The sequence below is a fragment of the Dreissena polymorpha genome, chromosome 10, assembly GCF_020536995.1.
Source record: "Dreissena polymorpha isolate Duluth1 chromosome 10, UMN_Dpol_1.0, whole genome shotgun sequence".
NCBI classification, from domain to species: domain Eukaryota; kingdom Metazoa; phylum Mollusca; class Bivalvia; order Myida; family Dreissenidae; genus Dreissena; species Dreissena polymorpha.
Window position 1 is genome coordinate 88,368,010 of NC_068364.1, and position 68,624 is coordinate 88,436,633.

The 68,624-nt window shown below is 36.0% G+C and overlaps 2 protein-coding genes and 3 long non-coding RNA genes across 7 annotated transcripts; 3 read left to right on the top strand and 2 right to left on the bottom strand.

Annotated features, from left to right (window-relative positions):
• Positions 1-1,575: 1,575 nt before the first annotated feature.
• On the bottom strand, positions 1,576-3,325 carry LOC127846944 (uncharacterized). Its single transcript, XR_008033747.1, has 3 exons — positions 2,902-3,325; positions 2,344-2,513; positions 1,576-1,707 (listed from the first exon to the last, which is right to left on the bottom strand). It is a non-coding gene; the product is annotated as an uncharacterized LOC127846944 (long non-coding RNA).
• A 7,960-nt stretch (positions 3,326-11,285) lies between these two features.
• Positions 11,286-55,282, top strand: LOC127848409 (lysosome-associated membrane glycoprotein 2-like). Of its 3 annotated transcripts, XM_052380858.1 has the most exons (5): positions 11,286-11,717; positions 12,056-12,177; positions 13,075-13,474; positions 14,256-14,302; positions 54,611-55,282. In XM_052380858.1, the coding sequence occupies exons 1-5, from the start codon at positions 11,651-11,653 to the stop codon at positions 54,716-54,718; spliced, it is 744 nt and encodes a 247-aa protein (XP_052236818.1). In that variant the 5' UTR covers positions 11,286-11,650; the 3' UTR covers positions 54,719-55,282. The 3 variants fall into 3 exon arrangements, 2 of the variants coding, with proteins under 2 accessions (XP_052236818.1, XP_052236817.1); XM_052380857.1 differs by lacking the exon at positions 54,611-55,282 and having other exon boundaries at positions 11,293-11,717; positions 14,256-14,574; XR_008034491.1 differs by lacking the exons at positions 12,056-12,177; positions 54,611-55,282 and having other exon boundaries at positions 11,294-11,717; positions 14,256-14,572.
• LOC127848410 (uncharacterized) lies at positions 26,740-28,784 on the top strand. Its single transcript, XR_008034492.1, has 3 exons — positions 26,740-27,170; positions 27,886-28,002; positions 28,290-28,784. It is a non-coding gene; the product is annotated as an uncharacterized LOC127848410 (long non-coding RNA).
• LOC127848411 (uncharacterized) lies at positions 44,601-47,248 on the top strand. The gene is made up of 2 exons (XR_008034494.1): positions 44,601-46,183; positions 46,503-47,248. It is a non-coding gene; the product is annotated as an uncharacterized LOC127848411 (long non-coding RNA).
• A 10,970-nt stretch (positions 55,283-66,252) lies between the features above and the next one.
• LOC127849315 (uncharacterized) lies at positions 66,253-67,580 on the bottom strand. Its single transcript, XM_052382034.1, has 3 exons — positions 66,958-67,580; positions 66,483-66,651; positions 66,253-66,393 (listed from the first exon to the last, which is right to left on the bottom strand). The coding sequence occupies exons 1-3, from the start codon at positions 67,578-67,580 to the stop codon at positions 66,253-66,255; spliced, it is 933 nt and encodes a 310-aa protein (XP_052237994.1).
• Between the last annotated feature and the right edge of the window lie 1,044 nt (positions 67,581-68,624).

Consider the following 68,624-nt stretch of genomic DNA (forward strand, 5'->3'; position numbering starts at 1 on the left):
CTTTCAGACATTGGACTTTCATTTTAAATGACGGTCGGTATGCTGCTATTTGTGCATACTCATGCATCATGCATTAACACACATGATTACTGTGAATACCTGTCTTTCCTGGTCAATTAAGTTCTCTCTTGTTCGTTGAATCGGAGGTTTTTCTTCAGATGAATTTTCTCATTCGGTTTTTAAAAATTCCGGTTCTCTAAGCGAATGCGCCACAGTTTCGCATTTTAATTTTCATTGTTTTACATGCGTTAACCATCGTGTTTTGTTTTCTTTTTACAGAATAAGACATTTTAACATTGAGTTTTTCACTTTTATCAAAAAATTAATTCGAATTAAAACATAATAAATTATGTACGAAACTGTGACTTGAAATGCATCTCCACCTATTTATATATTCTGCAGGGAAGTTAATTACTAAATTAGGCACCTGAAGATTTGTAGCGATTACTGTACAAGTTATTTACCCTTTCTTTCATATATTTAATTGGAATGGTTTTTTAAACCACCCCGGTTGGGTGATCGTCAAGGTTAACTTTTACCAATATATAACGTTGGTACAACGTTGATTACTGACGTTGTATTGATGTTAGTATTTTAACGTTGTATCAACGTTGGCATTTGGTTGATAACCAACCAACCAAAATTCGACCATAACCTGACGTTGTATTGACGACGCATGTTGACTGGTTAATAATATGCATATTCTTAGTGAACAAAGCGCAATAATTCTTACAAAATGCTTGATACAGTTGTCTGCTCTTGTTTATAGGTTGGGTCATGTTGGTAAAGAAGTAAGCAAAATATTTAGCAATATGTCAAGGCACATAGGAAATATTTGGGGTGGTACGCACACTTTAACATTTGCACGCTCACGCTCACACCGACGCCGGGATGAGTAGGATAGCTCCACTATATATATTTCATATAAACTAGTCGAGCTAAAAATGGGGGTCACCAGTGAAAACAAAAAGTTCCCGCTTTACAATCAAGGTTACCCCCCTTTTCCAGAAACGCCATACTGAATTTGAGATTTTTATATGTGAGCATACAGATGAGCTAAATGTTCAAAAATTATTATAAATAGATAAAAAAGAGGCAAAGCCTATAATAAAGTTACTCATAAAGATATAAACATACATACATTTCACATATCATGTGTGAGATGGAACCTACTCAGTGCAGTAAAATTTGCTAACCTAATTTGAAATTGCACTTGAAATGCGTTCTTCTATAAATAAGACTTGAACATGTTACAGGGAAATAAGAACATTAATAATTAAGTAACAAGGCACATTTAATCATTCAATCAAACACGTTTAAAGGAAATGGATTTATCAATTTATCAATGACTAGTGATACTAGTGATATTAAACATTAAACTTATTATGACAAACAAAACAAATACATGATTGTCATGGTAGTTCTTTGAAGAACTTCGACAGATTGGAATAAGTGTCTCCAAAAGACGCTTGGCATTGGTGACCCTGGGCTGACCGTCAGAGTTATTCATTATGAAAATGTTATTGAGACCATCGCATTCAAAGATCATTTAAGATGCATAAGGTTGAGTTCAGAGCCAGCTATAATATTTATGTTGTTGCATCATTGAACACATGACTGTAAACAAGAACACTCAGTGACTGCAAGTTCCTAGCTTTTTTTCTGGGTTGAATTTGAGTCCATAATCTGTCTGGTTTCATTTTCCTCCTGCACAGTTAATCAGCATACAATGTATCACTGACAAGATAGCACCATTGTTTCTTTGAAGTTGATATTTGACTAGTTCATGTAGTTATATTCAGGGAGGTTCATAAGAACTTCAATAAGTTTCAGTCGAAGAAAATTATGCATAATTGTGTATGAATAATTTGAACCATAATGATTTTTATTTAAAAAAAAATATTTGGTCATTTCTTATTTATTTGGCTTCAATAAGCCTTCTCAAAGTTGTTTCCATAAATTGACAACATTTTCTTCATGTTATTTAAGAAAACAATCATAAACAGATGTCAAATACACAAGCACTTGTATAGGAGTAAGAACTGACATTAGTGTTTCATGAGAAGTGTGACATAATCAATTATGATATGCGTCATCGTTTTTATTTATTCAGACATTCACGACATAGCATGTCATTACTAGTATTTTATATGATACACCCTTTTAAACTGGATTAATAAGTAAGTGAAAACACCACATATATACATTCTTCATCCAAATGTTAATACCAAATACATGTATTATCCCTTCTGGATATGAAACTGACTATTTACGATACATTTTATTTATTACTTAAAACATTGGTTATACATTAACAATCACATAAATCAGTGAAATACCTACTTCGTTTCCATCTTATAAGCCTGTCTGCTATAAAGGAGATAATTGAAACTTGATGAATGGTCCTTCCCGCATGTATTTCCATTTTCTTTAAGTTCAATTGATCATTGGAACATACAGTGTTGACAAAAAGTAATTAACCATTCCTGGACCACCAATGTTGTTGATCATTGCTGAAAAGATAATAAATATGCAGCATTGTAATTTGGATAACCATAATACATAATTTAGGTGATCACACAAGTAGCAGTCATTGGCATATCATTTTCAGAATAGTAATTTTATTATTTGGGACATAATATACTTTGGTGTCGTTTGTTTGAGGAAAACATCATTACTTGGTAATAAAATTCAAATATGCTGTCCTTGATTTCCATGCATTTACAACACAGCTTTTTCCTTACATGGCATATTTTCTTTTTCAAAATGAAACCAAATATGAGCCTGATTATGTGGTTAAAATCACTGACAGGGTGCACTTTTCCTACAAAATCTACTTTACTCCAATTATGAATAACAAAACTGTTATACTTAACAAAAACTATTGCATAATCCATGTACCTTCCTGTTCCGAGCTTTGTGTTGATAGCAAAACAAGGCATTCCTTTCTTGAAAAGTTGAAGACTCTTCTTTACGTGATGGGTTTTGCCGTACGATAACCCGTTCACATGGCTACAGTCATCACACAAGCATAAATCCACTTTATCCCCTTTTACTGCTCACCAACAATATTAAATTTTGTAAGTGACACGGGTTCTAAACGTTATTCTTAACGGTGGTCAAAATTTTCAAGCGTTTGACATTCGTATTTCCAGGAATCGTTTTCTTCATAAATATCAACACTGCCATGCATTAGTTGACGTTTATCATTAACTCCAGTCACATTAATATGAACAATAATAACACTTTTATTAATCTTTCTCTTTCAATATAGCAAATTGCTTTTTCTATAAACGACCCAATCTGTCAGGTACAATGTCGGCCATATTTGTTGTCATTGTATTTAGCTTGCGGTTCCTACATTTAGTATTTCATAGCGTATTTATAGAATATTCGTAGTTTTCCGCACATTCCCGGATAACGTTCGGTGTGACGGATATGTACGGAAGAAGGCGATATTGCACGAAGTTCATTAGAGTGCTAATACCTTAAAAAAATTGTATCAGAAAAAAATCTTCTTTCTGTCTCCGTAGACACACGTATATTTTCGGCCTAGACCGTCAAGTGAGAAACTTATTCTCGCATGAATATGCACACAATAATATAAACTATGTCGTACCCAATGCTTAGCAATTGTGCTTCAATAATATTTTTTTGCACGTTTTATGACACTGTCATGTTATATAGTGATGTTCTGTATTTACAATGCGGGTTATTGAGATCTGCGAAGAGCTTCTTTGCAGGGTCCTATTTGTGTGTATAGGTCCCTCTTCTTTGATTGCGCATGAATGACCGCCAAGTGTTAAATCGGACTTTTGGAAATTCATTCATTTGTGAATGTTTTGGCAGCCAGCCAATTCTGACTCTCTCAGAAATGTGTATCATTTCTATGGTTTTAGGACTTCGCCCAAGGCAAAAATACAAGAATTTAGCTTAATTTGTATGCCTCACAAAATGGCACGATTCAAACAAATATTGCTACCTTTGACAATATCTCATAGTGAGGGAGATAGTGCCCTAATTGACATCTGAGCTAACCTTTCTGGTAAAGAACATTCTAAATTAATTATTTGATAATTACTACAAATAGTGCAATGTTTATAGATACTATAAAATGTGATTGATTAAAGCTATCAAAAGATGTGATAAAATGTGATTAACCATATTGAAAACATAAATTCAAATAAGATATAAATAACTTTGAGGTGGGTGACGTGACAGTCGCTATCTTTAGTACGGTGGCTGACTTGACAGTCTCTACCTTGAGTACGGTGGGTGACGTGATAGTCGCTACCTTGAGTACGGTGGGTGACGTGACAGTCGCTAACCAAAAGGTTGGTTGTTTGCGATTAACTACAATACAGGTGTAAAAATAGCTTGTGCTTCGTTTTACTGGCTATCGATCTTTTTAATCATTGACATCTTTGACAAGTTTTACGATACATGTTACAAATAATTGTTACTTGTAGCAATTGTTTTGTTGACAAAATGACGTCATTTTGTTGACGAATTTATGTTATTATTCCAGGGAAATTCTTCGGTTAAACTCTTTTACAATGTAAATGAACGGTAAACAAAAACATAAAATTATAAGAAAATGTGTTGGATTCGGTGGAATATCGATTTTATTTCACCCGTGATCATAGAAAAAATATAAACAAGGACATAAAAAGGGAAGTAAATCTTGATATGATAATCTAAAAATAGAAAAAGGAATTCCGAAAATTTGTTCTTCTCATCGGTAAAAATAACAATTGTGTTATTTTCACTGCTGTTATTTCACTTCAGATATGTCATATTTTATAATAAAGTATAAAAGAAAGTACAATATATATTAATGGTAAAAAAACAAACTCATACTAAGCGATGTGAGGACCCATATAATGTGATCCTCCGTAGTATATTTATTATTTACGAACAACGGTGGTTTGAATATAAGTTCACTTAATTACACGCATTTCCTGCGATAAATATGCGACTACAAGTGACATAAATCAACAACAATTTTAACAGATTTGTACTTTTTTTTAAATCTTTTTTTTCTAATTTTATTTCAAAGTAAGAAATAGTATATGTTAGCGTGTCCGATCTTCAAAATCACCAATAGCGATTGATCAACTGGCGATTAAAGTTGACACTGCAAAGAAAAAGGCGATTTTCAAAAGCTCACGTGTTTTTCTATACATTTATCGGTATTCCCTTCTTTAAAGAGGGAACTCGGTACCTTCTTCAACGCTTAATCGCATAAAAACTCCCCATTGGGTAATATATAATGAGAAACAGCATGACGTACGTATCGAATAGTCAAGCCAAATTACAAAGTAATGAATGCTGACACAGATGCGTCATGAGAAATTCTCAGATAAATGTCTAGTCGCCAAATCATCATCATCATCATCATCATCATCAGCAGCAGCAGCAGCAGCAGCAGCAGCAGCAGCAGCAATATCATTATCATCATCATCATCATCATCATCATCATCATCATCATCATCATCATAATCATAACCATCATCATCATCATCATCATCATCATCATCATCATCATCATCATCATCATCATCATCATCATCATCATCATCATCATCATCATTATTACCATCATCGTCATTAAAATCATCAGCAGCATAATTATCATCATCATCATCATCATCAACGTAATCACAGTTATAATTATTAGCAGCTGACGAATCGCTTTTGATGTAGTTTAATATTTCCACCGCAACACTTCATCGCAGAATTTTGATAACACTGTTATTTGATGGTATAATGTCAATGCATATCTTAAACTCAATCAGGAAATGCATCTGTTCGAAATATAACCAATTTCATTTTGTAATGAAACACAACTTTACTTGAGATATGAAATTTTGAAAACAGGCGCGTGTCATGTTGTAAAGGACTGTGATATGTCAAATGTTATATTAACATAATTTATTATTATTAATGTAATGTACATATGAAAGTAAAGTTAAGTTTGTTCTGTGTGTATTTATATATTTTCGACAATTTGATAAAACAAGATGTTTAAACGGGAAGGTATTAACACATGTTTTCCAGTTTGCCATCACATACTGAAGGTTCAACTTGCACACGGCATTACATTACATTTAAACATATCCTCTTTTTAAATCAGTTGGTGTATAAAGCGTAAATAAATCCTTTCACAAACACAGACATGACTTATTCACAAAAGAAATCACCCTTTCAAGTTTAAATTTCCTTCGAAAATACATCTACACGAAAACTGCACACCAATGATTAAACCACAAGCGCTTTATCTTTAGAATTGTTTGGTTACATAAGACATTCAAAGCAAGTGTGTTTAATATGCTTTAAAAGTGCAATATATACTGATTTTATCTTCATGTATCGATAAGTACATGGTCTTCTAACCAAATAATTTGGAGTGTAATCGATCAACCACTCAGATGTGAGTGCAATTAGTAATTAGCAATCAAAATAACCATATTTAATGCAACGTGTTTAAATGGTGTATGCAGAATTCGCTATTCGCTTAAGCATGAACTTTCATTAACATAAATATCGATTGTTAATACGCGTCGTTCTACTACGGCGGAGAGTTCCCTTTTCTATTGGGCGCCCAGATGAACGCGATTTCCCATCGACCAGACGCTTGTTTAGCTTACATGACCATACCAGGTAAAACAGTTTATTTTTGCGTCTCAAAGATTTCGTTCACCACACATACATGCAAACTGTTATTCATTTGGCAATGCAATTTGTCCCAACGTGCGTACGTACGTCCACATATCACGTCGTATAGTACCTGTAGTTCGCAAACCCAAATTTTGCCATACATTTATAATTTGTAATACAGTTTAGATTAACATGCGTTATAATGTGTAAGTATATTAACGGTTACTAAAAAAAATGTATTCAATGATGTGTATTTTGTATTTGTTTATAAAGTGCGTTCTGTAATAAAGCGAAATCTTATCAAACCAATACAATTAGTGCGGTAAGCGCAGTTCACATTGTTAATGGTTTGCTTGCGTTGTTTGTAACATTAGTGATTGATCATTATGTATTATTATCGTTTTTATAATCCCTGATATTTAGCTGGTTGATGCAATACATCAGTGACAGCATTATCGTATACACTGGTATGCATGATAGACATTGTGACATGGCCCCGAGCCGTCAAAAATGTAATCAATATAAGAAAAGAGTTATTGCTATGTGCAATGTTTTCAACTTTTACCGTATTTGACAAAAAAATCGTCGACGTTTTTTGTCGGTGATTACCGGGTATTTGTACATTGTTTAGTGTCTGTGTACTGCCTTGGCCTCGAACTGACGTGTCGGTGGTTGTATAGTGTCGAGCTGGCGGGTGGGGGGTCGTGAAAGGGACAATTTTGTCACTAGTGCTTGAAATATTGAACCATGTTGTTACCACGTGACACTGGACTGTTATATGGTAAACACATACACTAAATACACAAAACATTAAACCTGTCTTCCTCAATTGTGGCCGTTAACAATTTCACAAGTTTTAATTTAAGGCATTTAACACAAATGTATTTCACGATAAGATCGATAATATACGCTTTTATTTTTTAGTTATAATTTTAATAAATACTATTCATGTATTTACAAGTGTTTTATAACTTTTCAATTTATAAATACAATTTAATACCATTTTATTGAACCCGTATACTGTCTGCGATTGTCTTTTATAATCATACTGTACGCGCTTTTCTTGTTTATCTATATCGTATGCGATTCGCAATGCGTGTAAGTAAGCGCAATGCAACGCCATCATAAAACTATTGTATACATACAGTGTCGTCACTTAGTTAGATATGAGCCGATTTGATCATAATTCCCTAGCAAGTGGACTTCTTCGTAAAATTCATATAAACTTACTTTCGGTTTCACGCGAGACTTTATAAAAAAACGCGAGTTATTGAACAGAAGATGAAAGACTCGATTATTAAACGAAAACTAAACAATTGATGTTGTAATAAGCTGAAATACGTATGCAAAACAAGTCGGAACAGCCCAAACAAGTCTGCGTTTTTTGAAATCCCCGCAAAATCTATATCAACTCATTTTCGATTGTAAGTGCGTCATTGAAAATCCCCGTAAAATTCATATAAACTTACTTTCGATTTTAATTGCGAAATCAACCGATTGCCACAATACATTCGAATAAACAAGAAAGTAATTATATTTCCCAGTGGGCATCACACGTTTTACGAACGTTTCTGAAACGCAATATTTAGGTCGCAATATCGGCAACCATTTCCGGACGTTGCCATAACGTTGCATACAAAACGATACGATACCAGAACGTTTCATCATAGCGTTGCAAGGACGTTACATAAACGTTGCCTTCTAGCGCGACATTAGTCACACCACTTCCGAACGTTTCTAGGTAAGTGAGCCATCTTTTAGCGTCTGCAGGTTTTTTCTGCATTTTTTCCATTGAAATCAGTATCGACGCCAGTGTTTCCTTTGAATTCAGTATCGCCGCTAGGTGGAATGTATGCCCAATTTTTTTCTAATAATTATTTTGCTTGTAGGATAACATAAACATTTGTCAACTATCGATCTGTGAACATTGAATGCCATAATAATAATAAATTAAAAGAAACATTAAAACCACTTTGTTTAATCTCGCAAGGTAACGCATGCGCGAGGCGTCGATTTCCGGTCTTTGTTTTGTTTATTTGTGGATGAACTGTCGCTTTAGGCATAGAGTCCGTAATATGTTCCAAAGATCTATACGTGACGCAGGTACATAACTACTATCACATCAAATTAAAGCAATTTTGTTGAGGACTGAAGATAAACAAGATCAGTTTCGAGCTTGAAGTAAAACTTTTTTAAGTGCCAACAAGCTTGAGACATAACTATGGCGTCTAATACCATTTATTAATACGAAGCTATACTGTGAATAATAGCATTCACTTTAATATTTAATGAACAACTCTGTGCCAAGTGTGAGAATTCGACCTCCTTCAAACTGGTTATCAACCCCAGATACTTGTTGTGTGTGTTTTTTATTTCTTTTTGAAACGGTGGATTGTCGTTTATCAAGCAGATTATTTATATATGGTTATTTCCAGAGGAGCAGATAACGACCAAGGTCTCAATAAAGTTGAAGTATCACAAGGTAGGTGCATGTTGATCTCAGTTATCCATCAACTATACGCGTACCTATCTTCTCTTTCCTTAAATAAATACAATGTTTGCTTGCAATTGTGTTAATTAAGATTTGAAGTGAAATTCGATTGATCTAACAGATACATAATCTATAACAAACATACCGTTACGCACAAGATCTTTTTGGACAATAATTATCTGTATAATCATGCTTTCATTTACCAATTTCATAATGCTCAGTTTAAAGTAAAAAATGGAACTCTTCGTTTATAATTTAAAAACTGTTTTTAAATGAAATAACATTGATTATTTAAAAACATTTTAAAATGAAATAACGTTGATTACATAAGTGCATTTTTAAATTAAATAAGGCCAGAATTTTTTAATAAAATGATTTTCGGACCCGCCGACTCCAATTTTTGACGAAACAAAAAAAATAAATTTAAAATCTGTTTTTTTTCGGAAGCCAAAAGGTGGCTTTTAAACACGAAACGCTTGCCGGGTTTTAGAAAAAGTTCAAATGAGTTATAAATCATCATAATAAACTCAGTTTTAATTACCCACATTAATACGCGAACCTCCTTCATCGTGTACATGTGCTTGAATTTACCAACAGCTACGCCATCATTGTTTGTGCAAGAAGTTGATAAACGCTACAACGCTTTCATCAGCAAAGTCTGCTAATTTCCCAATAATTATGCAACCGTCAAATAAAATCCTGAATGGAATCGATTTGTAAGTAAATATTTTATTATTTCTTTACAATTTTATAAAATTGATAGTATTAAAATGACTAAAAAATAGAATGAAAGCAACAAGAAAAGAACGATTTTAATTTAACAGGTGCTCGAAATGCGAAACCCATTTACGCCTATCAACTTTAAACATTCCATTTTTTACGCACAAATACGGTCATAATATTTCCATAATAATACGCATATGTTAAGTGGTTAAAGTGGTGAGGTACTGTTCTTGACTAATATGCGGTAATAGTTTGCCAAACCAAAGAATAATTAATAGAATTATAAAATGATACCATAACAATTTCACGACAATACTCGCCTTTTAAACGTTTCTTGTACACGTAAGATTCATTAAAGTACACTAAGACACTTATCATGCATGTACACAGTATGTTAATAACTTAAAATCATTTTTACAACTCTTACGTAAACAACAATTTACCCCGAGTACGGAAAATACGCTTAAAGGCACACGCAATACTCCGGGGTACTTTTAGTATATTTTCCGTATCCCAGGTATTTTTAGTATACTGTAGAGTGCCGGGGTACTTTCAAGTAGAAACTGAGCCGACAATAATAGGTTCAACTTTAAAGTACGGGTACTCTTACGTATACTATAATTTACCCAGGGTACGGAAAATTAGCTTATAAGTAATAGGCCATACTCATGTTCTTGACCATGTTAAGAGTTTAGTGCGTGCTTTGAACTAACAATCAAGGAGCATTTAGGTACACAAACCAATAGAAACGCTCTTTGGGATTAATTACGGATATTATTCTTATTCGATAAAATGATTTGAAATGTATTCATTCCATGAATGTATATATTTTTCAATTAAAGAACACATGAATGGAGAATTTGATGTATATATAATAACGAGTTAAATCGCCTACATGTGAACTGCATTTGACTTTAAACTGAAAGTCATGGACCAAAAAGTAGTCCGCTATATACATGAAGTAGCAATCTAAAGGCTGCTGGGCATGTAAAGCAATACAAATGTACAACAACTTACGATTTTAAGCGTGTTTGTAAAATATGTATTTTTAGAATTAAACTTTACTGGAGATTTTTTACTCCTTGCTTGAAGTAATATGCGGGTTGTGATGTCAGTTTCAACATGCAATACCCTTTGACACAATGATAATACTAGGAAATATAAAGTCAATTAATTGATATATTATCTCTTTATTTAGCAATTTATATGTGAAAACAATGAAGAAATCCACCAACATTAATGCATAATTTCAACATAAACCATATAAAGTATCAAAAATAAAATCATTGGTGTTTTTTAATTGCAAAACTCTGTGAACAAGTAAATTTAAATAAATTTAAGCTCCGATGACCTAGAACGTAAAATTTGTCAAGGTTAGAGGGGGGGGGGGGGGGGAGATAACGTTTTAAATTGAAATAAGCGCTTTGTAAAGGCCTTAGGAGAGATAGGGAAGGCAAACACGCGAGGTCTGATAGCTTTAACTGCGATAATACAATTTAAATTAAATTGTTGTCAATGGACATATATACATGTGTACCACAGATGTACATGTAAAGGTATCTAGCAAACACAGATTGGACCCGTGTACACGATATGGTGTCATATGTGATTAATGGACTATATGTGAGACGTGCCGTTGTATACGTATATAAGTGTTCGATTGTCTGTGTAACGCTTCCGTCAAATATTCAACATGAGCTGAAGACGACTTGTTGAAAACATCGTTTTTTACTGTAAATGCGGGATTCCTATTAAACTGCATTTTAAACTACAACAATGGACCTACGGAACTCCATGTGGTGGACTTTAACCATAGTTCTCTGTGAACTCTCAGCCTTAAAATGTAAGTTAAAATGTATTTGTTTATTTTTCGGAATATTGTGGTGTTTTTTCAACAATAATGATACGAGGTTTGACGTTACAAACGAAATGGAACAATGGTGTATGCGTTTTATTGCAACGATGTAGTGATTTTTTTACCCACAGCAGACGCGTCTGCTCGCTAACATTTCAAAACCTTTCTTCGAATGCATGCACATACTTGCACTAATAATTATGTCTTAATACATATTTTGTCTTTAGTATAATTATTGGAAAAAAGCAAACAATTCATACGATAAAATTAATCATAAGCAATATCATTTAAAAGTAATATAAATATGCACTTGCATGTACCAATAGGTGACAATGTAGTCCCACGGGCACCGTCCACAAACAACTACACGGTAACCAATGGCAACGTGACGTGTGTTGTCATGACGGCGGGTATACGGCTCACCATTCCGTATGTTACAGCTACTAAGGTAGGCACAATGCGTTGACAGGGCGCAGAATCAACGGGGTTTTCAGGGGGCTACACACGGGCTAGACAGGATGTAAAAACACCGTTAAGAACTTAATTTTTGCAAATATCTCAAATTATTGAAATACATTTGCAAAAATCGTTAGTGCATAAAAGACAGTTTTTCTTGCAGTTTGTGCCGATATAAGAATAAATCCTTGAATACGTCTGAAATCGGTGACAAAATTTCAACTTGCGTGACGCATAGTCGTGCAGTTTACATGAAATTTTTTTAACAAGAACGCAGGTGAATTAAATAAAAAAATTCTGATGTATTTCACATTGCCATAAGCAATATAAAAATCTGTCTTTTATGCACTAGTTGCAATTCTTAAGAAAAATTGTTTTAAAAAGTTTTTTTGAAAAAAACAGCACTTACCGGTGTGTTACTGTTACATCCAATTACGTTTAATTGGAAAACCCAACAAAGTCACGTGATCCTGCACCCTGGTTGGTGCAATATCTTAAATTAAAATACACACAGACAAAGTGATATATAGCAAATATACAAAAATATCAGTGATATAAATTACGAGTTGTCTCCCTATTTTCAGAGAAATGCACGAGCACGAGTGTATACATTGTAAGGCTATCAATATGTGTGCGAAAGATTTTAAAGAGTCGATGGTAGTTTAAACACGCTTATTGTGAAATTGTTCTTTACATTTATTGGTCTGTTTTTTGATCGCTGTTTTGTATTTTATTATTTATTTTATGAACATGAACTGCGTTGGAACAACCCGTTTCTTTTGCAATTTGTTCTTTGATCATTGGTTGTCTTTAACAATCAAACAACGTATGTATGTACGTCCAAACTGAATTACTATTTATTAGTTTAATGATCATATCTTGCTTTCAGAATGACACAGTAAACATAACAATTCCACAGAACGGCACAACATATAGTGGAATGTGTTCCAAACCCGACGGCACGAACCAACTCAACATAAACTTTCTAGACAACTGGAACTTGACATTCATCTTCGCTAACTCATCAACAGTAGATAATTCATACGAATGGCAGATTGCAATTTTGAGTTATATTATTGACAGTTATTATTTCCCGAACGCTACCAATTCAGGAAAGCACAATTTGACGTTAACTTTCCCGAACGGAACGAATGCTGCGCAATACAACGGTTCCTACCGCTGCGACCGCACGCAAGACGTCCCGCTGTCGAATAGCGTAACCATGACAATGGTGAACTTGAAATACAGAGCATTTGGATCAGACAATCAGACGGACATTTCCTCATCAAGTGCGTATTGTCGTTCTTGCATAAGATACGTGTAGGGCGAAGATTGAATACCTATGATGGGCTTGTGAACGTGCTAAAGATTGTATAATATATGCAGTGCATGATGATGATGCTGATGATGGTGATGATGGTGGTGGTAACGGTGGAAAATGTGGTGGAGGTGGTATTGATGATAATGAAAATAATGAAGCAGCACCAGAATCAGATGATGATCGTGGTGGTAGTGATAATGACAATGATTATGACGATGAAGACAATACAGAATATGATAATGATGATCAGGAGGAGCAAGAATAATTGATGATGGTGATGCTGCTGCTTATGATGATGATGACGATGATGATAATGATGAGGATGATGATGAGGATGAGGAGGAGGAGGATGACGACGATTACGATGATGGTGGTGGTGATGATGATGATGATGACGATGATGATGTCGATGATGATGTCGATGATGATGATGATGAGGAGGAGAAGGAGTAGGATTATGATGTTGATGATGATGATGATGATGATGGTGGTGGGGGTGGTGGCGGTGGTGGTTGTGATGGTGATGATGATGATGATGATGGTGATGATGATGATGATGATGATGATGATGATGATGATGATGATGATGATGATGATGATGATGATGATGATGATTATGATTATGATGATGCTGCTGCTGATGATGCTGATAATGATGATTTGTTAATCACAATGCAACACTAAAATCTTTATATTTGCAAATGATTTTTTTAAAGAAATTATTACATATATTGTTCTCATATTTTAAGATGTGAGCACGTGTCTTGGTAGCCATGGCATCAGCCCGGAAACTGACCTCGCCCTGGCCCTCGCAGCGGGGATTGCTCTCGGGTCGTGTATTGTACTCACCGTGGTAGTGTACGTGATAGCGAGCAGGGCCCGGGGGCACAAGAACCTAAAATAAGCCAGTGGAAGACAGTACGACGTGTCGTTTTCTTAATGGACTGGACTCAAAAGAGATTTCCATGACAGTTGCAATATTTATCATAGTTTTAAGTGTTCATACGTTTTTGTACATGAACTGTTTAGTTAATTATATTAACTGCGAAGATCTATTACTAATTATTTGAAAGATCTCTCTAAACGTCTTTATTTGGTGCGTTTTTTTTATGATCGACGACCATGACATATCATATGTTCATTATGTATGATAAAACTAATATGTCTTAGCTTGTTTTTATCTATAATATATTGAATATGAGCACGTGCACATGATGATCGTGAAACACCACAATCATTCGCAGTGCTCAATAGTTTAAGAAACAAATACGTGTTTCCATATTGTGTTAAGAATGTTTTCATTTAGGTCTCTTTCATCTGCATATGCATATCGTACTTAAAATATGAACCGCGTTCTGAGAAAACTGGGCATACTGCATGTGCGTAAAGTTTCGTCCCAGATTTGCCTGTGAAGTCCGCACAGGCTAATCACCGACGTCAATTTCCGCTTTATTATGACATTTTTTGTGTACATAAAGTATCTTCTTAGCAAAAATCCAATTTAGGCGGAAAGTGTCGTCCCTGATTAGCCTGTGCGGACTGCCCAGGCTAATCTGGGACGACACTTTACGCACATGCATTATGCCCAGTTTTCTCAGAACGCGACTTATATATATATATATATATATATATATATATATATACAAGTAGCACATATGCACGTGACCACTCTGAAGTAAGTTATAAGAGACTTAACATGCATGTGTACAGACGGCGGTACTTCAATACTTATGCATAACTAAAGGGACGATCAAATGGTCCTTTGTTCAATACTTTTGCATAACTAAAGGGACGATATGTGTATTTATTATATACCTGTTTAATGCTTTTAACAAAATACAGGTTGTATCAATCATTGAAATAAAAAAATCCCGTGTTACGCTACTCGCTGTTTCCAATTCCGTATTGCCATACTAGCCAGACTATTTCGACCCATTTAATGACGTCACATTACACGCATCGAAAATAGAAATATTTTATATTGCGAAATATATTTTATCCCATTTTTACCGCGACATTGACGGTATAACACGTTGTGTGATATACTTGCTTGTATTCAACACTGTGGAATATACCTGTCGCGTGCACGGACTACTTTTTAAATGACGTCATGCGATATGCGCTAAAATTAGGTCGATATTGTTTGGTTCATTGATCGAATTTTAAGGTCACCCATTAGAAGAAAATGTGCATATTTTGCATAAAAACATATATCTGACATATTCACCAAAAGAAATGTTGAAATAAAATATGAAATTACACGATTTTTGTTTTGTTATTTTTTTATTTATAACAAAGTCGACAAAACTTAAGCTTCAAAATTATACGACCTTCAACCTTTAAAACTAGTCATATGACATAATTTTTCGCCATCCGTATAATGAATCAGCTGATTGATGGCGTCATAAAATGACATACTTATTGCGTCATTTTCCCCATTTTTTTGACGATTTAGTATAAACGCGACTTATTTCACATTTTTTCTACATGTACTGTATGTCGACATATCTGAATTGTCAATTGATCACATTTTCCTTATTTCGTGTAATGTGCATTGTTTATAACCAAAGCATATACTTTTGACATTTAACTTAAATATTAAGAATGTACAACAAGCCATACACATATCGCACAGTTCATGAATAATCTGCTATGTTTGCTTTCCTATTTAATTCACGTTAGGCATAGAGCTGTGTAAAGTATAAGATGGTAAAAATAGCACCACACTGGAATTGGGAACGTCCCATTTTGTACACGGTTATTTTCTACTTATTTATCTGTTGTGTACTGGAATGTTTTCCATTCTTTGTGTATTTATATATTAAATTATTTTCTCGTACAATAAGGGCATTTACCATAGATAAATAAAACATTGTGCGAGTTTAAACATAATTATGTTTGTATGCAGAAATCTGCAAATGCAACCGAGTTTACCAACGGCTATTATTAGATAAACTGCTCCGGTTCATTTGAACAGCAGTAATGTAGAGTACATGACGTAGCGTGTGACGAAGAAGAAAGTTTATCGCGTTCATAAACTCATTTGAATAAAGTGATAGAATGGCATAAGGGTCTTTATTTAACTATGCTAAAATAATTATTAAAGACCCTAGATGCAAAATCGTCAATTATTGAGTTAAATGGATTATTAGATGGATTTTAAAGGATAATTAAAGGTAAGATACTAGTTCTTACGTGTTTTGATTTTTGTTTGTACTTTTGTCGTTCCCTGTTCTCGGGGAAATGATTTTAACATGGGCGCCATTGATGCATCGGATCACACACGGCATACCCATAACATTATATAAAAAACACGTTCTGCGCGTCCTTAAATTCGTCGTCCGAAGTCGGAAAACGTATTGCCCTGTATATTTTGTCAAATAAAGTGTCAGTCGCTGCAATTGTCTGTTTACTCGTCAAAATTGTCAAGGTCTTCGATAGCTAAAGAAACTTCAGCGTACAGTTTATTTAGTATTGAAAGACCTGTACAAAGTCGCGCCAGTCAAAAATCATAAAAAGCGACATTTAAAGTTATGGTAGCCAGAACTAGGTCGTCGATGGTGTACATGTATGTTGACATCGACAGCATTTTGTCAGGAGCAATCGCCGCCATATTGGATTTGATCATTTTCTTTCGAAAATAAAATGAATTATAGTAAAGTAAAATCTTCTTTTCGCGGTCGATGTGTGTTAAAATTCGCATACTGCGTAAAATTGAATGTAGGCATATGGTGATATTTTTTACTTGTTTTACAGTTTGTGTGTGAATTTTTTAAAGACTATTTTGCGTACCAGAACAAATACATGTATATCACTACGCATGGTTACATTTGTTAGATTTTAAGCGCTTTTATGACTGAATTAAAATTATTGTTAAGGTTATTAGATCTACTTTTGTTAAATGTCACGTTGAAAAAATCAAATGGGATAAATAGAATACTAGGATTAGCGTTGAATACAGAGAAGTTTATGTTGCTCGGCTCGAACACCGAAAGCGCTCGCCAAGGTTCGCGCTTCCGGCGTTCTAAGCCTCGCAACATAAACTTCTCTGTATTCAACGCTAACCTAGTATTCTCTAAACGTAGTACATCGTGTGACGTCATTTCTGTGACAAAACACAATAGTTTTATCTAAACTCTGTAAGGACATGTCGGGCGTGGTGTTTTTTTAAGAGTAAACTATGTGTTAAAAACGTATTTTGGAGTGTGTGTTTATCATGCATAAATGTATATTTCGATAGGAATACAATAAAATAGTGTGGTTTAAACTCAGTTTAGATAAAGACATTGAATATAGAAGTGGAAGTGCATATCGTTTAAACGTTTTTGTTATAAACATCGGATTAAAGTTGTCAACTTAATTGTTATAAAAATTGGATTAACGATAGCATTAAGGTAAGCGTGTCGAAACCTGTGTAATCCCGGTTCGAATGTTTACACGTTAATTTACATAAACTGTATTCATACGCGTCTTTAATAAACTATGGCATACCGTTTTAGCCATTGTTTTGTCAGTTTTGTTTAATTAAAAAATACATTTGTTAACTGTTTTCGTTAGTTGTTGTATATAATAAAAGGAATATTACGCTAGTCAATTGTTCCAACTGTTTGTATCATTCTCGTGGTTTGTGGTATTTCGCATCACACTCGAGTCTCCGCCTCTCGTGTGATACGTCATCACACAAGCCACTCGAGTGATACAAACTCTTGAAACAATTGACTAGCGTAGTATTCCGTATTTACTGGACATTCGGATTGGTTGATTAGGCATTGTCGTATAAGTATCAGGAGTTACGACTGACTTATGGGTTTAAAAAGGCATATATGCATGTACGTTAAGTGTCGTCCCAGATAAGCCTTTGCAGTCTACACAGGCTAATCAGGCGCGACATTTTCCGCCTGCTCTGGATTTTTACTAAGAAGAAACTTTCTTTAAACGCAAAAATCGCAAAAACGGAAATTGTCGTCCTGATAAGCCTGTGTGGACTGCATAGGCTGTCCTAGGATGACACTTTACGCACATTCAATAAATCCTTTTTCCCAGTGCACGGCCCATGTGTTTATGACTAGTATGTACTGAAATGAAGTTACTAAAGATGGTAGTGCGTCACATTTATGGTACGAAATAAACAATTGTCATACGATTTTTTAGTAAAACTGAGTCGGGTTCAGTAATGATTTGGAGATAAGCTGTTTCCTAAAATAGATATTAATAGCTAAATTCGAAAAGAGAAGGAACCCGAGGGTTTTCAACAAGTAATGTTTATTACATTCAAAATATGACAGAGTATTAGTATATCGAGGAAACATACATCACCAATGAACTTGAATACCTGCATATTATTGTGTAAACAAATACAAGTAATAAAAAGAGATAATTTATTAAATGTGCACACTTATCAATCATTTACATTCATGTATACATATACACAACATACAAACACATTTCGTTTGTTTAATCGTATACCAAATCATGACGTCGATGTTGAATCAGGACGTATCCTGTTTAAACGTTGTTCAAACTCGAAATGAAATCGCGAGAACAACCGTATTCTTACCCATTTATATCACAGTGTGATCGATAAAAACACTCCTTCAGTGTTCCCCCGTATTCACAAGCTTATTAGACAAGAAAATCCCTTAAATTAATAAAATTCCATATGACTTATGATAGTTTGTGTTTTGACGTATGTTGATATTAAAAAGTTTAAACCAAGTAAATGTTACTCTTTTTTTCGCCTTTTGTAAGCAGAAAAAAACTGTCACTATTTAATTGGATGTTAAGTTTTAAATAAACTACAACTAGGCTAAGATGTTCTTTACTTCTACTTGAATACCGGCCATTGTAGTGACCCTAAATAAATAGGCATTGCAAACCCTCACACGAGACTGAGCAGTGTTTTTTTTTGATGAAATATTCGTCGTTATTCGGCCCCATTCCCCCATCTCTAGAGTATATATTTTTTTCCCAAATATTGGAAAAATTCCCATCTCGGAAGTGTTATTCAATTTTAATCAATACCTCATTTAAATACGTCTTTCTTTACGAATTTATTTACTATAATTTTCCTGAACTGCCGCATCCGCGTGTTTACTTTCTTTTAGCCTTTACTTCTTTACCTCAAACAGTATGTAGTTAACTATGACGACTTTCGCTTTACGACATCTACCTCAAAACGTACTTATTTCACCATGTCGCACAAAAGCAAAAGCTATCAGAAAAAAAGACAAAAAATCTGTTTTAACTTTAATGGTAGTTGAAACTAAAAATTCTTTTTAAATCATGCATTTTAGATGTTCTCAGAAATGGTTTAATCACAAGGACAGAATGAGAACGATTTTGGTAGAAATATATTGCCTGTACAAACTTCAACATTGAAAAGGCATACCAACTTGATCAGTGTATTATATGCAATAGTATTATCAATGGCCAATTGTTGCAAGAGAATTTACACTCAAAATCATACGAGATTGCTACGTTGCAATGTGTATAATGGATGCCAAAATGTTGTTTTGCCGTATATATTTTGGAATAATGTTTTTTTCTCTATGTAGGGTGAATTTGAGTGTTAAAACTTGATTTTGTACTGTTACTTGCTAAGCATTGAAATTTCCCCTTTTACGCGCTTGTATATAGTTCTGAGTGTTATCTAATGTGGACTGTGTCTAGTAAATAGTTATGTGAGTTCCCCATTATTGACTGAGTCTAGTATATTGTTTGAGTGTTCATCAATATGGAATGTGTCTAGTATATAGTTCTAAAAGTTCACCATATGCACTGTGTCTAGTATATAGTTATGATAATTCTCAAATGTGGACTTTGTCTAGTATATAGTTTGGAGAGTTCTTCAATATGGACTGTGTCTAGTATAAAGTTCTGAGTGTTCCAATGTGGACTGTGTCTAGTATATAGTTATGAGAGTTCTTCAATATGCACTGTGTCTAGTATACATCTATAGTTCTGAGAGTTTTCCAGTGTGGACTGCTTCTTTTATATAGTTATGAGATTTCTCCAATGACTGTGTCTCATATAATGTTCTGACAGTTCTCCAATGTGGACTGTGTCTAGTATATAGTTCGGAGAGTTCTCCAATAGGGACATTTATAGTATATAGTTATGACAGTTCTCCAATATGGAATGTGTCTAGTATATAATTCGGAGAGTTCTCAAATATGGACAGTGTCTAGTATATGGTTCTGAGAGTTGGCCAATGCGGACTGTGTCTAGTTAAGAGAGTTCTTCAATATGGAAATTACTGGTATCTAGTATATAATTCTTAGAGTTCTCCAATATGAACTGTGGTAAGAATATATTTCTGAGTGTTCTCCAATATTGACTGTGTCAAGTATATAGTTATGAGAGTTCTTCAATATGGAATGTGTCTAGTATACATGTATAGTTCTAAGAGTTTTCCATTGTGGACTGTCTCTTGTATATAGTTATGAGAGTTCTCCAATGCGGACTGCGTCTTGTATATAGTTCTGAGAGTTTCCCAATATGGACAGCGACTTGTTTATAGTTTTGAGATTTCTCCAATATGGACTGCGGCTTGTATATAGTTCTTAGATTTCTTTAATGTGGACTGTGTTTAGTATATAGCTCTGAGAGTTCTCCAATGTGGACTGTATCTAGTATATAGTATGATAATTTTTCAATGTGGACTGTGTCATCTATATAGTTCTGAGAGTTCTCCAATATGGACTGTGTCTAGTATATAGTTCTGAGAGTTCTCCAATGTAGACTGTGCCTTGTATATAGTTCGGAGAGTTCTCCAATATGCACTGTGTCTTGTATATAATTCTGAGAGTTCTTCAATATGGACTGCGGCTTGTATATATTTCTTAGAGATCTCAAATGTGGACTGTGTCTAGTATATAGTTATGAGAATTCTCCAATGTGGACTGTGTCTTGTATATATTTCTGAGAGTTCTCCAATATGGACTGTGTCTAGTATATAGTTATGAGAATTCTCCAATGTGGACTGTGTCTAGTATATAATTCTGAGAGTTCTCCAATATGGACTGTGTCTAGTATATAGTTCTTAGAGATCTCAAATGTGAACTGTGTCTAGTATATAGTTATGAGAATTCTCCAATGTGGACTGTGTCTTGTATATAGTTCTGAGAGTTCTCCAATGTGGACTGTGTCTAGTATATAGTTCTGAGAGTTCTCCAATGTGGACTGTGTCTAGTTTATAGTTTTGAGAGTTCTCCAATATGCACTGTGACTAGTATACAGTTCTTAGAGTTCTTCAATATGCAATGTGGCGTGTATATATACTATTTACTAGGTTCAAAAGGGCAACATCAAGCCTTAATTATCCTACCCACAACTAAGGAAATACAAATGGAGCTCGATGTGTGTCGTTCTTGTGGCCCACTATAAAACAACGCGGGCATGCAAACTTTCAAATCGTTATTTATTGACCAATAAACAACGATATTATTATGATACATAGAAGTTTAAAAAAAAATCAGAGCATAACAAAACGAATACTATAAAAGAATATATTAAAAACCTTTATATTGATGTTCCAATTTTTCTATTTAAAACTACGTTTGTGTTACATTTTTAAATAAGTAAAACAATTATCAATGAACACTTACACACCGTGTAAACTTTAAACATGATAATGTTTTCAGCCTTGCATTTCTCCGTTTTGTGCGAGGCCCTGTATACAGACAGTTCGGCAAGAATATGTGCAGTTTGTGGAAACATTTAGGAAGGAAGGTGAGTATATACGTGAGTAAAACAACGTTCATATGCCATGAATGGTGTGCATGTTTTACTTGGGCATATATGATGCCGTTTTAATTAGACCTAACTGGGTTTGGGTTTGACGACATACTCTTGATTGGGTTCAATGCATATGGGCCTCACACTTATTTATCAGCTCAGATAAAAGCAATCATACTCTCAACGATTTATCTAATGCAATACTCACATTTTTTAAATTTTGCATCACTGAGCTATTTAGTAAATTGTTTTGATATCATATTCAAGTACGCTAGAATTACACTTAAATTAATACGTTATAAAATATTTCAGACTTAGATTTATTACAAAAATTACAATCAACAAGAGGAAAAAACGTATTGTAAATATATGTATATCAATTAAATATATATATAAAAGCAAAATCGAATCCATGCTATTTAATTGTACGAAACCTGTACAGATTCACAGTACGGTCACAGTGCGAGGTTTATTATATGCCTCCATGGATTGCTATCGTCTAGACGTCTCCATAATGTCGTCGTTTTTCGTCCTTATGTATATTGTGTCAAATTGTGTGCAAAAGCAAATAAGGGCCAGGTTAAGTCTACCTTATATTATGAAGAATGTACTATTTGAAACCAATCAAGTGCTTGCACCAACTAAGTCTAAAACCCATGCTATGCAGCTTACTATGTTTTTGCGTCTTACAAAGCATCGATAATATTTGACAATGGTCGAGATTTACTAGACACATTTTCATTGTTTAATGGACACCAATCGGAAGTTCATTGGCTATGTACATCTACTTGCAGTTATTTTATGTCTTGCAAAACAGTTCCCATCAATAATAAATGGCAAATAGATATCTAGGTCGCAGGGGAGTAGTGGTGTATTGTAGTGTATTACTGGTGTACAGTTGATATGGTGTCCGCATAGCGATCAGGAGGTTATGGGTTCGATCCCCATTGTGGGAGCGTTCTTTCGATTTTCCCATAGAGACCAAGTACTGGTTCTAGTCACAGGAACCGGATTCGAAGGCGATTCAAATAAGCCGTATACTTACTATGCGCTTCAAAAAATAATATACAAGCATTCAAGCGATTAGAAGTGCTCCGCGGTGCCTCTTGCAGCACTCTGGATCAGCCGACGATTTATTGCATCTTTCTTACGGAGATGTCCGAGAATAGTCGATGTATCACGATTGTTTTTTTTTCAGATGAAGCGGAACGTTAAGGATCACCAGGAACGATACTCTCTAATCTACATGGAACATCCCTTCATCGTACCCGGAGGAAGATTCAGGGAGACCTATTACTGGTTGCCATTTATTATAGAACGTTTAGATGTGAATATAGAATATTCAGAGAGACATTTAATGGTTAACTATCACTATATAACATAGAATATAAAGAACATAACACAATTGGTTGTTGTTAGATCGATTGTAACTGGCCTAAAATGAATGTATAAGTCACTTACACTGTACTTGCTTAAGATGCATAATTATGTTCTTTATGTTGTTTTTTCAGGGACTCGTTCTGGGTGGTTAAGGGTTTGCTATCCTGTAAGATGACCCATACCGTTAAAGGAATGCTGTAAAATTTTATTTCTTTAATAGAAAAGTATTGATTATTATTTCTTTTTTGTATTTGTGATTGATTGTCCACATATTTGAGCAAACAGGATGTCTTTCACAAAGCATCACTGATATTTTATCAACACGAATTAATGATTGTAAATTAAACGCGTTACACAATGGCTATTGAAAATTAAAAGCTCAATATGTACGTGCTATCTCGTTAACAGATATGGCATGATACCTAATGGCAGTAGTATGTACTACACGAAGCGATCACAGCCACCATTCTTCATTCCCATGGTGCAGCTGTACCTGCATGCAACGAATGACACCGAGTTCATCCGAAGTTACATTGACGTCATAGAAAAAAGTACCTATTTTGGGATACTAATAAAACCGTGGATTTTCAATGTGGAGGAAAATCAGTAACGTTGAATCGTTACGCGACACCTATAGATGAACCAAGGTATCGCCGCCCTACATCGTACAATACTTAGTTAATTGATATTTCGGGAAACATAGCTTTCGTTGGAACCAATTTAGATTATCATTGTATGATATTCTTATGTTTATGATTTTTTATGGTTAAAACATTAAAATTCGAATGAAAACTAGTTTTTATATATTAGCTTTTTCGCTTGCTTTTTAGACTTAAGTTAAGAGTTCCACATATTAAGCAGTGTGTCCGAATCCGAATCCAAATATGATTTCTTACAGTTTTTCGGATCCGGATCCTTCAGATAAGAGAAAATGAGAATTTTCTGTCTAAATTAAAGAAATTAATGTTTTAGAAGTATAATTCGACTAAAAACCATTTAACATTTATGAAAAAAAACATAACAAAGTTCTTTTTTAACATTGTAGCAATGTCAAAATAAAACGAAACCTTAACACTTATTCACTTAATAGTTTGCTCGTTAACATACACTTTTCACTGTTCATACAGTTTGATATTTGTTTTCACAAAAATTAACATATCAACATTGTCCGGGTCCAGGCAAGCCCTATGGCTATGAGCACTGACGTGGTCTCCTGCTGTGGAGAAGATTCCCTCACTGGGCACTGAGGTTCCTTGCATCACCAGATAGCATTTAAACTTAGTATATGACGAAAGATGCTTTCAAGACATTACATGATCATGATGATGCAGGAACACAATTTGAAAGGTCGCGAAATTATGTAAAAATTACATGAATAACATTCCAGCCACACTGGATCCACTACCGTTGTTTTGAATACAACTCAGACAGACAATTAGGATTGAAAACTTACTTATTGACATTAGGAATTGCATTTGTAATGTGTAAATCTTCCATGATTTCGAATTAGTTTTGCTTTCGGCGATCATTACGTAATGTCCAATGACACTCTTATACAATAAAAGCCGAAGGATCTCGAATGATCGGCTATTTGACTGACACGCATAAATAAATATCGACTTTTATGCGTATCTTATAAACAGAAACAGTATGTATAAAAAACAATACTCGTGAAAACAGCGCTTGGATACATACAACTATGAAATAAATATTCGGAACCGAAATTTTCCAGTTGTGGATCCGTACCCGCGAATCTGAAGTTGGATCCGATATCATCGGATATTTAGTGTACCCGTTGCAGCCCTAATAGCCAGAGTTCATCATGTGTCTATTGACATAAGTCCACAGGTATGTAATGAACCCTACTATTCACAAATTAGTACAGAAAAGAAATGATAATTATATCATTTAAAAAAACTTTGACAAATCAATCATTTGAGTTATAAATAATCAAAATAAAAAATCTGTACAGTAACTGTGAAAAGAACTTAAACTCTTGGTAAGGAAATATATACTATGAGATTTATAATTATATAAATTACTTTTCTTGAAAATAATTGTCTCTAACAAATCTCTATTTTTAGTAGCAAATAATTGAAAGCCACTACCGTGACTGCAGCTCCATGAGATACACATGCATGCCAAATATCAAGTTGCTATGTTCAATATTGAATAAATATCTCCCTTTAAAGATTATTACTTCCCTTGGATTTGTATTTTTGACCTTAGACCTTGAAGGATGACCTTGACCTTTTACCACGATGTGTTTGTCAGAAACACAATGCCGCCTACTGCGCTGCTTTGATTTATTTAACAAAAATATATAATTTGGTAGGTCAGATAATTATGTCCATTTAAAGCTTATTACTTCCCTTGGATTTGTTTTTTCTACCCCGTGACCTAGTTTTTGACCCGGCTTGACCCATATTCGAACTTGACCTAGAAATTGTCTAGATTCAACTTCTGACCAAGTTCCAAGATCGGATGAAAACTATTTGAATTAGAGAACGGACACAAAAAGTGTAACAGACTGACAGACTGACAGACAGACTGACTGACAGACTGACGGACAGTGCGAAAACTATATACCCCCTTTTCTTCGAAAGGGGGCATATAGGGTAACAGTAAAACATAAAACACTCTTTAGTATTCTGGAATTCTCAGGCTGGTCAAAGGTTTGACGTTTCGATAAACGGTCGACACAAGAGGCAATCATGTAACGCGTGTGTCGGTTGGTGATATGTGTAGTAAAATAACGCGTAATACAAACTGGGTCACGACGATGGGCGAAAGTGTCGTCCCGAGTCAGACATTGTCGTTCAAATCGGCTTCACTTTCCGCCTACCATGAACGTATATACTTGTATTTAGAAAAAATGCTTATTTCTTCTTCTTCTTCTTCTTCTTCTTCCTCTTCTTCTTCTTCTTCTTATTGTTCTTTTTCTTCTTCTCCTCCTTCTTCTTCTTCTTCTTCTTTTTCTCTAACACTGCTACGCTTTGAGTCCGTAGGCAAGGATGGCATGGGCGGTCTAATGTCGCGTATCCGCCTGTCTTTACAGCTTCTCCCGCAGACTTGCAAGTTCCGGCTGTACCTTTTGCCCCCCGCCCTCAGTAGTTAGTTGTCCTTGCAAATTGCTACCTTAAACAGTAACCGTAAGAGCGGCATACCCACTATCCACGGAACGTATAACATAAGAATCCTTGAAAATTATAAGGATGCTGGCGCAAAATATGTCTTCACATTGTATCGTTCAAAAGAGTGCCTTCACATAAATGTGTTAAATTGCATATGCTTTCAACGAGATGCATTGACCGCATTTATTCTATGAAAGGGCCACAACTTGCTGAACTTTAAAAGCGGCGTTCAGTCGTCTCTGGTGAACACCGGGCAGCAATGGGACTTTCCCAACGCGTGGCCTCCGTTATAGACGCCGTCATAACCGCACTAGAACGTATCAACGACAAAAGCCGGGAAGCTGAGTTGAATCTGGCTGACCAATGGTTGAAGAGCAACTACGTCGGCTGGCAGCGAAAGAAAAAAAAGAAAAAGTAAGTTTCATCTATATCGGCTAAGCCTTTAAATCAATGAAGTTAAAATTACGGTATACATTTTTATAACAGTTGAAACTATTGTTTGGTAATATACAACTATATTATGGAGTTATACTACGAGCTTGCACTATTTCTAAAACGTACGTACGAAAAAAATATTAAATTCCTCTTACTATGTTTTATGTAGGATGTTATTTAGAACAAGAACACAGATTTTATTCCAATTAGATGTATTAAAATGTATACAAGTATTGTACTTCATAAAAAAGAAGGTCTCCAATCCAGTAAAAGATCTAGTTTATGACTACAGTACGTTGTGATATGATTACAGTACTTTGTGATATGATAACAGTACGTTGTGATATGGTTACAGTACGTTGCGATATGATTACAGTACGTTGTGATATGATTACAGTACGTTGTGATATGATTACAGTACGTTGTGATATGATTACAGTGCGTTGTGATGTGATTACAGTACGTTGTGATATGATAACAGTACGTTTTGATGTGATTACAGTACGTTGTGATATGATTACAGCACGTTGTGATATGATTACAGTTCGTTGTGATATGATTACAGTACATTGTGATATGATAGCAGTGCGTTGTGATGTGATTACAGTACGTTGTGATATGATAGCAGTACGTTGTGATATGATTACAGTACGTTGTGATATGATGACAGTACGTTGTGATATGATGATTACAGTACGTTGTGACAGACTACGGAATCGCGTGGAAGCGGTGGTGAATACGACGTCCAGGTATATCCAGGCATCCTGTTTGCTTCATTCTAAGTTGTGAAATACAGAAAGCTGTCAATGAGGTACATCCTTCATTGCACTAGCGGTTTGGTTATCGAAGCATTTAAAACGGATGCGCATGTAGACGATGCACTTATTTTAATACTATTTTCAATGAACGCCCGAGAAATTAATATAAAATGCCTGTTTTGTAATAACAATATATGAATGACATTTACAAGCAGTTGCACTGGTTTAAATTTGTAAATGGTTGCTAAACTACAATTTCCGATACAGAGATGCGGTTCATATAAACACGTTTAACGCCAAAGCCTGCTTGCACTTGTATTAAAATTTGTTTCCCATCCAGGAAGGGTTCGGCTGGACGAACGGGGTGGTACTTGACCTGCTCACGCGCTACGGAAAACAGCTGACCTACCACGCTGACCACGTAGCGAACTCGGCCATATGGATAGTGACGTCATCAATCGCCTTTGCACTGTGTGGGATAAATTCACGCGATAATATAGATAATGCTATGTTAGTGTACTTGGTTCTTGAATTTATCCGACTAGTTACACAAAGGTTTACACGGTATAGCAGTCCGCTATGTACATGAAGTAGCAGTGTAAAGTCGTGTCGTCATGTAAAGCAAAGGTTTACATGACACCCAGAGTTTCCTTCTATAAAATCACTTAGTCGTATCATGATTGGCATAGGGGTTCTCAATATGTAAGTTAAACATAGCCGCCATCAATGTTTTTGGTATGTTGCTATATTTAAAAAATTATTGAAGTTTGAACAAATCTTTCTGTGGTCTAGTTGAAAGTGTATAATTTAGAATGCTTAATAAATTTGAATCGAGTTTTATAGCAATTTTGGTGTTGTCACTTTCCTTTTTCTTTGAGTTGAGGACTATTTTGCGTGGCGAAAGATCACAAATGATTTTGATATTACTTCGCAAGGTTCTATTTAGTTATTTTAATATGTTTCGGCTATTTCTTTTATAAATTAAAAGGTTATGTTTTGACTGTCTCACCAAAGATTTTAAAATAATTATTGTTTGATAAATATAATTCTATATTAATGTTATAGTGTACTTGAATATATCCGTTTCGTCTCAGAAAGGCTTACACGGCTCACGGCTCCTGAATATCCATACGAGCCATATTTACTTTGAAATTGTGTTGATGTTTCCCTGGTGAAAAAAATCACTACCAGTGACAAAAATTAAAATAAAATTACAATTATATCGCGTTTCACAACGTTTCAGTCCGCTTGTTGTTAAAAAACCATTCTATTTTATCGGAAATCTATCTACTCAGTAACGAAGTAATATAAAGCAATTACAGTTAATAATTTTTTAAACTCAAAGTTTCATTTTCGTTTCCGACCAAAGTGATTTGTTTCGAAAATGAGGACCGCAGTTTTTGAAATAAAACCGGACCTCATCTAACTTCGTTGCAAATGTCCGAGGCTCGACGTCTTTCGCATGGGTTTATGGCATTATACGCACCGAATGTTGACATTTTTAACAGATTTGACGTGATTGCCGACATCTTAAGGTTGGGGGGGGGGGCGAAACTCTGGATGCAGAATCGTAACTATAGCATTTAGTCTCATCGAACTATCTGAATTGTTTTCCTTTTAACATGGAATATTCTCTGTACGTCTAATATGGCTTTTTAGACAGAAAATGACGCGTTTTAGCGACGTTTAGACAAACGGTACTTCCGTTGACGTCAAAATAAGCAAAATCATTATGGTGAATATGGATCTTCTTTGATATTCACAACGCTTTTACATAGTAATATACCGTTGTAGCACACATATTTGCTCTCGATATATTGTCAATTATGTATTCACATTGTATGTAAAAAAAATTATTTATTGGCTAACTTGTGAACTAAAATCGACAATCTACCTTACCCAAAAATATTCTCTATATCATAGTTTTATTTTCACCGTTTTCAAACCATGGATACATATTTTATGTAACGGATATTTGGCTCTATATCTACGCTTAAAAATAAATAAGTGTAATGATTTTCGCTTTAAATAAAGAAACCACCTAAAACAACAACTAGTATTACTTTGATGATATTACTGATATGTCTGATAGCCATATTATGGTACATGTGCGACTTACGTAATTGTCAACGTGGGCAAGTATTCACCAACCCATTCTTAGACTAAAGAATAAAGGTGGCCTTGTTCTGTGAAAAATGGGCAAAATGCATGTGCGTAAAGTGTCGTCCAAGATTAGCCTGTGCAGTCCGCATAGACTAATTAGGGACGACACTTTCCGCTTTAATGGTATTTTTCGTTTAAAGGAAGTCTCTTTTTACCGAAAATCTAGTTAAAGCGGAAAGTGTCGTCCCTGATTAGCCCGTGCAGACTGCACAGGCTAATCTGGGACGACACTTTACGCACACGCATTATGCCCAGTATTCACAGAACAAGACACAAAGAATAGACTTGGAACCAAGAAACATGCGTTCAATGTTTGGATTGATACAGGCCTCCACTGGTGACTATGTAATTTACAAAATGTTCTACATGAAGAATTATATAGATAGAGTTGTTGAATGCCAAGCTTAACTCAAAATTCAAGCAACTCTTAAATATATCAATTTAACGCAATTTAATGAATAGTCTTTATTCTTAGACCTCAGTCTAAGAATTGTTTGGTGAGTACGGGTCGAGATACGAGGACGTGCATGCTTATTTCAAGATATATTTTCAGCATATTAACTATTATGTCAATATTGTATAGCCTCTTTCCCTTCTCAGAATACTTTTTATTCGAGTCGCGTTCTGAGACAACTAGACATAATGCATGTGCATTAAGTGTCGTCCCAGAGTAGCCTGTGCAGTCCGCAAAAGGCTAATCAGGGACGACACTTTCCGCCTTAATTGGATTTTTTGCTAAGAAGAGACTTCATTTAAACGACAAATGTCATAAAAGCGGAAAGTTTCGTCGCTGATTAGCTTTTGCGAACTGCACAGGCTAATATGGGATGACAATTTACACACAAGCATTATGCCCAGTTATCTCAGATCGCGACTCATTTATTGGACATAAATCGCGGTAAAGACCGCTGTGGGATTCGCAAATTCTGATTTCGAAAACATCTATTTAAATGTGTTATTTTGTCAGCAAAAAATACCGAAGCTTCATTAAACAAAGATATGTTACTGAACTTTGGTTCTGCCGATTGATGTCGATAATTCTTATGCTGTATTCAATCTAATGAAGAATGGTTAACGTCATTTTAGTCCATTTGTAAAAATGTAAAAATACATTGCGTGTTACGTTTCAGAACCTTTGAAAAAAGGCAGATATAAAACGTTAAAAATGACAGCTAATGCAATCCACTCAGAGAAAAAATCAAGATCCATCGAAAAACAATATTTATGACACGTATAAATGTCCCACCATTGTTTGAATATTTCGAGGCCTTGGAATTACAAGATAATCCCATTTCAATAAAATAAGCACCGCTGATTTATGATCAACAACTAAAAGCAGTATTGATATAGAGAACGGAAGAAAAGCATGTGGTTCAGATTTGAACAAGACGCGCCCGACTCACACTCGGTGGACTTCATTGTTTATCATTAAAAGATGTATGACAAGCCGACCAGAAAGCCAATTAGACGAACTAGATAAGTGTTCGTTTCCGCTTCTTGCGAAAACCTTAAAGGTGCAGATGGAAAATGTTTATATTTTAAAGGTATTCACTATAAATGATATTTTCAATTGAAGTATAGTTTTATTTATTTACCATCGTGTTATTCCGTCGCTTACATTTATATAAGATTTAAATTATTCTGTCCTGAACTACCGTAATTTGGAAAAATTCAGATTGTATTACGTTAATTGTCTTCTGATCAATCCATAAACGTATAACATAGGTGTATAAATATATATATAATACTTATGAAAAGCTGTATAATTGTATTGTTTAACTTCTATTTAAGTAAGACTACAAAAAGTTACGAATTCCACAATACGCACTAGATATAACAAAATCTGTATTACGAATTTACATCGCAGAATCAACTATCAAAACTTCGAATGCACATTGAGAATCAAACAATCGTTCTTAAAATTCCGATTTTATCGACTAACTTGATGGAGAAGAAACGGACTGTTTTCATCAATCCAATACGCCTCCTTCGGGAAAACGGGCTAAATGCAAATGCGTTAAGTGCCGTCACAGATTAGCATGTACAGTCCACATAGGCTAATCAGGGACGACACTTTCCTCATTGACTAAATTTTCTTTAAGAAGAGACTTTCTTTAAACAAAAAAATCAATAAAGCACAAAATGTCGTGCCTGATTAGCCTGTGCGTACTGCACATTCTTATCTGAGTCTACACTTAACGCACATGCATTAAAGCCCAGATTTCCCAGTACGAGCCTCATTTATAAAATCCATTATTTAAAGAAAAGTTACCAAGGACAAGCATAATGCAACTTGATTATAACGAGTTATATACTCCTTTAATGTGTCTGTAGCGCATGACAGTTGATGAAGTCATATTACCACATATTTTTAATGTTATTGAACCTAAGTGTTGTTTTCCTCCTTATTGGAACTATATTTGACAAGTGTAGTAATAGCCTTGCTTATATGTACGAAGAGACCCAACAATGGCGATCTTACATTTCTGCCTATCGTTCTTTTGTAAGTAACGTTTGCGTTTATTTAAAGGATACTTTTAATGATAATTTTTTTAAGTTAATAATATACAATTAATAGTTCTCAAAACAATACTAGGAGTTTAATTGTAATATTGGTGGTGTTGGCGAACCATTTGATGTTACCGCTTTTTATGAGAGTAATTACATGAACTTGCATGTTATGCTGGCAAGATCTTCTCGATAACAATGATTTTCTTTTCTTCTTATTATTATTATTTTGAAACTGTGACTGAGAGATCGCTTAGAATAATTTAATGCTGTGATGACGGTTATGATGATAATAACAATAATTCTAGTGAATATAATTTATTATTATTATTATTATTATTATTATTATTATTATTTTTATTATTATTATTATTTTTATTATTATTATTATTTTTATTATTATCATTATTTTTATTATTATTATTAAACCCCATTTATACCAGTTACTTCGTGGGTATTTGCTCCCGGCTACACACAACCTATTATGACATGGCCACTTGCGTTTGCTGACCCTTCCTATGACATCATAAAACAAACGGCCGAAGGAGGGAAAGTCGGATGCAGAAAAGAAATTGGCGACTTGAATCAACATCTGGGGTACCAGGCCATCAAGTTTGTTGGAGACAGACGTTCCTACGTCGATTTAAGAGTCGTGTCGGGTTCTGCAGGTACTTTGGGAGATTTTGCATTTGTTCTGACTGTAAAAGCCTGCAGCACTATCGGTGGAACCGTTTTCAACTATCAGCAAGATCCGGGCCCCATCGTAAGCCGAAGGGTAATCCGGGACATTGTACTTTGGTGCAACACCACGCACGTTATTGTCGATGTGATAAGTGTAACAGGTGACTCACTTGGGCAAATTGTTTCAGAACAAGATATGGGAGGCAATGAATGGGTTAATCTCGCTCTCGCGTACGACGAAAGCAACCCTGAGCTGAAGCTCATGAAATCCCAATCTGATCTGGGTCTTGTGAGGCTTTCAGGCATTGGAACCAATCCACGCCTTGGTTTGCCAGGAACACTGCGCATAGGCGGAAGGTTGAACGGGACGTCTAGCCAAGCGTTTGCGGGTCAAGCAATATGCTGCGTCATGTATGACAGTAAGATTGCAAATGGTGACGTCATGAATGCTGTAGATGAGTGTTACTCTGGAATATGGCCCTCATCTTATCCTGCCACGCCTGGTAAGAATCTAGGCTCATAAGATGCATTTCTGTATATGTTAAATTATTTTTATTAATTGGTTATATTTTCAATCCATTGAACAAAGCTTTGTTTTCAAAAAAGAGACACAATTTATCTACGTAGTGTAATGCGCTTAATAACTAATGCAAGAACGCTATCGACATTAAGCATGAATGCACTAAATAACTAATGCAAGAACACTCTAGCTCACCGCTGTCAAGCTATCGACATTATGCATTAATGCACTAAATAACTAATGCAAGAACACTCTAGCTCACTGCTGTCAAGCTCACGACATAATGCATTAATGAACAAAATAACTAATGCAAGAATACTCGAGCTCACTACTGTCAAGCTAACGACATTATTCATGAATGCTCTAAATATCTAATGCAAAAACACTCTAGCTCACTGCTGTCTAGCTAACGGCATTGTGTATTAATGCACTAAATAACTAATGCAAGAACACTCTAGCTCACTACTGTCAAGCTAACGACATTATGCATGAATGCTCTAAATATCTAATGCAAGAACACTCGAGCTCACTGCTGTCTAGCTAACGACATTGTGTATTAATGCACTAAATAACTAATGCAAGAACACTCGAGCTCACTACTGTCAAGCTAACGACATTATGCATGAATGCACTAAATAACGAATGCAAGAACGCTCGAGCTCACTGCTGTCTAACTAACGACATTGTGTATTAATGCACTAAATAACTAATGCAAGAACACTCGAGCTCACTACGGTCAAGCTAACGACATTATGCATGAATGCACTAAATAACGAATGCAAGAACAATCTAGCTCACTGCTGTCAAGCCAATTACATTATGAATTATTGCACCAAATAACTAATGCAAGAGCACTCGAACTCATTACTGTCAAACTAACGACACTATGCATTAATGCACTGAATATCTAATACAAGAACTCTCTAGCTAAGTGCTGTCAAGCTTTAACGACATTATGAATTAATGCACTAAATAACTAATGCAAGAATACTGGAGCTCAATATTGTCAGCACGGCCGTTAATCACTGGCGCCACCTCGTTTTGTGCGATGCATTAATAAATGAGTCAATGCTATTTCCGAGGTGGCGCTAAGGACCGGATGTTTTGAAATTTCACCGTTAATTCTTCAGGGTGAGTAGGTTTTATATGTTTTCCAACATATTTTGCAATATTTTGAAAATCGGGAAATGCAGTGCGATTATGTCAAAATTTATTTATCCACAAATGTACATAAACAAACAACCACAACCATTTTGGAAACTTTCAGACCTTTATAAATTGCGACATGGTGGAGTTTTTGAAAGCAAATCAAAATATTGTGCCTTTGTGACGAGCAAAATTCCACCCGATTAATTCGCGAACGACATCAAAGGATTGCGTTCAACATATACTTGTTGCTGCATGCACAGGCACATTGACATCTTGCAAATCTATTAGGTAATTTTGTTGCTTTTTTCCAAAAGAGATGGAGCCAGTGCCAAAGAGGTGAAGCTAAGGACATGAGGTGGCGCCAATGCACGATATATGAATTATCACATGACTTACATTTGATAAATAATGTTCCTATACACATACACATTCTATAAACAAAAAACAAGATGTAAATATATGAATATATAAGTTACCCACTAAATTAAGAAGTCAATAACCTGAAAATGAAACATGTTGTTCGATATAAATCCAAAATATGTAATCTTCAATAAATCCAATATTTAAATTCTCAACATGCTCAAAATATATTCTATACAACAAATGTGTTAATACAAAAAAACAAAATTCACGAAGTACTAAAAAGATATTACTACTTCTTGAAACGAGATTTTTCCCCTATTAAAATTGCTTTATTTACTCAAAGGCAAAAGGTCAACGAATCTTAAATAGGCTAACATATGCCACTCGCTCCTACTTATATCTGCAACAAATTAGGATAGCTTCGGCTTTAATCGTTACCTTTGTGTTCATTATCCTCAAGCTTTTCTCCAGTATTGTGGTATATTCAATAACATACATTTTAAAATCTCTTCGCAACAATGTTTCTTTATAATTATATAGGCTTTACTATTTTGATTATATTTCATTTTGATCGAACAATCAACCTTGAATACGAAACAAAAAGTGTATTGTCGGCATCGAAAATAAAAAATGGCTAAAATAGTGCATTGGTGCCACCTCCTGTCATTCGCGCCACCTCCTTGGCATTGGCTCCTTCTCTTTCGAAAAAACACAAAATTATCTATTCGTTCGACAGGAAGTCAATGGTTTTGTGCATCGGAGAACTTGTGCTTGTTGAAAGCACTTGTTTGATGTTGTCAGTTATTTTATTGGGTGGAAATTTGCTAGTCATACAGGAAAAATAAATCGATTTTATGTTAAATCTTTACCATAACTTATAAAGGCCATTACGTTTCCAAATGGGTTGTTATTATATGTTTCTGCATATGTGTGCATGAAAAAAATCTTCTCTGAATCGCACTACATTTCCCGATTTTCAAAATATTGCGAAACATGTTGAAAAAACTTTTAAAACAAACTCACTGTGTAGAATGATCAGTGGCATTTAATATCATCCGGTCATTAACGCCGGAAGAAGCATTGGCTCATTAATATATTAATGCATCACTACATGTAAACACTGGCGCACTTACCATAAACTCCGAATCACACACATTTTTAAGAGATGAAATCGAATAGCAAATACAGTATTCGAACATTTAATTGACGCGTTGTATCAAAAAGGTGTGTTTTCTCTACGGTGCTTTACACTTAAGCTTGGCACCGGAGCGTTTTTACTTACTAATATATTATTGTCAGCTAGGCCACGTGAGTATTTAATACCCAGTTTGTGTTATCTGTTTTGCTGAAATCAAAATAAAATAGTTTCATAATCCACTTCATGTGAGCAGTTGAAAGGGTACTTCGTTCTAGAATCACGCGACATGGCTATGGGCGTTGCCATGGTGCCCTTAGCAACGCCTACCGTAATGTCACGTGCAATGTGTGCGGATAAGTGTCTACGACTTGAGCAGTGCGCAACGTTTACTTTTTCGACTCTGGACAAAATATGCAAGCTGTACGACGATGGTAATAGTGAGAGTCGTGTTTCGATTTTGGATACTAACGTCTACACACGAAGGGACATTTGCTGTTAATGCTAAGACACTAACGTTTACACACGAATGGACATTTGCTGTTAATGCCGAGACACTAACGTCTACACACGAAGGGACATTTGCTGTTAATACTGGGACACTAACATAAACACACGAAGGAATATTTGCTGTGAATACAATACTGTACGTTTGTTTCAACTAAGCTCAATGTGTTAAAAGAAAAACTTATGTTCTGCCAATTTTCACATGTGAGCCTTGTTCTGAGAAAACTGGGCTTCATGCATGTGCGAAAAGTGTCGTCCCAGATTAGCCTTTGCAGTCCGCACAGGCTAATCAGGGACGACACTTTCCGCCTAAATTGTATTTTTGCTAAGAAGAGACTTCATTAAACGAACAATGTCATTAAAGCGGAAAGTGTCGTCCAAGATTAGCCTGCGCGGATTGCACAAACGAATCTGGGACGACACATGCATTAAGCCCAGTTTTCTCAGAACGCGACTTATTTTATCAGAAACACACCACTCGTTAGTGAGTCCTATGAAATTCAGCGGGGGAGTCTATGGCAAGCGGTTCGACACATAATCCCAAGAAACAAGAATGAGAACCTAGTTTCTTGGGATTATGCGTCGAACATCTTGCCATAATTAACCTCCAGTTGTCTCCCATTGCTGGATACACGCTGGCGGCATATGTGTAAAATGATAAGAAATACGCGTGAAACCGTGAGTGTTTCTCCCCAAGAACATTTTTTTAAACAATTTTCAGACAATGCTCAGTAATATTCTACGAAACTTGTAGGAAACTTCTTTTGGAATGAAATTAGTAAAGTAATCGGTCGACATTGGTCTGAACACGTTAATAAAAAATTAAACTGTTTACGAAATACATCTTTAATTGTAAATATTATTTTGAGACTAAAAATTGAAACAAATTCAGATCAATCGTTACATAATACATTGTTACATCATTAAATGAGTTTCAGATATTCAGTTCCCTTGTTCGGACCTCAAACTACTGTACGGTACAGTTTTGTATTTTAAGTATGTCTGTGATATAGTAAGCAATCATTATGGTATTTTTTAAAGTTTTATCTATATTGATAATGTGTAATAATGTATTATTCAATCGTAAGATATCGACAACACTGCAAGAAAAACTTATGCGCTAAAGACTTTGCAAACATATTCCAATAACTTGAGATATCTGCAAAATTAAAGTTCTTAACGGCGTGTTTTCATTCTGTCCAGCCCGTGTGTAATCATATGTGAACCCCATTGATCCTGCGCCCTGAATAATATGTGTCCCGTATTCCAAACGAGCAAGTTAACGCGTAATTCTGAAAACCTAGGTTCTCTGAAAACCAAGGTTCTCAGAGATCTCAGTGCAATCTTCAAGCGAGAACCTAGGTTCTTATTGTGAGAACCTAGGTTCTCATGAGAAACCTAGTTTCTTGGGATTATGCGTCGAACCGCTTGCCATAGGAGTCCGTGTCCTGTTTTAATAAAAATGAGCCGCGCTCTGTGAAAAGGAGGTGTAATGCATGTGACACTTTCCGATTTTATGGTATTTTGCGTTTAAAGAAAGTCTCTTCTTAGCAAAAAAAACAACAGTTTAGGCGGTAAGTGTCGTCCTGTACAGTCAAATGTGGGACGGAACGCACATGCATTAAACCCCATTTTCACAGGTCACGGTCCCAAAATAAAATAATGACGATGTAACTTAAAAAGGAAGTGCTTGTGATGTGTGTGGATTAACAACTAATAAAAGCGAGAATTATAATACAAAACATGTTGGCAAGGCAAGACGTTTATATTTTTTCCATGGAGCAAAAATTAATCCCACGACTTTTTCACATTACGGAAGATGGGTTCATACCATTATAAAACAATATCATCAAGCTGGGTATGCGGATACTTTGATAACAGATGGCACTTCGATACCAGACAACAACAAAAGCCACGCGCGAGAGGTAAGTTTCTCATGTTTTTTTTTAAGTTGTATCATAAAGATTAGTTTTTTACACAAGGTGCATGGTCGAGTTTATAAATGGTGTATCCTTTTATATTGGAAAGAAAAAAATCACGGAAGAATGGTGGATTTTTCTCCCAAAAGTAGAAAATTCGGTCAGAAAACAGCATGAATTGGATGAACAGTAAACATTTCAACAAATTATAACTACTTAGACATATTTCAAGAAATTGTTTGATATTCCAGCATGTAGGGTAATCACTGTGCTTCAAATACTGAAATTTTGATACTATTCAATGAAATATAAACGAAGATAGAGCAAGTTTTAATAGGTGGTATTCATGAAGTTGCGGATACTTTGATTCCCGATATAGGGCACTTCGGATAACAGAGACTTTTAAAAAATTGGGCACTCTAATAACCGAGTTTTATCTTCTACATGAAATGCATTTATGTATATGTTGGCTATTCTTACCAAACATATTGAAGTAGGAAACAATTTGAATTGTCAAGCGCGACACATTGGAAATCTGTGCATAACGTAATTTCATACACACGTGAAATATAACCGATGGCGTAGTTCGTTTTCAAAAATCTGATTTCTATTAATTTATATAATTAATATTGTAAGTGCAAATTTTAACTAAGATTCAAATGTTTATTTCTGCTTATATAATTATGTCATGTATATCCAAGTTCGTATGCAGAATGATGTGTGTTTATATTAATAACATCGACGGGTACGCACAACTTTGACACCGCCATCGTGTGATTAAATCGACCGCCTGTACCATTATTGCTATTTTGTTTATTTCATGGCATTGACCCAAAAAGTTCTAATAGAATTTCGGACCTGCATATCTGCTGAAATTTAGCTCTTAGCAGTTTTAGCGGAGTGATGTTTCATGACACGCTATCTAGTATATAAGAAAATGGACTTAGTACCTTCATTAGGACATAATTATACATGATTTAGATCAGCCGTTTCGCTACAGAGAATGTAATTTAAAATTACATAGTACATGAGGTTAAACAATTTTTAATTAACATATTCGATATGTCTGATGAGTTACATTTTAAATGTAAATCAAAATTATTTCAGCTTGTGTACTATGCGAAGATCCAGCTGTTGGGTGACTCGAAAAATAAAGACTGTACTCATTAGGCATATCGAATTAGTTTCACGTGTGTCTATCACATTTATACGAAATCATTATTATATTCCAAAGGAATAAGAACATGTTTCGGTAATTCGTTTTTAATTTACGTCAGTGCATACATTTTTATGTATTGCCTGCTTACTATAACAGTATTCCACGGCGAAGTCTGCGTTTCTGATTCATTTAATAGAGTGTATTGTATCTGGTAAAAAGTGTCGAGCAATCTGGAATCGAAGTGCCATTGTCTTTGAGATGATCGGTAAAACAAGAGTCCATGAAAATTTGGCATCCGACTCTTAAAACATTTAAATTTCATCAAATACTTAGTTAACTAAAATTTAAAATGGTGCAACATTAATGGACATATTGATCTTTTATTTCGATAAGTTAGAACGTTCTTGCTTTATTTCCAAGTATTTTTATTTTGTTGAAATACGTACTGATCATCTTATTCATAATGATTATCGATGGAATTTTATCTTTTTTATTATAATCCACTGTTTTTTCCACAATTTTTTTACTCCGCAATACGATGTACTTTACCATTAATCGACCAAACAATGTTACGTGTCTGAAAACCAAATGAACTGAACATACATGCGAAAAAGCTGAAGAACTCGCCTCACGCTCGTGGCTTTTGTTGTTATATGGTATCGAAGTGCCATCTGTTATCAAAGTATCCGCATACCCGGCGTGATCATAGAAGACCAATCCTGCATGTATACGTTGTGAACGTTTAGCATAACATTGCCAACAGTTTTAGTTCTTGTTCGTTTGATGTTGAACAATTTGGATGAAACTAGAATTTGTATTTAAATAAAACATGTATTCAGTTTTACAGTGTGCAACATTTCGCATGCTGATTTAAATTTAAGTAAGGATTCTACAGATTTGTTGTATGTATCACGACTTTTGCATGGAATTTAAGATTGTTGTTCAAGCGAAACATCACACATAGATTCCATAATCATACGGATATGTAAAGTGGTGAAGTACTGTTCTTGACAAATAAAGGGTAATAGTTTGTCAAACTAAAGAATAATTATTAAAACTTTAAAATGATACTATCACAATTTCACGACAATACTCGCCTTTTAAACGTTTCTTGTACACGTAAGATTCATTAAAGTACACCAAGACACTTATCATTCTATGCATGTACACAGTATGTTAATAACTGAAAAGCATTTTTCCATTATTACGTATACTGCACTTTATAACGAGTACGGAAAATATGCTTAACGGCACCGCTATTACTCCGGGGTACTTTTTAGTATATTTTCCGTATCCCGGGTATTTTTAGTAAACTGTATTGTACCGTGCTACTTTTAAATAGTATCTGAGGTACAACTCAGGTACAACTTTAAAGTACCCCGGGTACTCTTACGTACATACTATAATTTACCCCGGGTACGGAAAATACGCGTATAATCATAAGGCCATACTCATGTTATTGAACATGAAAAGAGTTTAGTGCGCACTTTTAAGTAACAATCGAGGAGCATTCAGGTAAACAAACCAACAGAAACGTTCTTTGGGATTAATTACGGATATTATTCTTATTCGATAAAATGATTTAAAATGTATTCATTCCATGAATGTATATATTGCAATTAAAGAACACATGAATGGAGACGTTGATGTATATATATAATAAGTTAATAACGAGTTAAATCGCCTACATGTCTTAACTGCATTTGACCTTAAACAGAAAGTAATGGGCATTAAAAGTAGTCCGCCATGTACATGACGTAGCAATTTAGAGGCTGGTGGGCATGTAAAGCACAAATTTAAACGACACCCAGAGTTTCCTTCAGTAAAATCCTTCCTTTAGCTGTCATGATTTCTTCGCGTCGATTCAATGTAAATTTCGTTTTCTTTTTACAATTGGTTGAAACCGAAGTCTTAAGAAGTGCAGTTTCTAGAATTGGAATCACGTTACTTTTTTTTCTTTGAAGGCTGCGAGTTATTTTCTCTTTTCCATTTGTGTATTAGTGATGATGTTACTGACATCCATGCTACTAGCAGTATTCCTATCTATACGCACAGTTTTACATTACTGTTCTTAAATGAACAATACAAGTTTAATACATTAAATACATGTCTATATTTTGCATGAATATGTTGCTCCGGTGTGTATAATTTGAGTGTTATCAGTTTTTTATAATACAAATGTACAACAACTTACGATCATTAATAGTGTTTGTATATATTTTTAGAATTAAACTCTACTGGATGTTTTGTACTCCTTGCTAGTAGTAATTTACGGATTGGGATGTCAGTTTCAAGATTCAATACCTTTTTGGCACAATGATAATACTAGGGTCTAGGAAATATAAAGTCTATTAAATGATATATTATCTCTTAAGCTATTTATTTGTGAAAATAATGAAGAAATTCACCAACATAGATGCATCATTTCAGCATTTACCATACAAACTATCAAATATAAACTTGCAATGTGAAATGCAATGTTTTTTTAATGCAAAATTCTGTGAACAAGTAAATTTAAGTTCCGATGACCTAGAACGTAACATTTGTCAAGGTTAGAGAGGGAGATAACGTTTTAAATCAAAATAAGCGCTTTGTAAAGGCCCAGTGAGAGATGGGGAGGCAAACACGCGAGGTCTGATAGCTCAAACCGCGATAATACAGTTTCAATAAAATTGGTGTTAATGGACATTATACTTGTGTACCACAGATGTACATGTAAAGGTAACTAGCAAACACAGATTGGACCCATGTTCACGATATGTTGTCATATGTGATTAATGGACTATATGTGTGACTTGACGTTGTAAACGTATGTTACTGTTCGATTGCCTGTATAACGCTGCCGTCAAATATTCAACATGAGCTGAAGACGACTTGTGGAAAACATCGTTTTTTTAAAGTAAATGTGGTACATGTATTTCTATTAAACTGCATTTTAAATAACAACAATAGACCTACGGAAATCCGTGTGGTGGACTTAACCATAGTTCTCTATGAACTATCTGAACTATTTGTATATTGTATATTGAGGTGTTTTTTTCACTATTATGAGACGAGGTTTAAAGTTAAACGAAATGGAACAATGGTGTAAGCGTTTTATTGCAACGATGTAGTGATTGTTTGCCCGACAGCAGACGCGTCTGCTCGCTAACATTACAAAACATTTCTTCGAATGCATGTACATACTTGCAATGATATTTTCTGCCTTAATACATATGTTGTCTTAAGTACAATTATTGGAATCAAAGCAAACAATTTATACGACTTAATTTGTTATAAGCAATATCATTTTAAAATAATGTAAATATGAACATACATGTACCAATAGGTGACAATGTAGTCCCACAGGCACCGCCGACCAACAACTACACAGTAACCGATGGCAACGTGACGTGTGTTGTCATGACGGCGGGTATACGCCTCACAATTTCGTACGTCACAGCTACTAAGGTAGGCACAATGCGTTGACAGGGTGCATAATCAATGGGTTTTCAGGGCGTTACACACGGGCTAGACAGAATGTAAACACACCGTTAAGAACTTTATTTTTGCAAATATCTCAAATTATTGAAATACATTTGCAAAAACCTTTAGTGCATAAAAACAGTTTTTCTTGCAGTTTGTGCCGATATCTTAAAGGGGCCTTTTCACAGATTTTGGCATGTATTAAAGCTTCTCATTAAATGCTTTCTATTAATAAATTCAAACATGGGACCTTAAATCTCTTGTAAAACACAAACACGAATACAATTTAAAACAAGGCTATTGTCAAGCAATATGGTCCCCTACCGGCTCCAAAATTTGTCAGAAATTCCAACATTTTCAGATTTTGTTTGGTTGCCATTGCAACCACAATTTTTGACGTAGGAACAAAATGAAATGACGTGCATAATGTCAATATTGCCATCTATTTATGTTGCAAGTTTCATGAAAAAATATTAAGCACTTTTAAAGTTATCGCAGGATCCAGAAAACCACCAATTTCAGCAGTATTTCTAGTCTATTTTTTGCCATAGCAACCATATTTTTTGACGTAGTTACAAAATTAAATGACGTGCATAATGTCCATATTGCCATCTATCCAAGTTTTTAGTTTCATGAAAAAATATTAAGAACTTTAAAAATTATCGCAGGATCCAGAAAAGTGTGACAGACAGACTAACAGACAGACGGACAGACACACAGAGCGCAAACCATAAGTCCCCTCCGGTGAAACCGGTAGGGGACAAAAAGGAAAAAAAGTAACCCTCAACTGGGCTCGAACCACTGATCCATGGAGACCTGGAGTAAAAAGTCTTCCGCTTAGACCACTCGACCATCCGGGCTCATGCTATTAGCTGATGTATTTTTTACTTATATAAGCAATCCTCGTAGTTTCCCAAAATATAACGACAACAACATAACGCTCCAAATTATTCAATCCTTTTGCGTCGCAACGCTTTATAATTTTCAGGTTTTCAAATCGTCAAAAGATGATATAGAGAATAATAGGTTAGTGTTGATAATAGATCAGGTTTATCATGCGAGGCTTAGAAAACAAAAAGCACGAGCCTTGGCGAGTGCTTTTTCGTTTTCGTGCCGAGCATGATAAACATGATCTATAATCAATACTAACCTATTATTCTATTTATCCCACTTTTTTACTCAGTAAACCTTTTTATTTTAACAAAATGAGTTTTCATGAGTGTTTGACGTACTTTGATAATGACTGTAGTGTCACCAAGGGTAGTGTATTACTCCGCGTTCCAAAAATAACCACTGATCAAATTGTCATTTTAAAAAATCAGAATATCGTTCTGTGGCAAAGAGTCGTGCGTAACTTATAAATTTTTTATTCATATTGAATTGCAAATCTTAAAGTTTTATAACATTAATATAACATTTAGTTGTTATATACAAGGAACTACATTTGTATACCACGTAGCCTAACACCACACACAATTCACTTTCGATGTTCAAACTATCAACTAGAACACGAGGTGCAAAACATTTGCTTCTTTGTTGTAATATGTGGTTATTTCGTGACGAAATAACAATAACAACTTGGATTTAATCTAATTATTCACATTAAAATTTTGAATGTGGAAAGTGGCACCAAAGAATTGTGAGGCAAAGTTTTTTGAACGAGAGAAAGACATTTGCTGGTGAAGTGACTGGGTGGGACGAACATCAAGATCAACATGTTCAACGGTAGACAGTGGTTGTGTAGGCTGCATTTCGACCATAGTTTCAGTGCATGAAGGTGAACAAGAGGAAGCTGTTTGGTTGTTACATTTACTGGACTGAGCAAGAATGTTGGGACACTTTTGCTGCTGTTCAACAGATATGGTGGAATAATTGGTTATGGACTGGACATTTTTGTGCCCTGTTATGGCCATGATTTCAGTGGGTGGAATGTTTGCATTTCGAAGTTTTTGGACCAGGAATTTGCGAACTGAGTGGTTGGTTATTCTCTTGTGCTCGGGAAAGCCGGCGTCTTTTGCCATGGCCTTCAGCATCTTACCCAGCTTGTTGACACCAATTGTTGACGCAAGAACCACTGGGATGCAGTGTCAATTGTGCGTGTTGCCAGGTAGAAAGGGTGCTGATCTGAAGAAAAATCAGATGGACGCATATTCGATTACAGCTTGTAAATTAACACGGGATTTCTTGGTCCAGAAGTGCCGAACATCTTGGGAGACACTTTTCTTATGTCAGCGATGTTCTCTCCTGTGCGCGTTTTTGTTTGCCGCTCGTTCAACTCGAGATACTCGACACCATTCGAGTCTACACGGAGGCGGACGTCTCCCCACTTAACAAAATACAAGAATCTTAATTTAATGTCAGATATGAACAATAATAAAATACAGCATTTAAGTTGAAGCGGATGTACTTTGTGAATGGGGTGAACAAATAATGAGAAAAATTGATACATATTTTGTGTGTTTGTGTGTTAAAAATGTTTCTTACCGCAAATTGTATTGCTCCGTTGTTCCTCGCAAGCCAAAATGAAGGCAGTTGTTCAACCAGATTGTATTTAACAAGGCCTTAGGAGACTCGGTGCCAAGGATCCCCTTCTCCCAGAGCAGATCGATGTCGGTATCACTCAGCGGATGGGCCTCCCTAGGACGGTTTCCCATACCCTAAATTGGTGATTTATATTTATTATACTGTTTCATTTAACTTTTCGACTATATTTTTTAATTTAAATTTATTTTTTAGTATTCTATCTTTCGTAGGCTTACAGTATTACTTTTAATGTGACTTTTCGACTTTTATTTATTAACTGCAACTTTATGTTGACAGGGTATTAGTTTCGTACAGACTACACTTGGGATTTTTTCCCAATTTTGTCATAAATGATACGTTTTCTGTTGAATATATTATTTTGCCAAATTTCTTTTAGTTTAGTTATAACCGTTCATCTCAATTTTACCTGTTTCTTAAGACTTTTTTTCTTTGCATTGTAGGTGTCCCTTGTGAGTGCAAATTGGGCTCCAGTCCCTGTCATGACTGAACATCCATAGCGATGTCGTTTCAGGTACCTGTCAACACTAACAATGATGCCACGGAGGGAGCTTGGTTCAAAATCTGTGCCATTTGACTTTTTAAGGGACAACAGGAAAGTGGCCAAATACTCATCAAGAAGATGGTTCTATGTGGTGGATTTCTTTTGATTCAGCTTTTGACATTAGAAACCTTTTTAAATTTGTTTATGTCAGACAAGGTCTTCGCTACAGTCTTTTTATTTTCATTTTGGACAATGAAATCACCAACATCAGTGAGGTTAACATCTAAGAACTCTTTATTCTCATGCAGATCTAAAGTTGGGGGGGAAGACATTGCTACTGGATGGTGCGCTACTACTGGGGCTGGTTTCATTCTCAATGGTCAATTCAATTTCATTTGTGAACAAAATAGATGGATCAAACCCATATTGTTCCTGGAACTGGCTTAGTGTTAATTCCATTTCAGTTGCTTGTTGCTCATGTTCATTATTTAATTCATCCCAAGTTAATGAGAAATTGACTTTGTCAAATTCTTCAGACATTTTGAGGGGTTTACACTTTCGCAGACGATTGTGTTCTATAGTCAAAGGGGAGCAACTCGAACTGACTACGTCAAAGGGGAGCAACAACAACAGAACCGATTTGCAACATAGTGTTAAATTTACCTAATTCTAGGAGTTTAGTGACAATAAATGACAACAAACCCGTTTTTTCTACTTGTATTTGTTTTATTGTAATTAAGATTGACAAACATTTGAGATTGTTTTTATTATTGATGCACTTGGCAAATACAGGTGACGAGGTGCGTGGGAAAAAGTAGTCCCGGTTCGGCAGTTGATGACGTCATTTCGTGCCATTGATTATAGCCTTGCCGTTGATTATAGGTGAAATTTAATAAACGGGGCTTTAATCAACCGAATTCGCTGTAAAAGTGGGATAAAATATAATTGATATTTTAGAGCATGGTAAATGTTCAGTACCGGGTATTACTATTTCCTCACAAATAGCATAACTAAAACGAAAATGTGCGAATCTTAAACCATTTTTTTAATTTTGTCATTTTACCAAAACGTGAAAAGGCCCCTTTAAGGTATAAGACTAATTCCTTGAATACGTCTGAACTCGGTGACAAAATTTCACCTTGCGTGACGCATAATCGTGCAGTTAACATGAAATTTTGAAACAAGTATATTCTTTATTTCCTCCGATATCGAAGATTCGAACAACATAACTATACAATAATCACAAAGCATGTTCAACATAGGAAGAGTGGTATAATTTACAAAATATATAATCATGAATAAATACACACACACACAAACACGCACTCACGCACGCACGCACAGACACACACACACACGCACACACACACTTATAAATTTATAAATATTCAATTACCACACTATTTCGCTATTGTCGATAACTTAATTTACTTTAACTTAAACGAAAACGAAAATTCAAGCTAAAGTTAGGTTATCCATAATATACTGACAATATCATCCTGTAGGTTAATACAAAGAAACATTATAGTCGATTTAAGCGAATAAAATATAAACAAGTTAAAACAGATCACATATGAGTTTGAGTAAAACGAAATTGCTAAAAATGCCATCTTCATGTACTGCTTATGCAAGACACACTAGATGTCTACTCATTGTCAATACGGGAAGAGTCAAAAATGGATTAAATTTGCAGTGCCCAATCACTCTGTACAGTTCAACAATAAGCTTAATCCTTTTGGATTCTGTTTTTTTCACAAAACCAGAGAGTATGGTTCACAATACTGTCGATGACCTTGTAAGAGATTGCACATTTACTTGCAAAAATTGCCTCGACATCGCCATACTTAGGATCTTCGTTGACTTATGGTTCACAGAGAGTGACGGTGAAGTCTTAGAAATGACGATGGCGGTAAGCGGTCTATCAGCTTCAAATAGCTTTAAATCCTCGCGACATGTAATTTTATTTGCAATGTCTGAGCGTCTTTGTCTGTTTGTAATTCTAACACTGTTGCTGATTGTCCGTTTCCATGCCATCTTTCCGGTGAATTAACCACTTTCTAGATATGTTTCTAGGGTAAGCATCAAACTGTACTTTTGTAAAAGTCTGTAGATGTCAGGAATCAGCCCTTGCATATTAATGCACCCTAAGCAATATCGTGTTAGTCAATAGATGAACACTTGGCCAAGAATCTAACTGAAAGCCGGCACAGTTGCCCGAAAAACTCAAGCTTCTCAAAGTCTATCAATTCTCCGCGGATTCAATGTTTAAGCATGACAATGCAACATCGGTGTTTGTGTACCTACCGACGCTAAGAATTTGTTTAACACATCTTCTATGGGATATTTCAAGTTCATTTATGCCACCATAAGAATAGTTGCACCATAGCGGCGAGCCATATAAAGCTTTGGGCAAGACCACATTAACATATATTTTTCGAAGTGTTATAGGATTAAGTTCAGCAGGATTAAATCTGCAATGAAGGATATAATTGAGAGTACCTCTCATCTTCGACGGTCACATTTCAGTCCAAGATGTGTGTACGTTTCTGCTTCCTGTATAGTTTCACGCCCGAGTGTCCAAGTACGTTCAGGTCGACTGCATCGCTGTTCGTTGAATACTATAACTGCACATTTTGATGGATTATATTCAAAGCGCCATTTACACGAATAGTCATAGCATATTTTCACCATGCCATCAAGTGCGTGCTTTGAAAATGCAATGAGAATCATGTCGTCTGCTACTGTTGGACTGTTTATATTCATTCCGTACACACAAAAACCTAGACCAGAATGTTCAAGAGCATTGATTTATCCATTTATATATACTAGATAGCAGTTCGGTGAACTTTTCCCGCCTTGTCGAGTTCCCTGACAAACAGGGAACCATTTTGATGTATGGCCACGATTTTTGACAAAACTAGTCATGTTCGCGTATAATTCAATGAATGCGAGCAGTGAAGTGTCGTCTATTTTTGTTTGGAGCTTGTAAAAGAGGCCGTAATGCCACACTTTATCGAACGCTTGTCTCCCATCCAGATAGCACACGTATAGCTTTGATCCATGTTCACGTGCAAAATAGACACTTTCACGTAACATGAATGACGTTATCAGACAGTCAAGACCCTCCTGGAAACCACCCTGTTTAATGTTAATGTCGGCCATCATATGTGTACTAAATCGGTGTAAAAGCACAGATTCAAAGAGCTTTAACACAATAGTAGTAAGGGTTAAAGCTCTGTAGCTACCCGGATTGTCCTTTGGTTTCGATCCTCCTTTATGTAGGTTTATTATAACACCACGCTTGAGAATGTCAGGAATGTACACTGTACGAAGAATTGCAGTGAAGAAATTAGCTAATAATGGCGAAATAGCACTCGCTACTGGCTTGAGATGCTCTTATGTTATACCACCATATCCAGGAGCCTTTCCCCTCGGACAAGAACGTATACACCTCTCAATGTCTTCGGGCATTACTGTGGCGTTGCTGTCAGGTAACAATGTCTCACGCAGTTGCCCGACGTTTTGTGGCACATGATCACGCCATTTGTCATCAAAATGCTCATAGTTAGATGTTGAATATAGTCTTTCAAAATAAAACCCCCATTGTTCCGTAATCGCTTTTTGGTCGCGATGCACAATTTCACCAAACTTGATACCAGATGTGGACTTATTACAGATATGGGCCATACGGCGTGTGTTGACCTGTTTCCAGAAATCATTTGTATTTATTTCTGCAGATTCGTCAATTTCCCGGTTCATCTGCATATGCTCATTTGCTGCCTTTCTATGGGCTCGCCGGATGTCCCTCTTTGCCGTCCTATAGGACATATACTCAGCGTTAGTTTTGTTCCTCGGAAGTCCAGCACGACACCACTGGGACCTATAATAGCGCATCTGTTTATGGTATTCACGTAAACCACTATCCCAGTACGGCTTTAAAAGAGACTGAAATGGTCTATGACCGATACAAGTTCCTGCCGCTCCTGTCAGCACGTCACATAACGTAGTATATGTTGAGTCAATAAATTCTTTACTATCGCACACATATGTACATTGATTCAAAGAGTTTGTATCATTTCCAACATAGTCACTAATTTGTGCATCCGTGGCTCTTTTCCAGCTAATACGTTTAAAAGATTCTTCACTGATGTTAAATTTACCGTCTGACACAGGAAAGTTTATGTTTACTGTGACAGGTCTATGTCTAGATACATTAAGACAATCATCATCTAAAATTTCACAATGCGAAACGAGATCAATACAGTCACTAGATAAACAAATATAGTCAATCACTGATTCATATACACCATCATATGATACAAATGTAGACTTCATACCATTACAAGCTGGCAAACAGTTTACAGGTATATTCTGCGAGTCTGAAAAGAACTGCCTAAGAAGCAAACTTCTATGTTTGTCATCAAGTACAGAACAATTAAAATCACCCATAAGTATTACCATCCCTAACTCACAATAGGCACACCAAAGTTCATACAATTTCTGAACGTAATCCCTGTATAACACATTAAAATGATTGGTACACGGTAGATACACTTGAAAAATAAATACATAATTGCTTGGTGATATTTGTAACTGTATACCAATAATTCTATCATCATCAATTTCAAGTGGCGAAACTCTGTCATTGAGTTCATTTCGCCAAAGTAGGGCTACTCCCCCTTTACCAATTTTCCGTTTGCTAGGCAATTATAGGTCATAATCACACTTGACAATATATCTATAATTTTAAAAGCAGAGTCGAGAAAATGTACACTTTGTTGAAGTAACCAATGTTCAGAAATACCACAAATATTTATGTGAAAGTTAGTCAATGTTTTACACAAGTATGATGCGCTGGACATAATTCCAGTTGCATTCCATGTCAATAGTTTTATTTTAAAGTCTTCCATTACAACACATTAAATGGAGCCATTATCACACCCAACACTCGGGTTAGTCCATCTCCGTATCCAGACTGCTAAATCGATTTGCCCAGGGGTCGTTATTATAGGAGTCGAAGCGAGGAGCGTCCACCCAATTTTCCAAACGTTTACGTCGCTCTCGAAGTCTCGGCGATTGCTCTCTCGCCACCCTTTTACGCCATGGCCTGCAAAAAATATATCTCGGCCAAAAGTCATATTCCAATAAGCGGTCGGCCATGTTATTATCGTAAACGTTAAGTCGAATCACAACCTTTCCTGGTCTTGACTTAGAGGGGAAAACACTCAGCATTGACACAGCTGGGCCTTTCCGTTTTTTTACTTTTGTAAGAATGTCTGTATTAACCTTTTTACTAAGGCCAAGAAGACAGAAACGAGGCGTCCGCCTGCGTCGTTTCACTTCAAAGTCACCCCCTCCAGCCATTCACCTGTAGGTATGTCATCTGACCGCTCTGTGACACGTACCGGTATCGGGAGTTGCACTTAGGTTACCTGCGACGTGTGTTCTGTCGTTGTAGGGACACGACGCAAGCAGGCACGATTGCTCGGCTTAACAACATCAAGAGTTTTATCGGAGACTAGAGGTTTATCGCACTCGTTGTCAATCACTTCTGGCACAGAACGAACGTCGCCCCTTATGTCAGGCGAACCTATGACAGATACGCAGATCGGAACCGCGGTGAATGTAACGCTGCTATCTAACACACAGTTTCCAGTATATTCCGCGTTTAAATCCTGATTATTCACATCATCTAAAGACGGGTGGACCTCTAGAACCATGAGTCTGTCCTCTAGCTCAGTGATCTTCGCCACAGATGCACTGACTACCGTCACTAAGTTTCTAATGGTCGATAAAGTGCTGTCGGAACAGTCTTTCATAGCCTCATTACACTTCAAAATGTGTACCTTGATTGACCGAAGTGAGTCTATTGTAGCTTCCGTTTCCTTCGGACGCAGCTCGTTTCTTGCATACATAGCCTGTTTGAAAATCAGATGATCCGCCTGAAGGGTAGAAATCTGGTCTTTCAGTATGCAGATATCACTAGAACACATACACTTTCCAGGTTGTCGACCACTACCAACCTGATTTTCAGTCTCTATATCCGTAATCGCTCGCACTACTGTTGATTTCCTAGCCTTCGCAGTGCTGATCATCGGCTTCAGCAAGTACGGGTCTCCACCTTCAGCAACCTCAATAATCGCGTAAATATCTTGTGCGAGCCGAACCGGAAGTGGCTCGCTGCTCCGCGTAAACATTCTTTTCTTGAGCACAACAACATCGCTAAACGGGTGTTCAAAGTATGTATTGGGTATCCGCTCAAGGTCAATTTCACTAGAAGAAAATTCTCTCAAAATTTGCAAAACATACATATCTCTAGGGAGCGAATTAAATTTAAATCAAGTAATTCTGATGTATTTCACATCGCCATAAGCAGTATAAAAAATCTGTCTTTTATGCAATAGTTGAAATTCTTAAGAAAAATTGTTTTAAAAAGTTATTTGCAAAAAAGCAGCAATTACCGGTGTGTTACTGTTACATCCAATTACGTTTAATTGGAAAACCCCAACAAAGTCACGTGATTCTGCACCCTGGTTGATGCAATGTCTTAAATTAAAATACACACAGACAAAGTGATATATAGCAAATATACGAAAATATCAGTGATATAAATTACGAGTTGTCTTCCTATTTTAAGAGAAATGCACGACTACGAGTGTATACATTGTAAGGCTATCAATATGTGTGCGAAAGGATTTTAAAGAGTCGATGGTTGTTTAAACATGCTTATTGTAAAATAGTTCTATACATTTGTTGGTCTGTTTTTAAATCGCTGTTTGTATTTTAGTATTTATTTTATGAACATGAACTGCGTTGGAACAAACGATTTCTTTTGCAATTTGATCTGCGATCTTTGGTTGTTTTTAAATGATCAAACAACGTATTCATGTACGTCCAAACTTAACTAATATTTATTATTTTAATGATGATGACTTGCTTTCAGAATGACACAGTAAACATTACAATTCCACAGAACGGCACAACCTACAGTGGTGTGTTCCAAACCCGACGGCACGAACCAACTCAACATAAAATTTCTAGACAACTAGAACTTGACATTCATCTTCGCTAACTCATCAACAGTAGATAATTAATACGAATGGCAGCTTGTATTTTTGAATTATATTATTGACAAATCCTATTTCCCGAACGCTACCAATTTAGGAAAGCACAATTTGACGTTAACTTTCCCAAACGGAACGAATGCTGCGCAATTCAACGGTTCCTACCGCTGCGACCGCACGCGAGACATCCCATTGTCAATGGGCGTTACCATGACGATGGTAAATTTGAGTTACAGAGCATTTGGATCAGACAGTCACACGAACATTTCCTCAGAAAGTGAGTTGTTTTTTTCGTTATTGTTTATGACAAATGTGAGTCAAAGTTTGAATACCTATGATGGACCTTGCGTACGTGCTGAAGATTGTTTTACATATGATGATGATTATGATTGATATGATGGTAGTGGTTGTGTTTGTGGTGTAAATAGTGGTTGTGGTGGTGGTGATGACTATGATAATGACGAAGCAGCAGAAAAATCAGATGATGATTTTGGTCGTGGTTACGACAGTGATAATGATGATTATTAAGATTATTAAGAATATGATGATGATGCTTATGATGCTGATGCTGCTGCTGCTGATGATGATGATGATTATGACGATTATGATTGTGGCGATTTTGATTATGATTAAAGTGATGATGATTATGATGATGATGATGATGATGATGATGATGATGATGATGATGATGATGATGATGATGATGATGGTGATGGTGATGGTGATGGTGATGATGATGATGATGATGATATTGATGATGATGATGATGATGATGATGATGATGATGATGATGATGATGATGATGATGATGATGATGATGATGATGATGATGATGATGATGATGATGATGATGATGATGATGATGATTTGTTAATCAAAATGCAACACTAAAAGCTTTATATTTGCAAATGATTTTTTTAAAGAAATTATTACATGTATTGTTCTCATATTTTAAGACGTGAGCACGAGTCTTGGTAGACATGGCATAAGCCCGGAAACTGACCTCGCCCTGGCCCTCGCAGTGGGAATTGCTCTCGGGTCGTGTATTGTACTCACCTTGGTAGTGTACGTGATAGCGAGCAGGGCCCGGGGGCACAAGAACCTAAAATAAGCCAGTGGAAGACAGTACGACGTGTCGTTTTTTTAATTGACTGGACTCAAAAGAGATTTCCATGACAGTTCCAATATTTATCATAGTTTTAAGTGTTCATACGTTTTTGTGCATGAACTGTTTAGTAAATTATATTTACTGCGAAGATCTATTACTAATTATTTGAAAGATCTCTCTAAACGTCATTTTTGGTGCTTTTTTTTATGATCGACGACCATGACATATCATATGTTCATTCTGTATGATAAAACTAATATGTCTTAGCTTGTTTTAATCTATAATATACTGAATATGAGCACGTGCACATGAAGGATCGTGAAATAACACAATCATTCACAGTGCTCAATAGTTTAAGAAACAAATACGTGTTTCTTTATTGTGTTTAGAATGTTTTCAATTAGGTCTCTTTCATCTGCATATGCATATCGTACTTAACATATGAGCCGCGTTCTGAGAAAACTGGGCATAATGCATGTGCGTAAAGTTTTGTCCCAGATTAGCCTGTGCAGTCCGCACAGGCTAATCAGAGACGTCAATTTCCGCTTTATTATGACATTTTTCGTTTACATATAAAGTTTCGTCTTAGCAAAAATCCAATTTAGGCGGAAAGTGTCGTCCCTGATTAGCCTGTGCGGACTGCACAGGCCAATCTGGGACGACACTTTACGCAGATGCACTATGTCCAGTTTTCGCAAAACGCGACTCATATATATGCAAGTAGCACATATGCACGTGACCACTCTGAAGTAAGTTATAAGAGACTTAACATGCATGTGTACAGACGGCGGTACTTCAATACTTATGCATAACTAAAGGAACGATCAAATGGTCCATTCTTCAATACTTTTGCATAATTAAAGGGACGATATGTGTATTTACTGGACATTCGGATTGGTTGATTCGGCATTGTCGTATAAGTATCCGGAATTACGACTGACTTATGGGGTTTAAAAAGGTATATATATATATATATGCATGTACGTTAAGTGTCGTCCCAGAAAAGCCTTTGCAGTCTACACAGGCTAATCAGGCGCGACATTTTCCGCCTGCTCTGGATTTTTACTAAGAAGAAACTTTCTTTTAACGCAAAAATCGTAAAAACGGAATGTGTCGTCCTGATTAGCCTGTGCGGACTGCATAGGCTGTACTAGGATGACACGTTACGCACATTCATTAAATCCTTTTTCCCAGTGCACGGCCCATGTGTTTATGACTAGTATGTACTGAAATGAAGTTACTAAAGATGGTAGTGCGTCACATTTATGGCACGAAATAAACAATTGTCATACGATTTTAAATAAAACAGAGTCGGGTTCAGTAATGATTTGGAGATACCCGGTAAGCTTTTCCAAAAATGGATATAAATAGCTAAATTCGAGAAGAGAAGGAACCCGAGGGTTTTCAACAAGTAATGTTTATTACATTCAAAATATGACAGAGTATTAGTATATCGAAGAAACATACATCTCAAATGAACTTCAATACCTGCATATTATTGCGTAAAAAATACAATGAATAAAAAGAGATAATTTATCGAATGTGCACACTTATCAATCAATTACATTCATTTATACATATACACAACATACAAACACATTACTTTTGTTTAATCGTATACCAAATCGTGACGTCGATGTTGAATCAGGACGCATCCTGTTTTAACGTTGTTCAAACTCGAAATGAAATTGCGAGAACAACCGTATTCTTACCCATTTATATCACAGTGTGATCGATAAAAACACTCCTTCAGTCAATAAAACTAAATACAAAACAGCCCCCGTGTTCACAAGCTTATTAGTCAAGAAAATCCCTTAAATTAATAAAATTCCATATGACTTATGATAGTTTGTGTTTTGACGTTTGTTGATATTAAAAAGTTTAAACCAAGTAAATATTACTCTTTTTTTCGCCTTTTGTAAGCAGAAAAAAACTGTCACCAGTTAATTGGATGTTAAGTTTTCAATAAACTACAACTAGGCTAAGATGTCCTTTACTTCTACTTGAATACCGGCCATTGTAGTGACCCTAAATAAATAGGCATTGCAAACCCTCACACGAGGCGAGTTCTGTTATTTATTGATCATGCTTGAGAAATAAGATTTGGGCCGTGCTCTGTTAAAAGGGGGTTTAATGCATATGCGCACAGGCTAATCAGGGACAACACTTTCCGCCTTAACTTGATTTTTGCTAACAAGAGACTTTCTTGAAACGAAAAGAATCATAACAGCGGAAAATGCTGTACCTGATTAGCCTGTTCCGACTGAACAGGCTAATCTGGGACGGCACTTTACGCACATGCATTAAACCCCTTTTTCTCAGAGCACGGCACATATGTATGTGTGCAAGAAGTTTAGTTAATTGCAAGCCAATTAAAGCGTCTGCATAACGCAACAGGGACATTTTCCAGCTGTTGCATTTGTGTGACTCACTTTCGTGTACATAAATTGCCTGCCGTCTCCTGTAGTCCTATAGGTATCTATAATCCTTACAGATCAAACACTCATACGCATGGGTTGCATTTTCCATTGACCAGTGATCAAATGTACGTCGACAAGAAATTCTGTTGCAACACCGAAGGAGTTGCTTTGTTATGTACATCGATTGTCCATTTTACACACTCTTCCTTTTACGCAACGTGCAAGCAAGGCAAGCAAGCTGACGATGACCATGTACATAGTGCTTCCAAACATATGTATGATTCTCTTTTTGTATTTTTGGTTCCGTTTGTTTACCCTGACCAATTGAGACAAAAAACATGAATACTAATAGCAGTATTCAAAACATGCACACGCGAACATTAAAACTCTATATTATGAAATCCTTTGTTGCGTCACATGGCGAGATGATAATATCTGCCCTTTTTATATTACCACCGATTGCACCTATTATTGAAGTAATTAAATGTCAATGCAGAAATTGCATGACGGAAAGACTTCACCAAGCAACGTTTTAAATCCACAGAAATCCGATTACGCCAGTACTCCAAATATAGCATGATATTTCTTTATCGAGGAATCATCGAGAAAAAAAACACACAGCAGTACATTCGCCTATGTACAGCACATGGTAGTTATTTTGTTTCGAGTAATCATTACATTTGACTGAGCGTTCTTCGCACATAAACACAACTTCCTCCAGCTAAAAAGCGCTTCAATAATGTGGTTACTTTGTATCGAGAAACCATTATGTTGGTACTATCTATAAGATTTTGTTCACACATAAACACGTTCCCCCCAAAGGGATACCTCTTTAATCGTAAAACCAATCCGAATCTTCGTCAGAAATATACAAGTCGCCGTCGCGCTCGTGTACGCGATGTAACTCGTTCACGCTCTGACTGGTTTTCTTTCGGTTCGGGTTCGGTCGGCGTCGACGTTTCCGCTTGAATGACACAAGTATGACCTCGATTTCTTGCACGAGCGCCGGAAGTCCGTAATAGTCGGCCTCGACCTTGAGCAGGTCGAATTCACGGAAACCGTATGGCACCGAAAGTCCGTCGCTGCGCAGGTAGTTCAGAATGTGCCTGCAATGACATGCATTTTAATAACATTAACAAGGAAAGTGTGTGTGAGGCGGCGGGAGGTTATACGTAGCATGAACGAATAATCAGGAAACAAAGAGCAGGGGCGGCATATATATTATTTGTAGAAACTAAAAGAGATTTTGTATGGATATATGTGAAGAGAAAAGAAATCAACCAAAGATCACACTCGTTGTACAATTATATGTGTTCAACCATGAACAATCCATGTTTTGATTATTAATCATGTTTTCATATTAAGAGTAATGTGTATAACAGTTTTGTAGAAATATAAATGTCGTGCATTTAAGAACACAATATTGATAATTTTTTTTAAACAATATTAACCTTTCTGAGACCACAGCTGTTCCAAGAGACTGTAGAATCGTGTTAAATTTCATTCTTTCTTCGTCCTTAATGCTTCCAAAACGTGCATAAACAGTTTTGACTATCATGTATTGATTGTGAGAATTGCTCCGCCACCCACAGTATTAAATTATTGTAATCCTCTGATCACCCCACCCTCCCAAAGCCATCAAACCTGAAAATGGACCCATCGCGGTCAATGAAGTAACTTCCCCGTTCATCCCTCGGGCAAGGAGCTTCGCCGGTGAATATCCGCCCGATGTAGCTTCCGTGAACCTGGTAGGAGGTAAATAACAATATTATTGTGTATATGCCCGTACACCGTATATGTTCCCTAAGCGTGTATTTTCAAACATAAAGTGTGGATTGCATACATTCACGGTAGAAATTAAAAGAAAACGAAGTTGACTTTGTGATAGTGTTAAACGTAATGTGTATGTTAACTTCTCGTAATACTTCTACTAGCTTTTCCTTTAACACCACATCGCATTTCAAAAGTGAACTATAAAAACTCGTAGCAAATTCGCTAATTGACAGAAATGGTTGTTCATCTTCGAAGCAAGAGCAAACGAATATTCAAAACATTTATAAGCCAGTTATATTTAATCAGTTTAATAATTTATAACAAATTTAAACTTGTGGTATTGGGCGCGTGCCACTTAAAACGCACGTCTCAAATGGCCTTCCTTGGTCAAGGTTTCCTTGGTCGAGCTATAAAAGGTTCCTCCTACATTTAGCTTGACAACTTTTTCCGTGCTGAGGTGATACCTAGACATGTCCACAAACAACGTGAAACAAACCACGGTGGTACATATATCTCACACCAATATGATTTCGACCTAAAGATCAGTTGTCGGTGTTTATTCCCTCGGACTACACACGCCGGGCGATGAAACCAAGTAAGTTAGGATTATTAATGTCAATGCAGCTGTCCCACGGATATGTAAAGGTGTTCTTATTGAACTTAAGGCCAACCAAATGTTGTACATAAGTTGTTTGTTTCGTTGTGGTTTATCAAGCCAAACTTAATACAATTGTTGATTGTTTTGTAGTTATTTTTCCCAACAAATGCACGACATCAGTGGTTTGATTTGTAGTTGTATATGCTAAATATTGTCAGTGTGCATTTTTTCATTGTGCGCAACTAAATAAACTTAGTGCTCAAAATGGTTGTGAAAAGAGTAATCATATTTAATAAATATTTGACATGTTTTGCCAGGCAAATGAACAAGTTATATATTTCATTTAAATGCTCCGATTTTATATACAATTATTTATGTGCGATATATGAACTGTTTGTCGATATAGTACCAATTTACCGAAGTATCCGTTCACAAACGTTGTGGGAAAACCAACGTTTACTAGTATATCAAACGCGTCTGTCGTAATAAGTGACATTTAGGGAAAAATCCTCATTAGGGTGAATTCAATACAGCATATATTATTTTTCAAGAGTATTTGCGCTATTTATTTTTCGATTATTTATAACACTAAAATCTAATATGTTTGGATAACGAGTGAATTAACAATCCGATTATAAACCGAAATCACAAGGTTTCATTTTATGTTACATTTTTAAATTACATCGTTGTTTTTGCTATAAACGTTAACGATTTCGAGTGGCTTCTTCATTAATAAATATTCTACACTATTCATATCTTTCCGAAATTGAGTACGAAACCATATTGTAGAACAACATGAAAATCCATTTTTAAATGTTTGGCTGTCTGACAGCTGGTAACAGCCGTCGATAGCGTTAATAATGTGCATCACAAGATACAGCCGTGTTTTAATCACCCCTCTCTATCCTCGGCAAACACGACAAAGGTAAACTACGTATAAAACTACATCTGGTTATGTTGCTGCTGCTGCTGCTGCTGCTGCTACTCCTCCTCCTCCTCCTCCTCCTTCTCCTCCACCTCCTCCTCCTACTACTGCTATTACTACTACAATTTCTACTGTTACTACTCAACTACTTCCACTACTTACTTATATTACCGCTGCGGCCGCTGCTGAAGCTGCTACAATTACTTTTTCTTCTAATACAGAGCTTCACGAACAACTGCATCCACTACAAGAAACCATCTACGTTTAAAACTTGTACTTTCTACACTTGGCCTATAATTGTTTACAACGTGTGTTTTTTTCTTTGATGCAATTATGCTTTAAAATTAAATATTGTATAAAATCTTATGAAAAGAAATGGAGTATTGTGTAATGCTAAGCAATTGTATTTTCATTGTGCCTTAAGCACACGATTAACACACCGGTATTGTATTCGAATAATGGACGAAGGTTATTTTTAATGGACACTCATCATCAAGGATTGAAGTAGATTGGATATGCCAATGACAGAGCTTGACCAGTGACAGCACTATTTATAGCATTCAAACGTTTGAAGATTTAGTTTCAATTTGTATTTCAAGTAAAATCCAATTTACGGAAACTGTTATTTTTTTAATCTAATAACAATTAAAAAAATAGTTGTTTTTGTATTTCAACTGCTTTTAATGTACTTTGAGTAACTTAAAATATAGCGCCACTTACTGTTACTGATAAGGTTGTGCTACTTAAATGTATTGAATACTCTACGCTACATAGAGATACCGAAAATGTACCTCTACTGCGGGTTACTAATAATATAAGTTTACTTATAGTTACTTCTACTATTAAGCGCCATTTCGGGATAGTGTTAACATAGCTTTTATAACAGTTATTGATAATGTAGCGATAAGTTGCGTTGAATGCCTCGCGTATTCGAGTTGCAAATAGTTATGTTCTGCTACGGTTAACGTAAACTAAAGTGCTACTTAAAGTTACTGATCGTGTAACGTTATTTTTGAGTGACTGATTACGTTGCGCTTCGTTGAAATACAGCTTATGCTGCACCACTTATAGCGACTGATTATTTTACACTACTTAGATTTACTGACTTTGTTTCACTACTCTGAACTATTGCTTATGCTGCGGTAAGAATATTTCCCGATAATGTTGGGCTTGTTTGATCTATCGGTGATGTTCGCCGTGGCGTAGTGAATATGGTTTTCGCAAAGCGACATCAAGGGCACGGTTTCGATTATCACTGTTGGTGCGTTCTTTACATCTGCCCAATAGAGAACAAGTACTGGTTCTAGTCCCAGGACTCGATAGTGTTTCAAATAAGCCTTAGGGCTTTCGATGCAACCGAGCTAAAATAAAATTATCGGTGATGTTAAGCTTCTCAGTGTTACGTATTATGCTGCACTTCTCAGAGTTACTGATAATGTTGCGTTACATGGAGTTATTGACTAGTAAACTCAATGTCATTTAATCATTGTTATATTTAAGCATTGGTTGCATTGTTAAACCAAGAGATGTGTTTGTCAGAAACACAATGCCCTCTATTGCGCCGCTTTGAAGCCATAAATTTGACATTTGACCTTAAAGGATGACCTTGACCTTTCACCACTTAAAATTTGCAGCTCCATGAGATACACATGCATGCCAAATATCAAGTTGCTATCTTCAATATTGCAAAAGTTATGAAGAAGGTTAAAGTTTTGGTTAAAGTTTTTGAATTTGTTTTTTTTACCTTTGACCTTGAAGGATGACCTTGACATTTCACCACTCAAAATGTGCAGCTCTATGAGATACACATGCATGCCAAATATCAAGTTGCTATCTTGAATATTGCAAAAGTTATGACCAAGGTTAAAGTTTTGGTTAAAGTTTTGGAACACACACATACAATGACAGACAGGCCAAAAACAATATACCCCCGATCTTTCGATCCGGGGGCATACTAATACGAATGTTCAAGCAATGTCAATATTTTATTCCAGATGGAGATAACTCAAACACTCGCTTTGCATTAAATCACAGGTTACTGAGTATAGAACCTTCAGGTATCGATAATGTACAATAACTGTCTTTTTGTCATATTAACTAAATTTATAAAACACCATCATGTGTTTTTACAAAAAGACTTCACATGCATTTAACCTTTTTTTTCTTTTAAGACACGAATATATGTCTCTACATGGAAATATGCGAGAAAAGTATACTCTTACCGTTTCTTCGTAAGCTATAAAGCTTTTTTACGTGTCACATTCAATTGATTCTGAAAGGCACTAGTTTAAGAAAAGATTAAACGCATTGTTGAGTGAATTGATTATGACTGTAATAAATAGGCCATTAATAAGTAATCGGACGAATTAAACAACTGTGTTCTAATAGTTTGAAACTTTATGAAACAGTACAACAAAAGAAATAAGAAAATTAAAAAATCTCTTAAAGAAAAAGGATATATTAAATAAATGATAAATATGTACTCGTAAGTGCTGAACTTTAATAATATACGATGCAAAATATATTATTTTTAATAAATCCATGTGTAATGGTTATTGTCGGCTTATTTTAAAGGCCATACGCGCAGGTTCACTTTACTTTTACATGAATAATAAAACTAGGTATACTGAACAGTGGTATGCATATATAATTTAATGTCAAGCTTACGGAAATTGACGATGTATAACGTTTCTATTATTTGTACACATGCATTAATTTTAATAATTATACATCTGTACTTAAATGCGCTTTTAATACAAATAGCTCTATAAAAAGATTCGAAGGATCTTCTTAAACTTGGTGCGAAATGACCAAGAGCCAGATCCAATGTATATACCCATTACCCTTTGCTATCGTCCATAGCAACGGTATTTTATAAACGAACGTAATATATTATAATGTCGTATTTATGCTAAATAGGGCAAGATCATTGTTAAAAAATTCTAACGATATGCAAAGGCATGATTTAAAAAAAGCTGAGCTTGAATACGGGTTAGTAGATATAAACTTTGGTGGACCACTATAGTATTAAGGGAGAAAGTTCATAACTTCAATAGTAACAGTACATTTTATAGACTCTACATTTTATTTACACATTAAGAGAATCATTATATACACCAATTAAATTGATGGAAAACTCACTAAAATTTATTGTATCATTGCATGTCTACGCTCAACTCCATTCTCTCCCAGTTTCCCCCTGTTCCTGGCTTTTATTCAAATCTGCCTACCCTCCCATTTTTGGATATTGTGATAGCGTGGATTGGCACTTATAGGCCCCTAACATTAAATTAATATTAATTATGGCAACTGTTCAAATATCTGACAAACAGAATCTGCGGAGCAACATTATAGACCAGTCTTTGCTAATTTATAATACGAAACGATGGAAACACTTCTGATAAAAGACGTCCACCATGCCCCGATGGCATAACAAAAGTCTTAATTAAGTTCCTATACTAAAAAATTACAATAATAGGCATCTTAAATAGTGTGCATCAAACGTCCACTGACGAACTCTATTTGATCTGGAAAATTTCAAATCTGTTGGATCTCTGACGTGACCTTACCCCGCGGGACTTGATGACTCACAGCGGGGCCACGTACTCTGGATCGGACAGGGTGCGACTGGATCAGCCCCTTGCCTACAGAGACGAACAGGGCAACCTGCAGCTGTACAAACCGGGCGAGGCGCCAACCATACTGGTAAGTGCACGTGTTATATCGTGCAGTTGTGACAGCCTCGCTTATTTAGTCATTAATCAACTGTCCGTGTAAGGAGACTTCGGTGATTATGAATCTAAATATGTTGAACATAGATATTAATGGAATAATGAATAAAATAAAATATGATTTTGAAAAAGAGGATATTTGCATGCTTTTTGGTATTGCCTTGAAGTCTGTTCTCGGTTAAGTGTACGGAGTAAAGAAGTTGTCTCAAAATAGATTTCGAAACACACCTATTTAATTATGTTGGCTAGCGCTAACTGTCTTATTATGTGTTATGTTTTACGTTTTATACAATATAATGAAAATAAAATGGTTTTTTGTTCTTTTAGAAACCAATGACCCCTCAAAAAATGGAAAATGAAAGCTCTGATACACACAGATCCATGTCAATCAGAGACGAGAGTCAAGTCGGAGAGGAGGGCCGGAAATCCGGTGTCTGAGAAACATACACGCCAGTGGTGAATCCTCCCCGTTTGTTGTCAAGAAATGCACAGGTTCATGCCGCCCTACGGTTGTTTAGGCTTTTTGTGTGTGTACTTTTAAAGTAAAATTTATTTGGTCATAAGACACTATGTCCGATTTATTTGAATTACTTAATATACCGAAATCGAACAGTCAATTGTATTTATTTTGTAAAAACCCAATCATCAATTAATAAACAACTGAATTAGCCCTACACAAATATGTAAATGCGATATTAAACTTAAGCAAAAAGTGTTTTTTCAGACAAGTTTCGTCTCTCAAGACGATGAAATCGTGCTTCCGGTTTCCCCTGTACCGGAAGTGAAGACAGCGAGGAAACGCAGGAAGGACGTCATGCGCAACGACACGGTATTCAAAGAAATCGACCAGCACTCAATGCGTGTATTTTGGCGCTCAATATCCGAGCTGAAAACTTCTGATAAACAGTGAAACTTGTCTAAACAGAAAAAACGTCTGGTCTTGGCCGATCGTTCGGTGTTTGTTACGTTCTGTAAACCGAGGCCTCATTGCACCCGTGTACACGCGTGTCTAGGTTACATTACACTAAATCATTGTGTATCCCTCCGTGGTCCATTCGAAAGTAGTGCCTATTACTAAAGAGTTCCTGTTCTCTTCTTGAATAAAAGCCATTTAACAATGTGACACATGTCTTTTGTGGATATTTGTAATATCCCGTATGTGTCTGGAGTACTTTGATGCCTTGGATTGGAAGCTAACTGAAAAGATGAACTTTTGGGGGTGTCTTTTCTATTGTGTGGGGCATTTGTCGAAATTAGGCTTGCAAAACAGGTTTTTCTACGGTGGGTGCATTCAACAGCGATTTACTTTCTTAGAAGTTGCGAGACGGTATGTTTTTGAATGCAATTATTGGAAGAGGACACATCCATCTTTAAAATGATACCAGGTTCGGAAAAATTGATACGTCGGAAAGACAAGAAAAATGCGTTGAAAGTTGTCAGTTTTATAATGGGACCCTAAAGGAATCCGAATTAGTGTAATATAACCTTTAAAAAGCCTTTAGAAAATGAGTTTTAATGATTTTTTGGATGATTTGGGTGCAAGAATAGATGAAAGATGCCAATATTTTGGTCCAAAGGGTTGTTTTAGGTGGTTTGGGACTGTTCGGGATGGGAAGGGGACTCGGTATGGAAGGATAAGGGTTAACCTTCCAACAGATCTTGTTAGTAAATATTATTATGTCCATAGATTGAAGTTTCAGGTGGAACACAAGATGCCATATATGCCAAATAGCATACATGTATCTCATTTATGCCATTTTTCTCTTTGTTGAAGGCCTGACCATTTGTCCCTTGAGCCGCAGATAGTGAACAATCAGCGGCTGTCTTGCTCTGACCGGTGCATTGGACATGATTTAAATGGGCATCATTATCCTGATTGTTAAATTTAAACATGAATTTCTGTTTTCTGGTAAAAGCACTTACTAAGTTGTGTATTTACAGTGGATATATGGGTGCGGTGCATGCAGTAGACTACCTATTTACATATGTACACTATTTACAGACTTGCGGCCAGTGGAGCAACATAGCCGATGAGTTAGTAGCACTAGTTCTTCAGAAAAGTAACTTTCTTTTCTATTTATGAAGCTTATTTAGCTGAAGCTGTGGTCATTTAGCTGTGAGATGTCACTAAAATCTGGCTTTGGATCTGTCAAGCCCTCAGTATAATCAATTTCAGAGTGAAGAGCATAGCGCCTTTTCCTAGCCAAGTACCGGACAGCCTTAAGTCTTCTCTGAAATGCACATGTCTTCTTTAGCATGTCATTATGTTTGCTTTTAAGAAGATAGGCAATAACCCTAGAACCTTAAGACAAATGAGCACCTGTAAATTCAGATTTACTATTGCAGAGTCAGGCAGATGCTTGAGCTTAAGGATTGTGCTGTGGATGCGGCCTGTGCAGTTACGGGAGAAAGTCACTGGCTTGGGCATTGCGGTCTGGTAAGCGCGATTGACAGCCTCACACTTTTGGGTTGAGGTCTGAAGCCTTGTACTGTCAATGCTTTCAGGACCAAGTATAATTTGGATGCATGTCTTAAGCAGAGCTTCCTCAGATATTGCTATCTTGAGCTTACAGTTCTCTGGCAGATATAACTTTGCTTTGTTCTTGCCGCCAGCAGAACCACGACAGGCCAAACTATGCTTTGAGCAGTATGCTCCACAGTAGCCCTTGTAGCATAAAATAATACTTGAAATTACTTTGGGCATATGATTTTTAATTTCCTTTATATTACCTTTGTATTTTTTGTGTGCTCTTGTCAACTCAGACATGCATCGTGCTCGGATTGACAGAGCAAACCTGTTTTGAAAGTTTGCTCTCTTCGAAGCGGGTTCAGCAAACATTCCACTGCTAAATTGAGCCTTATTGATAGCTCTCTTCAGAGAGTTACCTAAGTGCCTCAAATCTTTGAAGTGAACTGTTTTCTGGACCTGAGCCTTATCAACCCCACTGTGGCCCTTTGAGTCACCATCCCCAGTGAGTAAGGCTATGTTAAGGTCTGTGTAAATTTTCCGGGCAACCTGCTCGTTACACTTTTCTTCGTTCCCAATAACGCCCGTCTCAGACATGTTTGCCGTACATTTTCCGTCATGATTTGGACAATCCACTGCAATTCCTTGGTTACGAAGGCGGCTGGCAACCATGCATAACTTGTTAGCGACATGAACACCAATGATCCTTTTGGACCGGGTGTTGTTTTCGCACATGGTTGTAACCGCAATCGTACCACCTTGGAACGGGGTGTGTCCACCAGAGTTGAACAGTGGGTTGTTATAGCAAGTGTCACCCTCCACATTCACTTTGGTTCCATCCTTTAATCCACACAGCCTATTGTCCTGCTTGATCTTTTCCCTTATGTCATGCATGTCTTTCTCATTGAGGGCTACCATTGCCTCAGACACGTTACCGGCAGCCCGATGCATCGCGGATACATTGGGGGGGGGGCAATATTAACGTGTGCCAAATTGCGACTCATGTCAGTTTTGGATATGGGAGTGGTCATGAGACCTGTTTGTAAGCCGACACTGATTTTGGCAGGTTTTCTGCCCCGTTTGCCGGTTTCCAACTCCTCATACAGCCTATAGTGCGGGCTTACATACGAGCACGAGTCACATTTTAGCCGCTCACTAGAGCCAAGTCCCCAGTTCCTCGAGTTTGCCGTGTCAATCATGAGAAAGCCATGGCATGATGTCTCCTCTATTTCAGTATTGAACATAATGCCAAGTTCCTGGGGCCTATAAATTTTATTTGTTAATAGGTCTGGATGAACCTTACCTGACTCCGGATTTGTGTACTCCTCAATCCTACTCCGTGTCCTGGACCGCGGCCGCAGTGGTGCAGCGCTTGTGGACGATCCATCAACATCCTGAAAGGTCAACACTTCATCAAGCTAGGAAATTCGATCCTGATAGTCATCCCCAGGTAGTCGAACGAATGAACATTGAACTACAGAGGATTCATACCCAAATGACTTTCCCATCATGACACCAGTGTGACCCTTCGCATAGGAATTCTTTAGCAAACATGCTTTTTGCTTAGAGACTCTGGGCATTTTTGCTACAACTTAAGCTATCACCACTGGGTTTGGGAGAGAACACTGAATGAAATGTAGCTAATAAGACCTTTATATAGGAAAGAGACTATCTGGATGTGCAAAAAACATCACATTGCATCGTAAGCTGTCGAAGAAGCAATTAGCACCTTTTTGAGTGATAATTTTGGGTTGTAGGCTTGCATTGGCTTGAAAGCTGCAAATTTTGCCTCTTATCATCATTCCATTCATTCTTTTTATTGCAGTTTGAATGTTTTAATTATCATTGAAGCTAATCATAATAATTTTCTTAAAAAACATGCTTTTATACGCTGTAAGTGAGTTTTTCATTGAAAAAAGGCTTAAAATTAAAAAAAATCTCATTTTTCATAAAGAAAAGTGTACTGATTCACAATTAATACATTTATTGGGGCCT

Excerpts from the sequence above, each read along its gene's own strand:
- LOC127848409 (XM_052380858.1), top strand. The coding sequence starts at position 11,651 with ATGGACCTACGGAACTCCATGTGGTGGACTTTAACCATAGTTCTCTGT. Across the intron at positions 11,718-12,055 it reads TGAACTCTCAGCCTTAAAAT|GTGACAATGTAGTCCCACGG; the intron begins GTAAGTTAAAAT and ends ATGTACCAATAG. Across the intron at positions 13,475-14,255 it reads GACGGACATTTCCTCATCAA|ATGTGAGCACGTGTCTTGGT; the intron begins GTGCGTATTGTC and ends TCATATTTTAAG.
- LOC127849315 (XM_052382034.1), bottom strand. The coding sequence starts at position 67,580 with ATGCATCGGGCTGCCGGTAACGTGTCTGAGGCAATGGTAGCCCTCAAT. Across the intron at positions 66,652-66,957 it reads AGAGCAAACTTTCAAAACAG|TACAAGGCTTCAGACCTCAA; the intron begins GTTTGCTCTGTC and ends AAGCATTGACAG. Across the intron at positions 66,394-66,482 it reads TAGTAAATCTGAATTTACAG|AGAAGACTTAAGGCTGTCCG; the intron begins GTGCTCATTTGT and ends TGTGCATTTCAG.